At 35.8% G+C, this 72,089-nt stretch overlaps 1 protein-coding gene across 1 annotated transcript; it reads left to right on the forward strand.

The window, feature by feature from the left end:
- The first annotated feature begins 29,451 nt into the window (after positions 1-29,451).
- On the forward strand, positions 29,452-38,572 carry LOC116135145 (cyclic nucleotide-gated ion channel 1-like). The gene is made up of 5 exons (XM_031420851.1): positions 29,452-29,619; positions 36,282-36,559; positions 37,295-37,406; positions 37,798-38,128; positions 38,193-38,572. The coding sequence occupies exons 1-5, from the start codon at positions 29,452-29,454 to the stop codon at positions 38,570-38,572; spliced, it is 1,269 nt and encodes a 422-aa protein (XP_031276711.1).
- Positions 38,573-72,089: the final 33,517 nt, after the last annotated feature.

The following is a 72,089-nucleotide window of genomic DNA, read 5'->3' on the forward strand; positions in this document are numbered from 1 at the left end:
GCAGAAATCAAAAGTTTGTCTCTTCTACCGGGCTCTACATTCTTGATGATGTAAGTGATTGTGTTAAAATTTGCCACTCTAGTTGTTAGAATAATTTTTTCTTTGCAAGAAGCTCTGACCCAGTTGAAGAAGGATAAATCTTGTGGCTATCCCTTCATTGAGTTATTTGAATGTGATAATTAACTTCAATGGCTTCTTCTACTATGATGGATGCATATGTACAGAGTGATTAACAAATCCTTAAAATATATTTATTGTTCTCTTTCCTTCAGGTCTCAAGAATTGAATTTAGAGGAAGGCATAACAAGGCGATTTTCCCGAGCCGTTTCCAGAAATTTTCAAAGAGGTACAAAATCTACTATTGAAATTAAGGGGGTTGGGAGCATTAGAGAACTGCCACAATCTTGTTATCACTTACTGGCTGAGGGCTTGCTTTATGCGAAGAAAACCCTTGATCCACGCAAGCCAATTGGGTTCTGGGTTTCTCTTATCTCGTGTGTAATTGCTATCTCTGTGGATCCTTTATTCTTCTACGTCCCTGTCCTCGATACTCGAGTGAAGTGCCTTGGGTTTGATAGAAAGTTGCGCATTTCGGCTATTGTGCTCTACGCATTCTTCGGTTTCTTTTATATGACCTATGTTAACTTTCTGTGATCAAATACCTGTGACAAAGGGAAATACTAGAGACTTGTGGGAAGATTGATGTACTTGTCTCACACTAGGCAGATCTTGCTTAGCATTGAGTATAGTCAGTCAGTTCGTGCATAATCTTGGAGAGTAGCATATGAACGCATTCATGCTTATCTTGGATGTTTAAAACAGCTCTTGGATAGAGAATCTATTTTCTAAAAACAAGGACTACCAAAATGTGGATGCATTACTGATGCTGATTGGGCTAGAGCAGTGGATGACAAACGATTACTTCTGGTTATTTCACTTTTTAGGAGGTAATCTAATCGCGTGGAGAAGCAAAAAACATAATGTGTTGGCACGCTCAAGCGCTGAAGCAGAATTTAGGGGAATGGCACTTAGGATTTGTGAAGCTTTGTGGCTAAGATTTTTGTTGCAAGATTTGGACTATCAACCTAATCAATAAATCTAGTTATATTGTGACAATAAAGCAACATGTGATATGCTCACAATCCAGTTCAACATGATCGTACAAAGCATGTTGAAGTAGATAGATTTTCTATCAAAAAAAAAAAAAAAAAACTAGTTGAGAAGATTATTGAATTGCCCAAGATTCGATTAGATGATCAATTGACCGATATCTTACCAAGGTTGTCTCCAAACTTATTTCTATAAGTTTTAGACAAGTTGGACTTGTATGACATCTACGCCACAACTTAAGGGGGAGTGTTGAGATTTCCTGAATATTATGTAATCTCTTAATTTTGTCAATTTTAGGATACTCATAATATTTTTTGATATCCTGTAATCTCTTATTATATCGGTCTATTGTAATTACATAATTATGAGTTCTTAGATTGTACCCCCCTATAAGCCTGTAACTTTCAGTGTAAAAATCAATGAAGTGAAATATCCAATTGCAAAAATCAATGAAGTGAAATATCCAATTTTCACATATCATGCCTAGCTACTGTTGATCCATAAATTAGTTTTTTATCTGTAATGGTATAGATTCCCCGCAAGATCGCGGACCCAGGGATAGGGTCGATCTTTCTCACACGCAAATTATAGAGAGAACATAACAATTAATGAAAGAAAAACAAAAACATATTTCTAGTAATGAATTGATAATTGATGATTAAAAAAAAAAAAAACCCCCAGCCTTGTTCACGTAACATAAAACTCGGCTAGACACTCTCCGTGGAAACGATCCTTACTCACACTACTACATGTGTTTTTAGGTTTTAATCTTGGTTGTCTACGATAGCACACCACAAAGCCTTATCTTGTGTGGTTATTTTTTGGCCTGAATTTTGTGAGTTTAAGAGCATTCAAACAAAACAGACTATTTGTTGTGGTATTAGACGGGGGCAATTTTATTACTTAGATTTAGAGTAAAAAAACTTTTCCATGTTACAGCAGGCTTTGACAATAGATTACTCTAAAAGGGATAAACAAAAATCTGACATCTGATTATGGCATCGGTGCCTCGAACATGTTTCGTTCAGTTATCTAAAGAAACTTTTTCTAAATTTGTTTGAAAAAATGATATCAGTAACTTCCGCTGTGATGTTTGTGAACTATCAAAAAGTCATCGAGTCCCACAAAAACATTAAAGAAATGTCCAAGTTCTTTTATGCTTATATACTCAGATGTTTGGGGGTCATCAAAGTTACTACTTTAGGTGGATCCTGTTGGTTTATTACTTTTATTGATGATTGTACAAGGATGACTTGGGTATGTTTAATGAAATCCAAAAGGGAGGTTAATTTTCTCTTTCAAAGATTTCACAAAATGGTTCATACGCAGTATAATACACAGATTTAGGTCCTTCAAGTGATAATGAAGGAGAATATCAAAGTTCAAATCTCCAACAGTACTTGGCAACACATGGTATCATTCATCAGACTAGTTGTCCCAACACACCCCAACAAAATGGTGTTGTTGAGCAAAAAAATCAGCACTTATTGGAAGTCGTTCATGCCTCACTAACAGAAGCTCACATGTCATTATCTTTTTGGGGAGAAGCACTTACTTCTGTAGCCTACCTAATCAATCGGGTACCCTCTAGTTCTATTGGATTCCAGACACCTTTTTAGGCTCTTGGTAAAGCAATGAATGCTCCAACGGTCCCAAACTTACCACCTCATGTTTTTGGTTGTATCGCCTTTGTTCACCTCCATAAACATCAAAGCAACAAGTTGTCCCCTTGTGCATTGAAATGTGTTCTTGTTGGGTATGGTGTTCATCAAAAGGGGTGTTGATGTTATCATCCTCCAACTCAACAAACGTTTGTGACGATTGATGTTATTTTCCATGAAGAATTGATATATTTTTCCTCTAAGTCTGAACTTCCGAGGGAGTATTATGAGGAAGAAATTCAGACTCTTGACTATGTTGTTCAAGATTTTGTTCAAGATATGGGAGACTATGAGTCACAAACTAGACCTGTTGTTCAACAAGAAGATGAAGTGGATGATGAAAATGTGGAGGTGGTATCAAACCCGTCTGTAGAAACTTCTCAGACCGAGTCACTCATTCTTAGTATGTCACAACAACCTATTGAGAATATTCCTGATTTAGAGGCTGAACCAATTGAGTCTGAACTAATTAGGAAACAGTTACCACCACGTAGTACTAGAGGGATTCCCAACCCAATATAGGAACATGGGCTATCTAGTAAGGTCGAATACCTATGAGTCATTATGTGTCTAAACATCATTTGTCATAATCAAATTTGTCATTTGTGAATCAATTATCTGCTATATCTATTCCTAACAGTGTGCATGAAGCCTTATCTGATCCAAAATGGAAAGTTGCCATGAATGAAGAGATGAAATTGTTACAGAAGAATAAGACTTGGGAACTTGTTGATCGTCCACCAAGAAAGAAGACTGTTGGATGTCGATAGGTTTACACTATGAAGTATAAAGCTGATGGTATGATTGAACGATTTAAAGCAAGACTAGTAGCAAAAGGGTACACCCTAACTCATGGGATAAACTATATAGAGACATTTTCACCTGTAGCCAAAATCAACACAATACGTGTCTTGTTATCTTTGGCTGCAAACCTGGATTGGCCATTATAGTAGTTTGATGTGAAGAAAGGCTTCTTACATGGAGAATTGTCTGAAGAGATCTATATGGATCCTCCACCAGGGTTTATTCTTCCAGGGAGGCATATCCAAACGGTTTGTAAGTTAAAAAAGTCATTGTATGGGTTGAAACAATCTCCGAGGGCATGGTTTGGGAGGTTTACCAAAGCTATGGAGTTTTTTGGCTACCATCAAAGCAATTTAGATCACACACTGTTTTTTAAAAAACAACAAGGAAAGATCACTGCACTTATTGTGTATGTGGATGATATAGTGGTTACAGGAAATGATCTAGCAGAAAGGAAGGCTCTAGAAAAGTACTTATCAGAAGAATTCGAGATAAAGGACTTAGGTTCTTTGAAATATTTTCTCGAAATCGAAGTGACTTGATCTAACAGAGGTATCTTTCTATCACAAAGAAAGTATGCCTTGGATGTTTTGCAGGAAACTAGTATCTTCATGTCAACCAGCTGATACACCAATCGAAGAAGGTTTGAAATTAGGAGTCGAGACTGATCAAATACCTGTTGACAAAGGGAAATACTAGAGACTTGTGGGAAGATTGATGTACTTGTCTCACACTAGGCCAGATCTTGCTTATGCATTGAGTATAGTCAGTCAGTTCGTGCATAATCTTGGAGAGTAGCATATGAACGCATTCATGCTTATCTTGAGATGTTTAAAACATGCTCTTGGATAGAGAATCTTATTTTCTAAAAACAAGGACTACCAAAATGTGAATGCATATACTGATGCTGATTGGGCTAGAGCAGTGGATGACAAACGATCTACTTCTGGTTATTTCACTTTTTTAGGAGGTAATCTAATCGCGTGGAGAAGCAAAAAACATAATGTTGTGGCACGCTCAAGCGCTGAAGCAGAATTTAGGGGAATGGCACTTAGGATTTGTGAAGCTTTGTGGCTAAGATTTTTGTTGCAAGATTTGGACTATCAACCTAATCAATAAATCTAGTTATATTGTGACAATAAAGCAACATGTGATATTGCTCACAATCCAGTTCAACATGATCGTACAAAGCATGTTGAAGTAGATAGATTTTCTATCAAAAAAAAAAAAAAAAAAACTAGTTGAGAAGATTATTGAATTGCCCAAGATTCGATTAGATGATCAATTGACCGATATTCTTACCAAGGTTGTCTCCAAACTTATTTTCTTATAAGTTTTAGACAAGTTGGACTTGTATGACATCTACGCACCAACTTAAGGGGGAGTGTTGAGATTTCCTGAATATTATGTAATCTCTTAATTTTGTCAATTTTAGGATACTCATAATATTTTTGATATCCTGTAATCTCTTAATTATATCGGTCTATTGTAATTCACATAATTATGAGATTCTTTAGATTGTATCCCCCCTATATAAAGCCTGTAACTTTCAGTGTAAAAATCAATGAAGTGAAATATCCAATTGCAAAAATCAATGAAGTGAAATATCCAATTTTTCACATATCATGCCTAGCTACTGTTGATCCATAAATTAGTTTATTTATCTCGTAATGGTATAGATTCCCCGCAAGATCGAGACACAGGGATACGGGTCGATCTTTCTCACACGCAAATTATAGAAGAGAAACATAACAATTAATGAAAGAAAAACAAAACATATTTCTAGTAATGAATTGATAATTGATGATTAAAAAAAAAAAAAATTTAAATGAGTTGTCTATACCGTTTGCCTCCCCCGAATGACCAAAATTCGACTCCCCGGAATCTCTCTAACCATTTCTCAATAGTTTAAGCATATTTCTAGTAATTTCCCTCAGAGTTTTCCATTAAAGTGCTTATCTGCTATTTGAAGAGACCAGTTTGAAGAATCCATGGACGTTCAGTTTTCCTTTAGTGTTTGACACACCAGGCCAAATCTGCAGAAATCAAAAGTTTGTCTCTTCTACTGGGCTCTACATTCTTGATAATGTAAATGAATTAAAATTTACCCTTTTTTTTGTTGTTGAACAATTTTTTCTTTGCACGAAGTTCTGACCCAATTGAAGAATGATAAATCTTGTGGCTAGCCCTTCATTGAGTTGTTTGAATGTTTTAATTAAATTCAAATAGCTCCTCCTACTATGATGGATGCATATGTACGGAGTGATTAACAAATGTTTAAACTATATTCATTCTGTTTCCTTCAGGTCTTAAGAACTGAATTTAGAGGAAGACATAACAAGGCAATTTTCCCGAGCAGTCTCCAGAAATCTTCAATGAGGTACAAAATCTAGTAATGAAATTAAAGGAATTAGGAGGATAAGAGAACTGCCACAATCTTTTTATCACTTAATGGTTGAGGGCTTGCTTTATGGGAAGAGAACCCTTGATCCAAGCAAGCCAGTTGGGTTCTGGAATTTTCTATCATCTCGTGTGTAATTGCAATCTCTGTGGATCCTTTATTCTTCTATGTCCCTGTCATCGATTGTCGAGTGAAGTGCCTTGGATTTGATAGAAAGTTGCGCCATTTCGGCTATTGAGCTCTACGCATTCTTCGGTTTCTTTTATATGACCTATGTTAACTTTCTGCTGCCTGCTTCAACCATAGATGAAGCTAAACCTTACTTATTGCACTTCTCCATAATTGACTTTCTTGTCCTTTCCCCAATCCCATTGTTAAGGCAGATTCTTAATTATTATTTTCATACAATCAATTTTAAGTAATTACATTCCTTTTAGACCAAGACACTAAGTCTGTTGTATTCTGCCAGATGCTACTCGCTTTAGTTATTGATATTCCAAAAATGGGAGTCAAGATCTTTTTGCTTCGAATGAGCTTATTCCTTTTCCAGTATTTGATAAGGGTTATTCACATCTCAATATTGTTTACTGAAGCTACCAAGACTTCAGGCATTCTCACCGAAGCTAAATGGACCAAAGCTGCCTTCAATCTTCTTCTAGTGAAGGAAGTGGCGCTTAGTTTTCCTGAAGTCAAATGATGTTTGAACGGAAATCGTCTCTCACTGTTGATCATGACCACATGTCGTCAATCAACGGGAAAGAGTAACCGTCACGCTTCGAGAAATCAAATCGTCGTTTCTCTCCGTTGAAATACTCGAACGGCTCGCTTCCCTTTTGCACATTAAATGCACTCACATCCGTATTTAATGTTATGATAGGGAATGTTGTTTCAGCATGGCTCGCATTTAATGCGCATGGTTGACACTTATTGTGCATAGGACACGTTTGTCAGAGCAAAAGGTGTTTCATTAATGCATCTGTTGCCAAAGCGCAACGGATAACATCTGAAGAGGTCATTAAATAACATACTATTCGTCATTAATGCATCCGATGCGACGTAACTCTTTGCCTTCAACAAAAAATACGCTAAGTATAATCAGGTCGTGAACCTCGGTCAAGACCGGAATCATTGCTATGACACTGAACAAGGTCTAGTACAGGTCACAGACCTTACGGACAAAAAACCATTTCAAGTCACCTATATGAAAATGTTTCGCAACCTCCTTACAACCAGGTCGGATCGACTAGTGGTCACTTAACTCATCAAATCAAGGCATGGTTGTGTAGTTTTCAAGGTTCAATCCTCAAACCTTAAAAAACTAGGGGACTTCTGTTATGCCTGAGAATGTAGGGCTGACGCCGAGCCTTGTCAGCATGGGTGGTTAGAGCTTAAAAAGGTTCTACAACTACTCAGATGCAACCACATCGGGTGATGACGTGAGCAGCATGCTCCTGCCAGTGCAGTGGGTATGCGCCAGGCTAGCGAAAGGCTAGAAAAGGTCCACATGTCCAATCCCTGCACAAGTCGAGGAAATCACTTGGGCAGGTGAGCAATGGGACGTAGAGAAGGATTTGCACGGCATCTATCCCATTCACAGATTTAGTAATCATTACCTTGGTTTATCCCACTATAAATAGAGGGCTCCTCTCCCGTTTGTGGGATTGGCTAATTTTTCTCTAAAATAGCATACTCTCATTCTCTCCCTATTGTATTTTCTAAGATATAAATCAGCTCGCTATATGCGACCTGACCTCCTTCATTAATTCAAATACCAGTGGACGTAGGATTCACGTTGTGAGCATCCGAACCACTTTAAACATTGTTCTTTACCTTTTTATTAGATAAATACTTCTATAATCACGTGTGACTTCTGAGCCTACTCAATATTTTTCACGTGTGAATAGTTGGTGTCAAAATCATGCATCAACAGACATGTTGATGATTTGTTGGCATTCCACCTCAAAAGTCCTTTAATTCTAATATCCTTTGAGTCATGGCCATCTAAGAGTTCACCATGCTTTTATTCTCAAATAATCTCTCATTAATTTAACTTAATAATAGGCGTGAGCCTAGAATATTATTAATGCTTTGAGTAGCCTAAGTAGTATTTTCTTTCTGAGTTGTGCATATCTTGCTGATCAACAAGTGGCTTGCTAGTCCTCAGTAGGTGTTTGGAGGGTTATAGTGCTTTTTTGCCATCAAAAGAGAGGTTGTATATTGGAAGGCAGCATGCCATCATGACTCCTGACATGGGATATGTTAATGGTTCTGTTTCTTTTTACTGTGATTATAGATTCCTGGACAACGAATTTTGAAATGTTTCTTGTATTACACCAGATTAAACAGTTTAGATTTCAGAATATTTGATTATGCTCTTCAGTCTGGCATCATAGAAAGGAGATTTTTTCTAATGAAGTTATTCTATTGTTTATGATGGTAGGGTGCAAACTCTCAGGTTTGGATATATAATGTACTTTCACTTCAGTGGTGGAGTTTGGGTGTGGGGGATCTTGTTCTCTTTGTTTTCCTTTACATAGAAAATAGCAACATCTACTATTTCTTAGGCGTATGTAGAATATTAAATAGTTGAACTAAGCAAGTCAGTGTCTTGTGTATGCTTTTTGTGTAAATACATTTCTATTCCAATGTTCATATAAAAGTTCATAATACAATCAATTATAAACATCTAAATACTCATGGAATACATGCAGAAGTAATTTAAAAAACCTTCAACCATAGCAATTGTTGTTTAGTCTTCTTGCTTCTTCAGAATACGGAGTCTTCCACTAACTGCAATTTTTAGAGCGATGGTTTTGGGAATCAAAAATGAAAAATTGCATCCAAGGGGACCTGTAAAATCTCCTTTATAAATGCAGTTGTCTTTCCATCAAAGACAACTGCCCAAGAGACAAAACCATATGTATTTTTTATTATAATCCACATCAGCCATAATATAATTATATTAAAAGTGTAGGACCATAATATAATTAAAAGTTAACATTCTCCCACTTGTTCCAAACTTTTATGATATAAGCTAGAACATAGGAGATGTATATGCTGTATGTTTAATCAAAAAAAGAAAAAATTACATGAATCATAGCGATAAGTCCCTTTTAAACAAGTATTACCTTCCATGTATTACTATGCAATTTTTCTCTTTCTAAAAAAACGCTTAAATGTGGAATATTACTTTATGAACAAACCTCAGATGTTTGTTCCAGGTCCTCCAGAATGTTTGTTTGTCTCTAACCAAAATGTATACAACTTAAAAGAGAAAACAAACTAAATTACAAAGTTTCAGAGAATGAAAGTATTACCTCTCATAATGACAAAGCGGGACATAGTCCCATTTGAACTACATGATCCTTGATCATCTTTGGTGGCATGCCTTTTGTTAGAGGATTAACAATCATCTGCTCGGTATGTATGTGTTCGATGAGCACTTCATTGGCATTAATGTGTTCCCTTATTGCGAAGTACTTAATGTCGATGTGTTTACTTCGACTTCCACTCTTATTATTCTTAGCAAAGAATACCACAGCTAAATTGTCACAATACAACCTTATTAGCCTAGAGATAGACTCAACAACTCCAAGCCTAGAAATGAAACTTCTCAACCAAATACCCTGTGTAATGGCGTCAAAACAGGAAACAAACTCGGCTTCCATGGTAGAAGTGGCAACCAAAGATTGTTTGACACTTCTCCAAGATACAACACCTCTGGCAAGCATAAAAACATATCCGAATGTTGATTTCCAAGAACCAACACAACCAGCAAAGTCTGAGTCTGAATATCTGACAACTTCTAAAATGTCAGACCGTCTATAAGTAAGCATGAAACCTTTAGTTCCTTGAAGATACCTCATGACCTTCTTTGCAACTCTCCAATGGTCCAAAGTTGGATTACTTTGATATCTTCCTAACATGCCAACTGCAAAAGCAATGTCAGGTCTAGTACAAACTTGAGCATACATTAGGCTTCCAACAGTTGAAGCATAAGGAATAGTTTTCATTTGTTCCTTTCCAATCTCAAGTGTAGGATATTGGTTCAGATTGAACCTATCACACTTAACAATTGGTGCAACACTGGGTGAACAATCCTTCATCCTAAATCTCTCAAGAATTTTGTTAATATAGGTTTCCTGAGATAGTCCCAAAACTTGTTGAGTCATATCCCTATGAATCTTAATGCCAATGACATAAGACGCCTCACCCATATCCTTCATACTAAAATGTTGAGAGAGAAATTGTTTCATCTCATGTAGCAAACCCAAATCATTGGTTGCAAGTAGAATATCATCTACATATAACACAAGAAAGATGATTTTACTCCCATTGACCTTGTGGTATATACACTGATCCATGACATTCTCTACAAAACCAAATGAAGAGATAACAGTGTGAAATCTTAAATACCACTGTCAGGAGGCTTGTTTAAGTCCATAAATGGACTTCTTAAGCGTGCAAAACAAAGGCTTACTATCACTTGAAATGAACCCATCAGGTTGTTTCATATAAACCTCTTCCTCTAAGTCTCTATTGAGCAAAGCTGTTTTCATATCCATTTGATGTAAATCTAAATCGAAATGGGCACCTAATGTCATTATAATACGAAAGGAATCCTTTTTAGAAACTGGAGAAAATGTTTCTTTATAATCTATCCCTTCCCTTTGTGAGAATCCCTTGGCAACAAGCCTAGCCTTGTATCTCTCAATATTGCCTAATGAATCTCTTTTAGTTTTAAATACCCATTTATAACCAATAGGTTTCTTTTTAGTAACCAACTCAACAAGGTCCCAAACTTTATTATCTACCATAGAATTCATCTCATCAATCATGGCATTATACCACAACTCAGATTTACTACTATCCATAGCTTGTAAAAACGTGTCTGGATCATCCTCAATACCTATGTCACAGTTAGACTCTTGCATATACACTTCATAATCAGTAGAAATTGCTAATTTCTTTATTCTAGTAAATCTCCTTAACGTTGTATCAACAGTCTCCTATTGAGACTGTTGCACAACTGGTTGTTTCTTCTGTAGTGGAGGTTGTTCAAAATGATCTTCTAGAACAATCTATCAGAATGTGTACTTTGACTGAGTGGTTCCTCATTATTCACCCTATTTGGATGAACAACCAATCTTTTACTTGATGGAGGAGCATTGTCTGAAACATCAATTTTCTCAAGGACTAAGTCTCTGATTTGATCACTCCCACTGACCACATTGTTTTCAAGAAATTTGACATTTCTTGATTCAACAATTCTACTGGAATGGTTCGGACAATAAAACTTATATCCCTTGGATTTTTCCGCATATCCAATAAAATATGCACTAATAGTCCTAGGATCTAACTTCCGTTCTTATGGATTATAAACTCTAACTTCAATTGGCAACCCCAAACGCGTAAATGACTTAAACTTGGTTTCCAACCTTTCCATAACTCAAACGGAGTTTTAGGAACCACCTTAGTTGGAACTCGGTTTAATATATACGCTAGAGTTTTGAGAGCTTCAATCCACAAAGAATGAGGAAGTTTGGAATTACTCAGCATACTCCGTACCATATCCATTAATGTTCTATTTCTCCGTTCTGCTACACCATTCTGAGATGGTGTGCCAGTCAAGGTGTATTGAGCCACAATACCTTGCTCTTGAAGAAATTTAGTAAATGGACCAAGTGCTTGTCCTGTACTAGTGTATCTACCATAATATTCACCACCTCTATCAGACCTCACGATCTTAATTTGTTTTCCACATTGTTTCTCTACTTCTGCTTTATGTATTTGAAAGCATCCAACGTTTCATCCTTGTGATAAAGCAAATAGAGATACATATATCGTGAGTGATCATCAATAAACATGATGAAATATTTCTGACCACTAGAGCTCATGTCAGGGCAACAAATATCTGTGTGTATGATTTCTAAAAGTTCATAACTTTTCCTAGCACCCTTCTTGGATTTGTTAGTCTGCTTTCCCTTAATGTAGTCTACACAAGTATCAAAGTCAGTAAAGTCAAGAGTTTCAAGAACTCCAGCATTTACCAACCTTTTAATCCTATCAATGGAGATGTGTCCTAATCTCCTATGCCACAAAAAGAAGAGTTTTCATACATCAGTAAAGTCAAGAGTTTCAAGAACTCCAGCATTTACCAACCTTTTAATCCTATCAATGGAGATGTGTCCTAATCTCCTATGCCACAAAAAAGAAGAGTTTTCATACATAACAATATGTTTCATACCAGTACTGGCATGTGAAGTCATAAGACTATAAGGAACAACATCACTTAAATGAATTTTAAACAGACCATCAACCAAAGTACCATTTCCAACAATAGATGAGTTCTTAATTAAATTAAAAGAACTACCATAAAAGTTGAAAGAGTATCCAGAAGGTACAAGTTTAGAAACTGAAATTAAATTACTAGAAAAACTAGGAATATAAAAGGTTCGTTCTAAATCCAAAATATAATTAGTGCTTAAAATAAGTCTAAATGTTCCAACAGCTTCAACACGTGAAGGCATCCTGTTTCTCGAATAGATGCTGCATTCACTTCCCAACGACTTCCTTTGATCCAAAAAACCCTGTATGGTATTAGAAACATGGATTGTAGAACTAGAATCAATCCACCAATCATTATGTGAAACACAAATCATATTAGATTCATAACACACTACCTTTCTTATCAAGCTAGGCCTTCCTTTTAGGACAATCCTTCTTCATGTGTCCCTTCTTTTTACAGAAGAAACACTTGATATTGTCCTTATTTCCTTTGCTCGTAACCTCCTGCAGCTTGCCTTTTCCCTTCCACTTCTTATTCTTATTTGAAGTGTACTTGACATTTCCTGTCACCATATGTGCAGTTTCATTCACTTCCTAAAACAGTCTCTCCTCCTCTTGAACACACATGGTCAAAAGCTCATTGATTGACCATTTATCCTTTTATGTGTTATAAGATATCTTGAAAGGAATATAATGAGACGGGAGAGAGTTTAGGACATAATGCACCAAGAAATCATCATTAATCACCATCTGAAGGGATCTCAACTGAGTAGCGATGTCCCTCATTTTCGTAATACGCTCACGAACTCCTTTAATACCAGTGAGCTTCATGGATGTCAATCTACTCATTAGGGTGCTACCTAATGCCTTGTCTGATGTTTCAAACTGTGCATGAATTGCATTCGTCAGATCCTTGACATTTTCACACTCCGGTATTGACCCACGAATACTACTTGTAATGTGAGATTTGATAAACATCATGCTTAAACGGTTGGATCGCTCCCACCGTTCATACAAAGCAATCCCAGCTTGAGAACTAGTATCTGTTAGTGTAGGTGGCTCTTCCTTATGAAAGCATAATCAAGATCAATGCACCCTAAATGAAGAAGGACAACCTCTCTCCAGGATTTGTAGTTATCACCATTTAAATTAGGAACTTTATCCTCAACCATCATCAAGGTTTGATCAACTACAGGTATATCAATAGACATGCTTACTAAATAAATTATGAGCCACAAACCATCAATAACAATTATAAGGTTACCAATTTAAAACAAATAATAAATCATAAATGAATCGACATATCATAAAATCTCCCTGTGGGTAAAGACATTACATATTATGATTCATTATCCTTTAATGATGAAACTAGAAATTATTATTATTTTATAATACCTGTGGGCTAATTAAGAAATAAGAATAATTTTTATTTCATCCCTAATTAATCATGAAAATATAACATTCCCTCTGGGTAAAATGATTGTATTAATATGATTAACTACAAAACGATGTTATTAACTTTAATATGATCACAACTAATATTACTTAATGCATATATTATCATAATTTAGATGTTGTGGCTACTCTAAATTAATCAAATATATACGATCATAAAACATCAAATAATTATAACATGAGTTATTGCATATAATATAATAGAACACAAATCAATACAAGAATAACACATTATTTATGCATAACAACGTAATACATGACTTAAAAACTATCATACGCGATGTCACCAACTCCCATGTGCCACCGTGAGAAAACCACATGCAGCCACATATCCCCACGCACATTCACGCTCCTCTAGAAGCCAACATATCCTTGCACGCGCCTTCATGTGCCTTAAGGGCCCACCATGTGCTTGCACGCGCCTACACGACCCTACCACACGATTACACGGCACTACCATGCACTTGCATGCACCTGTACACACATCCCCCTGCGCCTGATGCAAGCACATGCACCCACACGCGCCATTAGTCAACTCGGATCAGTTTGACCCGTTTGACCAGGTTGGGTTGACCTTTTACCTAGTTCATTGACCCAATTTGACCTATTGACCAGTTCGTTGACTGGTTGGCTCATTGACGCACCGGTTGAGTTGACCCGTCAGGTTTCTAGGCTAGTTTGACTGCGTCGTTTGACCTGTTCTGATCTTTGACTTTGGCCAGGTCGATTTGACCCATTTTCCCAATTAGGTCGGTTCTTCTTAACCCGTTTTCTATAACTTTTAACCCATTTTTTGTAGATTTTAACAGCCCGATTTTGGCCATTTTTTCGGCGTTTTAGAGGGGAAACTTGAATGCGGATGTATGACCTATATTGGTGACATCCCAAATGACATTTTCGTCTCAAATCGGTGCCGTAAATGGCTACCAAAAATACCCAAACGACAATTTCTAACCGAAATTTTAAACTAGCATAACTTTGCAACCATAACTCCATTTTTGACAAATAATATATCGTTGGAAAGCTTTTTCAACAAGGATTCCAATGACACCAAAATCAAAAACAGATTCTATTTATAATAAAAGTTATGCTTGATTTATAGTACGGGTTTTAATTGAAAAAATTCCAAATCTATGCAATATTGTCCAAATTTGCAACAAACAATTTCATGCAAGGCAGAGATTCAAACAAGGCTCTGATACCAAATGTAAAAACATTTATATTCCAATGTTCGTATAAAAGTTCATAATACAATCAATTATAAACATCTAAATACTCATGGAATATATGAGGAAGTAATTTACAAACCTCCAGCCATAGCAATTGTTGTTTATTCTTCTTGCTTCTTCAGAATACAGAGTATTCCACTGACTGCTATTTTTAGAGCGATGGTTTTGGGAATCAAAAATGAAAAATTGCATCAAATGGGGACCTGTAAAATCTCCTTTATAAATGAAGTTGTCTTTCCGTCAAAGACAACTACCCAAAAGACACAATCGTATGTATTTTTTATTAAAATCCATATCAGCCATAATACAATTATATTAAAAGTGTAAGACCATAAAATAATTAAAAGTCTAACATTTTGCATAGTAGAAATGTTTGACATATTGTTTCACTTTGCTTTATTGCAAAATGAAAGTTTTAGTTTCGTCTAATATTAATGTCTGATATAGAATAAAAATTTTTGCAGTTGTTTCGGTCAAAACCTCAAACCAAGTACCTTTATTCAAGAAAATTTCATTACCATCTATGCTGCGGTAGTGTTTGTCTTTTTAGTTGGAAATATGTAGGTTAGTGTATTATTTTCTTGCTCAATTTATCTTACAATGCTTACGATGAAGTGTTTATATGAATAATGCTTCTAATAAAACAGACATATCTGCAATCTGAAACAATAAGATCAGAGGAACTGAGATTGCAGGGACGTGAGACAGAGTAGTAGATGTCCTTTTGGAAGCTCTCTGAAAAAATCCAAAAGGAGGTCAAGAAATTTCGGCCATACAAAGGGCTAGAAACCAAAATTGTTTATGCTGAAGATTTGCTCAATAAGCTTCCCAGGGACCTACGAAAGAACATAAAGTACGAACTCTACTTAGAATTGCTGAGAAAAGTGAGTTTTTTAATTTCTTTTTTGGTTTTTGGAGAATCACAATAATCAACAATTTAGATTATATCTATTTTTGTATATTCACCATCTGTTATGCAATCAACCTAAAAAGCAAACTGAAACAAATAAGAAACCAGGAAACCACAAACAATGAACACTGGCTCTTTACCGTGGTTCACTTGTCCGATTTGAGCAAGCTACATCCACGTTGAACTCTGGAAAGAGAGTTCGCTGCACTATGATTAAAGAACAACCGATTACAGTCACGATTACAAAGAATGACTCCCAAGAAACCCAGATCGAACAACTCTGATTTGAACCCGTAATATGCCCTAGGACTCCTCTAACCTGGAAATCCCTATAACAAGAACACAGTAGTTCTTCCCTTGATTGATTAACCCAAACCACTCAAGAAACCCACAGATTACACAGAAATCAGACCCAAAGAAAGAACCCTAGTTTTTCTAAGAAAACGAAAAATTGCTCTCGACCCTTTCTGTTTGATCTATTGTTACAACAGGAAACCCTAATCCTTTTATAGTGTTGACTGGAGGCTTGATCTCAGCCATTGGCTTTTCCTCTGAATCAGCGGTCAGGATCATCTAGGAGCTGTCTCAAAACGACACCGTTTCATTAATTCAATACGACGCCGTTTCAGCATTCACTCACAACAATCTCTACCTTGAATGCTAAACCTTCACAGTGCAGCAAACCCAAACAGTTTCATCATTGTTCTGGTCTTCACAGGTTATCTTACATGCAGCAGGTTCAAGCAGTGCTTGAACTTTGCAGGTGATACTACCTTGGTTCCCATATCGGCAGGATTGTCTTCAGTGGAAACCTTTACAAGATCAATTACTCCCTGTGTTACTAAGTCTCTGACGAAGTGGAAGCGGACATCCACATGCTTGGTCCGCTCATGGTAAACTAGATTCTTACTAAGATGGATTGCACTTTGACTATCTGAGAATACAATAGCCTTGCCATCAGTCAGTTTTACTTCGGCTAACAAACCTTGCAGCCACACAACTTCCTTAAACACATCAGCAATAGCAATATACTCTGCTTCAGTTGTTGAGAGAGCAACAATGGGCTGAAGTTGTGACTTCCAGCTAATGCAATTTCCTCCAAGGGTAAAGTAATAAGAGGTGGTGGATTTCCTTGTGTCTTTGTCACCTGCAAAATCAGAGTCTACAAAACCCACCAAGTCAAGTGTATTATGCCTTTTACAGAAGTTTAGACCAATATTCAAGGTACCATTAATGTACCTTAATACACCCTTTAAGGCAGTCCAGTGCTCACTGCCTGGATTTGCCATGAATCTGCTCAGTAGGGAAATAGAATAGGACAGGTCTGATCTGGTACTGATCATTCCATACATCACAGATCCATCAACATTTGCATAGGGGACTGATTCCATTTTGATTATTCCAGACTCAATTGTGGGGCATTGGCTCTTGTTTAACACAACATGGTTTGCAAGAGGCATAGACACTGGTTTTGAGTCAGCCATACCAAATTTAGACACTAGTTTTTCTAAGTATGATTTCTGCCTAATGATTAATTCATGTTTGTCCCTGTTCCTGATAATGTCCATTCCTAGGATTCTTTTGGCATTACCTAGATCCTTCATGTCAAATTCTGATATAAGCTGCCCCTTTAACTCATGAATTTTAGACTTAGACTCACTCACAAGTAATATATCATCCACATACAGTAAAGGATATATAGGCAGATTATGATTCAAATTAAAATAGAAACAGTTATCATATCTACTCCTAGTGTATCCTATACTTACAATGAAATTGTCAAACCTCTTATACCACTATCTCGGGGACTGTTTCAGTCCATACAGTGATTTGTGCAGAATGCACACATGGTTAGGTTTCTTGGGATCAATAAAACCTAGGGGTTGGCTCATGTAAATCTCCTCTTCTAAGTTACCATGCAGAAAGGCAGTGGTAACATCCGTATGTTCTAACTCTAGGTTATAATGGGCAACAATGGAGAGCATTAACCTAATGGTTTTATACTTGACTACAGGGGAAAAGACTTCATTGAAGTCTATTCCTTCACGTTGGGTGTAACCCTTAGCTACTAACCTGGCCTTGGACCAAGGGGGTCAGTAGCTGAGATTCCCTTTTAATCTTGTACAACCATCTGCATTTGATTAGCTTTTGATCCTTGGGTTTGGGAACCAAGGACCAGGTTCTGTTTACCTCAAGTGACCTATTTCCTCTTCCCGCTTGTCTCCATTTTTCCCTTTCCTTAGAGTTCATGGCTTCTTATGAGTCTGGTTCTGTTCTTTGAATCCCTGTTCCTGCAAGCAAAGCAGTGTATATAGTTCAGCATAAGAAAACCTGGCAGGGGGTCTTACCCCTCCTTATTTATCTCTGGCAAGTTGATAGTGTTCTAATGTGCATGTTGGGGCTCTGAGGCATTGCTTCATTTTCTTCACTATCAGATTAGGATCCTCTAATCCTGGTTGGTTTTCAGGTGCATGTTCCTCATTGGGTTGAGGTGGTTCAGCCTGCTAAACACAGGCTCCACCTCAATGGTTGTACTCTCAGTTGTATCCTTGGTAGGTTCAGGTGGGTCACTACAAGAAAAGTACTTTTTGCAACCATTTTTTTTTTGCAACTAGGCAAAAATAGTTGCAGATACCCTCATTTAGTAACTAAATTTTAATTAGTCGGCCAAAGGGAATAAAATTTTAGGGCAAATTTATTCCCACTTTAGCGTTTAAAATTAATATTTGCGAATAATGTGATTTGTTGCCTAAAATATCACATCAGCGACTAATTTATTTGGTTGCATTCTTAGGCGAACACAATTGACAAATACAACAAGGGATTCTGCAACTAAAATTATGGTTACAGAAAATAATATTTGCAACTACTGAATAGTTGCTAAATTAGATGCAAATATTAATTAATTAATTTGTAACTATTTTATTAGTTACAAAATAATAAAATTACCGAAATATCCAAGCTTTTGACAATAATTAAAGAGCCCAGGGTACATTTGGCAACTAATTATTTGTGCTATTATAACTAGTTGCAAAACTCATGATAGCAACTAAAATGTTTTTAGTCGGTAAAAGTTGAATTTTTTTTAATCCAAATTTCCCGGTAAAATGACAAAATATTATTTAATTGTGACTAAAATCTATTGCGTAACTAATTAGTTAGTTGCAAATATCCTCTTTTGGCAACTAAGGTTGTATGATAAATTTTGAGCGCCCATGTTCCCGCTTGAAATAAATTGAAATTTTGGTGTCATATTATAGGTATCCTCTTGTTGACTTAGAGGTCTTATTGACATCTTAGAATTTAATTTCCTTATTATGGATTTGGGATTCTCTGACACTCTTAACCCAAAACTGAGAAAAAACAATTGTTTTCTTTGCTTTTAAAAACACTTCATTTCGTATTTTGGCCACTGCTTGCCTGTCTCCCTCAAAACTTAAAAGCCAGTCCTCTCCTTTCTTTTCTGTTTCTCTTTATAGGGTTTCTGCTTGTAAAAAGAGAAGCCTTGGGAAAAGTAGTACTGTTATTTTCAACAAATGGCTTTCTCTTCTCTCTTAGATCTACGCCCACCGTTTCTATTTCACGCGCTGCCGACTTCTCTTCTTCCTCCTCCGATCGTCTCAAGGTCCGATTGCCGTCTTCTGTTCTTGCCTTCGTTTTTTCGAAGCTCCGTTTGGTTGTTGTTGATTGCACTGAGCTTGGAATCTCAGTAGCCAAGAGTATTCAACCCATCAAAGCCATTGCTACAGAGTTGCCACCCATAGTTCAAAGTAAGAAATAAAGGATTTCATTTAGTGATTCATAGTCTTGGAAACTAGTTTAATACTGTGCTGATCTGTTTGTTTGTGAGAAACACGGAGCAGTGGGAGCACAAAGATTGGAATCAATGTATTGTTTTACTGTGATTAGAACTATTCTTTGTTTGCTTACTCTGATGGAACTATTCTTCCCACGCCACCCACGTTTCTCTTGAACCGAGCTATAGAATGTTATGGAAAATGCGGGTATTTGAGTGACGCATGGGAGTTGTTCGATGAAAGCCTGAGAGAGATGGTGGGTCTTGGAATGCAATGCTTAGCGCGTATATATACGCAACATGGTTTGCAGAGAAAGTGTTGGTATTGTTTGTAGGTATGAATAAAGCGCGGATTAGCGAATGAGATTAGTTTTGCTAGCGTTTTGCGGTTCTGTGGTGGGGAATTGGAGCTTGGTCTTACGTGGCAGGTTCATGGAGTGATGTGAAACGTGGGTTTTGTGGGAATGTGATTCTGAAATGCTCGCTTGTGGATGTGTATGGGAAGGTATGGTTGTGAGTGACGTGAGGCGAATATTTGATGAGATAGAGAAAAAGAATGCTGTTTCTTGGAATGATTGTTAGGAGATATCTTGAGGCAGGGGATGAGAATGAGGCTATTTTCATGCTTTTAAAATGATAGGGAAAATATTAGGCCCTTGAATTTTACTTTTGTTAATGCTCTAATTGCTTGTTCGGTTTTGTCCAAGTTAAAGGAGGGGATGCAGATTCATGCGGTTGTTATTAAGAATGATTTGGAAGGGGATGAGGTGGTTTTGGGTCCTTATTAATATGTATGTTAAGTGTGGGAAATTAGAGGATGCTCATAGGATATTTTACCAACTGGGAAAGAGGGGTTTGATTTCTTGGACTTCTATTATGTCAGGATATGCAACAAGTGGGAGAATTAGAGAGGCAAGGGAGCCTTTTAATTAGATGCTGAACGGAGTGTGGTCTCTTGGAATTCAATGCTGGCAGGGGATACTCATGCCCTTCAATGGGAAGAGGCTTTGGATTTTGTTTTTGTTATGCAAAAAAAACTAAAGACATTGACTATGTCACTGTTGGGTTGCTTTTAAAGTTTTATTTAAATGTGTGTTTGATTACAATTACAATAACAAAACAAAACGGCAATAAAAACTCCAGTTTATGCTAGGGTTAATGCTATATGGTTTCTGAAAATGGGTTTATGGTTTATAATTTTGTTGTGATATTTAGAATCAAGTCTTGGATAAAGTGGAATATGAAAGAATTGGCAGAACAATGATTTTAGATTATATACAGTCTTAGTGAAGGAGGATTTATGTTTGTAATTTGATCTTCTGCGTTATCTGGTCTGATTGTATATTATAGGTTTGTTGTCTGTATTAACAGTTCATTATCTTTAAGTACCTTTGGCTGAGTTTTGAGAAATGCATATAAAAGGAAACTGAATCGATTTATTTATGCCCGTTTGTGTGTGTGTTTTATAATTTGTTGTTACATTCAGTGTATACTGATCAGTTCTTTTGTAGGTGTATTATATTCTTTAATGACTACAAATTGAAAATGAAATGTTTTCTTTGTAACGATTGCATCTGCTTTCTGGTTTAACTGTAGGTTTTGGATCATTCACGATCTTGTGGCTGCGGACCTAGTTATAATTTATTCAAGTCTTTAATCCTTCAGCTTTGTAGAAAATATTTATTTCTGAATTGTTTGTCACATACTTTGGAGCACTGCATGAGTGTTTGTTTGATCACAAAGTATAAAGTTTCATATGTCATGTAGCGCATAGAGATTCAGAAGGTTGCGGTAGGAATTGTATAGGGTGTTGTGGTAAGTGTAAATGCAATTATTGGTAACACATTATAGCTGCATTTCAAATCACATATTGTACGATGGATACCTTTGCTGACCTTTTTGTTTAATTCATTTTTAAACCCTGTTTCATATCTCACATTAGTGTTGTTTATTAGTTAGAGATTGTTAATGGTTGCAATACATATATGTATAGTTGTCCTATTCAATGGAATCATTTCACTTTGACCTTGTATACTGAAGTTTCATTGGAAGGTTATGCCCGAAAGTTAAGAAAGCTAATATTTGAATTGATGGATTTACTGCGATTGCTTGATGGACTATGAGTCCGTTAGGGATTGGCTTGAGCAAGAAGGAAGGATTGGGCAGCATTAAAATTTAGCATCTAAAATGACTATAATTAACTATTAAATTTTAGTCACCAAAAGATATATTCGGCTACTAATAAAATAGTTGTGAAAACCTATTGGATTTTACATTCAGCGTCTAAAATGATTATAATTAACTACTAAATTTTGGTCACCAAAAGATACATTCGGTTACTAATAAAATATTCGCAAAAACCATTTGGATTCTACATTCAGCGTCAAAGTATTACAATTAACCACTAAATTTTGGTCACCAAAAGATACATTCGTCGACTAATAAAATAGTTGCGAAAATCTTTTACGAAATTACCCTTACACCTTTGGCGTCTAATTTTTGTGGGATTCGTGACAAATTATTAGACACTAAAACGTACATTTTGCAACTAATTGATTAGTCGCTATACAATTTTACCAAATTACCCTTGAACTTTTAGCGTCTAAGTTGGGGGACTAATTTGACTAGCATTTAACGACTATTTTGCTAGTTGCAAAACAAAAAACTTTTCGCGTCTAAACCAAAATTTAGACGCGCTATGAATCTGCGACCAGCCTACTGCAACTAAGGGGCGACTATCAAATTTAGACGCTAAAAATGGCTTAGCGTCTAAATGTGACTTTTTGCATCTAATTTTGCTAGATGCAGAATGCCAGTTTTCTTGTAGTGGGTGCTTGTACCAGTGTTCTGTTCATTGGTTTTACAAGGGAACTCCCCTTCATTAAAGACCACATCCCTGGAAATGATGATTTTTACCCCTGGTGACTTTCTGTCCCAGAGTCTATACCCCTTGGTACCATCTTGATATCCTAGGAACACACACTTAGTGGATCTAGGCTCTAGCTTTCCTCCCACTGTATGTGCATAGGCTGTACACCCAAAGATTCTCAAATGGCTTAAACTAGGCTTTCTTCCTGACCAAACTTCTTCAGGACATTTGAAATTTATGGCAGTTGAGGGGCTCCTATTTATCAGATAGGCTGCAGTGGACAAGGCCTCTCCCTAGAAGCTATTAGGTAACCCTGAAGTGAACAACAAGCATCTGACTTTTTCCAGGAGTGTCCTGTTCATCCTCTCAGCTACCCCATTCTGCTGAGGGGTTCTTCTCACAATTCTATGTCTTAGGATTCCTTGCTCACTACAAAACTTATCAAACTCAGTGTTACAGTACTCTAATCCATTGTCAGTCCTTAAAGTTTTTATCTTTCTGTCTAGTTGGTTTTCCACTCTTGAAATTTAGACAGAGCCTGGTCCTTAGTTCTAAGGGTGTAAATCCACACTTTTCTGCTAAAGTCATCTACAATGGACATAAAGTAACTACTGCCCCCATGAGACCTCACTCTCTCAGGTCCCCATAAGTCTGAGTGTATGTATTCTAAACAACCTTTGGCCAGGTGTATGCCTTTTGGGAAACTGACTCTGTGCTGTTTTCCTAAAATGCAGTTCTCACAAAATTCTAAGGTTGTAGCAGTGTCCTTTCCTAACATGCCTTGGTTACTTAGGATATCTAGTCCCCTCTGACTCATATGTCCCATCCTAAGGTGCCATTTTTCTGTTACTGACATATTTGGGGTGACAAGAGAAGAACTTAGGCAATCAGAATAATATTCCCCACATAGGATGTATAACCCATTCTTTTTTTCTCCTTTCAGAATTAGATTCTGGTTTCTATACACATTCAGCCACCCATTTTCAGCTCTGTAATAGCATCCTTCTTCATCTAAGGTTCCTAAGGATATAAGGTTCCTTTTAAGTTCTGGAATGTACCTAACATGAGTAAGTTTTATTAGTTTCCCACTACAGAGTCTAAGGGTTATACTGCCTTTACCTTTGACCCTACAGGCATTGTTGTTCCCCATGAACACAGTCTCCCTATCATATTCCTCAAAGTCATGAAACCAATCCCTATTGGGGCTCATGTGAAAAGAACACCCAGAATCTAACACCCACTCTCTTGTATTGTCAGTAACAGAGACAGTAAGGACCTCTGTTTCTTCAGCTAAGTTTTTGGATGAGGCTAGGTTACTCTCTATGTTTCCCTGCTTTTGTTTCTTAAGCCATTCAAAGCAATTCTTTTTTAGATGACCATTTTTATTATAGAAAAAACATTTTCTAGACTCTGCCTTATGCTTATTGTTCCATTTACCCCGTTTCTTGTTTTTGGACCCCTGGCTAGGTTGACTGCCTTTACCAGATTGAAAGGTATCTGGTTTTCCCCTAACAAACAGGTTACTCCCACTTCGTTTTTGGACTTTTAACTCAAGTTCTCTTGCCTTAAGACCAGCCACAATCAAGTCAACACTAGGGACAGTACCGGAATACTGAAGTGCATTCTTAACAACAAGATAATCCTCAGTAATGGAGTTTAACAGAATCATGGCTAGACTAGTCTTTCCTAGTTGCTAATCTGTGCCCTTTAAAATTAAGGTCATTTTTAGGAATTCATCTAGGTTCTCCTCTATTGTCTTGCTACTATCCATTTTATAAGAAAACAAAGCACCTTTGAGAAAAGCTAAGTTTGGTGCAGATTGAAGTGCATACAAAGTTTCGAGTTTACCCCATAACCCTAGAGGGGTTTCGATTCCATCAACCTTCCTCAGTACACTGTCTGAGAGGTTCATCAAGATCAGATTGTAGGCTGCTTCATCAATCTCCTCCTTCTCCTTCAATTTCTCCTCGGACCATTTCTTTTGATCCTTCTCCAGTGCAAGGCCGACTTTGTTATGTGAAAGCAGAGCCTTCATTTTCTTCTTCCAACTCTCGAAATCGATCTTCCCATCGTATTGGGAGATCTCCATATGTGTAGTGCTCATGGTATTATATAGACAATGTGATACAGTCTAAGGAGTAAGTGGCGTTGTTACACTAGAGGTTGCCAAATACTGCCAAATAGTTTTTAAGGCGGTCACTGGTTTCCAGCCTATATACCCTTAAACTGGACAGACAACCGAAAGAGAACACTACAAGTACAATCTAAGGCGTAAGTGGCGTTGTTACACCAGAGGTTGCCAAATACTGTCAAGTAGTTTTTAAGGCGGTCACTAGTTTCCAGCCTATATACCCTTAAACTGGACAGACAACCGAAAGAGAAACACTGCAAGTACAGACTCACGGCACTGACCAAGATTACTCTCCTTAACCAGTGTTTGTGATCTAATCGCACAAAGATAACCCCAAGACTCAGTAAGAATCAAAGTTCTAAGGCTCTAGGAACCTTTGGATTAAGAAACCCCTAAAATCTGAGAAACCCTAATTTTTCGAGCAAACCCTAATTTTCGATCTGTAAAAAAATTGAACGATTTCTAAAAAGATTTCACCCTAGGACGATGGCTCTGATACCACTGTTATGCAATCAACCTAAAAAGCAAATTGAAACAAACAAGAAACCAGAAAACCACAAACAATAAACACCGGATCTTTATCGTGGTTCACTTACCCGATTTGAGCAAGCTACATCCACGTTGAACTCTGGAAAGAGAGTTCGCTGCACTATGATTAAAGAACAACCGATTACAGTCACGATTATAAAGAATGACTCCCAAGAAACCCAGATCGAACAACTCTGATCTGAACCCGTAATATGCCCTAGGACTTCTCTAACCTGGAAATCCCTATAACAAGAACACAGTAGTTCTTCCCTTGATTGATTAACCCAAACCACTCAAGAAACCCACAGATTACACAGAAGTCAGACCCAAAGAAAGAACCCTAGTTTTTCTAAGAAAACGAAAAATTGCTCTCGACCCTTTCTGTTTGATCTACTGTTACATCAGGAAACCCTAATCCTTTTATAGTGTTGACTGGAGGCTTGATCTCAGCCGTTGGCTTTTCCTCTGAATCAGCGGTCAGGATCATCCAGGAGCTGTCCCAAAACGACACCGTTCCATTAATTCAGTACGACGCTGTTTCAGCATTCACTCACAACACCATCACATGTCACCAAATTCTAGAGAGGTAGTTGATATTTAATAAATTAGTATTCCCTAGGTAAACTAAAGGAAATAGACTGGAATTAGTCTAGAAATTAAACTTCGTTCTCAGTATCTGTTCCATTAGATTTGGCAATTACAAGTTGTAATTATTTGACTTATAATTTCATTTACACTTTTATTGTTTGTATAACAAGGTAGAAGAGTTTCGAAAGTTGAGTGGATCAGCATTGGAGGACTTGTGTGATTGTTTAAAGCCAGTTAGCTTTATTGAGCGTACTCGCATTGTTCGAGAGGGAGATCCAATTGATGATATGCTCATTGTTGTGCAAGGCAAGCTCCGGGCCTACACCTCCAGGGATATAACAACAGGCTCTCCAACCACTGATCACAACGATCGCAAAATTATATTGTTGAAAGATGGTGACATTTGGAAAAGAACTTGTCACTTGCGTTCATGCTGACCCATACTCGTCCAGCCTCCCAGTCTCAACCACAACTATTCCAGCTGTTACAAATGTTGAAGCTTTCACATGATAGTGATACAACTCAAGGGTTTAACAGTTTTAGAAAACTGCTAAAATCCTGTTATAAGAGGTTTTGTGTCGGTGTTTGTGTTAACATCTCAAATTTCAACAGTCAAAGTCTCTTTTATTTTTTAAATCAACCGTTCAGTTGGACAAACACGGCTCTTTTCTACCCAATATCTGCTGTGCCGTGAATCCCACCCGGGAACTTAATTTCCTCGTTAAATTAGGTAGGGTAGATGAATTTTAACAGTAGACGTAGAGTAAATCAAAGTCTCTTTTACTTTTTAAGTCAGCCATTCACTTGGACAAACACAGCTCATATGGTTATTTTATTTTATTTATTTAATTAAGATTTTCTACCGTGCCGTGTACCCCAACCAGGAACTTAATTTCCTCGTTATTTCTTTGAAGGAATATTAAGTGTCATGGAATTTTCCACCTCATTCCTTGGAAAGTCTTTCTTTTATAGGTACAAGTATTATTATTATGTAATTAAATGGAAATTAAATATTAAATTAATTTTATAACTCAAGAAACGAGACTGTGGAATTTTTGTACCAGGACTTGATCCAGAAATTAGTTTATTTATACCTTAATTGGTATAGATTCCTCGCAAGATTGAGACAGAGGGGTACGGGTCGATCTTTCATTCTTTCTCGCACGCAAACTAAAGAAGAAAAATTAATTTAGGAATTCTTTTATAATGTCGGCTACTCAAGTCAACAACACATGTTTTATGAGACACTGATTCAATAACTATTATCTTTTTCTATATAAACAATCCAAAAGAAGAGCGGAAGGACAAAGTTATAGTGTGAGTACGTAGACTTGGTTAAAGAAAAAGTGTGTAAGAGATCTGAACGTGAGAAAAAGAGACACAGTTTTCATTTACTTGCTATTAAAAAAAAACAGTATGATTGCTCAGTGGGGGCAGTCGGGAATACGGCAGATTGTGTTATTTAATTAAGAAAAAACAAAGAGTGTTTATATGCAGATAGTGTTATTTCTAATAAATTGGGGTCTTAATCTTCAATTAAAGTGCTGATATCTGCAACCGATCCTGTATCTGAAGAATAGTATATTTGCACAATCCAAAGAGTTCCACACATTGTAATCATGTAAGTAGTTGAATGGACTTGTTTATTGTTGAAAATTTGCTAGTCAGTTTAGTTGTAGGACAATTATTTGTCTGCCATATTTCTGGTTGTGTTCTATTATTATTTGCCGTGGATGCATATGGGTGTATAAGCTAGGAACTAATCTTTTTTAAACTAATTATATTTTGTTCAGGTCTCTGGACTTGAATATAGAGGAAGGTACAGCAGGGCAAGTTTCCAGGGAACGTAGAGACAGAACAAATTCATTTTCGGGAAGTTCCCAAAGAGGTCCACATTGTGGTTTTGAAATTCAAGGGATTAGTAGAATTAGAGAATTACCAAAATGTAATGATGGGAAGCTTGCTAAATTCTTGCTCGGTTTGAAGGCACTCCTTCACCGACAGGAGCTTTGGGGGGAGCGGTATTTTTTGTTCCTGTGCGGGATGGCAAATTCTTGGGGTACTGACTACTTATACATGCCGGTGGTGAATGATGATAAAAAGTGCCTTGAATTGAACAAGGATGTTAGAACTATGGATGTCGTTGTGCAAATACTATTGGATTAATTGACAAAATTCTTCATTGATAACCACAATTTAGATTTAGGCTATTATATAGTTTTACATTTGATTCCAAATGACTCCCAAAATGATTTTATTTGCCTAATTTAAATCTAATAAAATAATATATCATAATTATAAAAGGATAATAAGATAATTCTATCCTAATAAGATAATAGCATAATTATAAAAGATAATTATAAAAGACTTAATACAATTATAAAAGATAATAATAAAAGACTTAACATAATTATCCTAATTCTAAAATAATCCTAACATTGTCTTCCCCTTCAGCTCAACCTTGTCCTCAAGGTTGCAAGGTACGACACCATCAACAACAGTTATCCCGGTTCATCCTCGTGCTCATCATCATCCTCCTCCACTAGCAAGAGAAAGAACTTGGCCCTGCAGCGATGCCTAGGGTAAAAGCGCTCATCGCAATTATAGCACAAACCTTTGTTGCGTCATTCTTGCATCTATGTTGCTGTAAGTCGTTTAACAAGCAAGGAATCCGATTTGTTTGGAGTTGGCAAAAGGGCTTGCTACACTGAAGGAACATTAGGAGTTTATTTAATAGGATCGCAAGTTTGGGGGCTAGCAGATTGCAAGTATAGGTGTAGATCCTGGAGCTTGTCCTCCTGCAAGCGGGTAAGACTCATGGCATGGTTGAGGGTATGAGGCCGGAAGGACTGCACCTCCCTTCTGATTTTGGTTTGAGCCCTAATACAAAGCAACTTAGAAGGAACATACCTGGAAGGCCAGAAACTTGATTAGAGAGTTCCTCAAATTCTGTTTGATAAGTGACTACAGAACCTGTTTGAGTAAGTTTCGCCAACTGCCCATGGTAATCCACAAATTCTGCAGGCCCAAAACAAACATCTAAATCTTGTAGGAAAGAATGCCAAGAACGGATCTGCCCATTGGAATGCATCCAGCGATACAAAGAGAGAGCAAGCCCATCCATGTGGAAGAAAGAGATCGTCAACCATTGCTCAGTAGGGATATTATGGTAATCAAAGAATTGCTCGGCTTTAAATCTCTAGCCACGCAAATCCATGCCCTCAAAATGAGGGACTTCTAAATGGAAAGACTTGGGAAACAAACTCTTAGAAGTCGATCCACGTCACCCCGTCAAATCTAAAGATGATTCACCAGAATGATGGTTTTGTTGTTGGTTTTGTTGGCAGGTTTGATCGAACTTGTTGTTTAGAGCTGAAATCTGCAAAGTAACATCTTGAAAACCAACTGTCAAAACTTCCAATTTCTCTATTAAAGAAGGAGAGTCTTTGCCTGGGCAGATCGTAGAGCCATAATTTTAGCAAGCTGCTCATCCAAAAGATGCAAGCGAGTGCCTTCAACCATAACTAGGGAACGAGAGCACCAATGATTTTATCATTGGTGCTCTCGTTCCCTTTTCCATGGTTGACCTTTCTCGCCTAATGGCTTTGGAAGAACTTGTCTCAACATGGGGCTAGATTGGATGCTCAAGAGGTCAAACTTGACTCCCTAGAGGGTCTTTTGATGGCTATTACACTAAAACTGACTGCCATTGATGCCAAGTTAGAACAAGAACGAAAAGAAAAAGAGCTCATGGAGGACAGTGATGCAAGTGGCGATGACACTTCCTCGCCCGACTCGATTTCTCATTCTTCTAGGTCTGCGCCACCTGATAAGCCTTTCCAATTGGAGGTGCCTCTCTTTAATGGCATGGAACTGTAACTCACGACCTTTTCCCTGGAACCCAAAGTCATTTCTCAAATGGGCCCCATCAACCATTCTATAAAAACAATCCTCTACCACTACTGCCAGCCCTTACCAAGCCTCCCACGCGTTCCGACCTCTCTTTGATGTCACTACCTGGCATCGTGTGGGCTCACGACAAAGGAACAAGCGACTTCTTTACCATGCTGATTATAGGGTTTGGGATATGATCTGTTTATATGAGGAACAGAGACCTCCAAGAACAAGAGATTGAGAGATTAATTGACAAAATTCTTCATTGATAACCACAATCTAGAATTAGGCTATTATATAGCCTTACACTTGACTCTAATGACTCTCAAAAGGACTCTAATTGTCTAATTCAAATCTAATAAGATATTCTATCTAATTAATAAGATAATCTGATAATGACATAATTATAAATGACTCAATATAATTATAAAAGACTTAACATAATTATCCTAATTCTAAAATAATCCTAACATTGCCTTCCCCTCGGGCTCAACCTTGTCCTCAAGGTTGCAAGGTACGACACCATCAACAGTAGTTATCCCGGTTCATCTTCGCACTCATCCTCATCCTCCTCCATCAGCAAGAGAAGGAACTTAGCCCTACAGTGATGCCCAGGTTGAAAGTGCTCATCGCAATTATAGCACAAACATTTGTTACGCCTTTCTCCCATTTGTGCCGCCGTGAGTCACTTAATAGGCAAGGAACCTGATTGGCTTGGAGTCGGCAAAAGAGCCTGCTATGCTGAAGGAACATTAGGAGTTGATTTACTAGGATCGCAAGATAGGGGGCTAGTAGATTGCAAGTATAGGTGTAAATCCTGCAACTTATTCTCCTGCAAGCGAGCAAGACTCATGGCGTGGTTGAGGGTGTGAGGTCAAAAGGTCGGTTTGAGCCTTGATACAAAGCATCTTAGAACTTAGAAGGAACGTGCTTGAAAGGCCAGAAACTTGATTAGAGAGTTCCTCAAATTCTGTTTGATAAGCGACTACAGAACCTGCTTGAGTAAGTTTTGCCAACTACCCTTGGTAATCCAGAAATTCTGAAGGCCCAAAACAAACATCTAAATCCTGCAAAAAGGAATGCTAGGAATGGATCTACCCATTGGAATGCATCTAGCAATACCAAGAAAGAGCTAGCCCATCCATATGGAAGGAAGAGATCGTCAACTGTTGCTCGGTAGGGGTATTATGATAATCAAGAATTGCTCAGCTTTAAACCTCTAGCCATGTGGATCTGTGCCATCAAAGCAGGGCATCTCCAACCGGAAAGACTTAAAAGGTGGCACATACCCAAAAGAATGCGAACTCGAGCCAGGCGGGGGAGTGCCATCGCCACTCACATCACTGTCCACCAAGGGCTCCTTTAGTCATCGTCCTTGTTCTAGCATGGTGTCAATGTCAGTTAGTTTTAGTGTAAAAGCCTTCAAAAGACCCTCTAGCAAGTCAAGTTTGACCTCTTGAGCATCCAGTTTGGCCTCATGTTGAGAGACAAGTTCTTCCAGAGCCTTTAGGCGAGAAGGGTTAGCCATGGAAAGGGAACGAGAGCACCAATGATAGGGTTTGGGATATGATCTGTTTATATGAGGAACAGAGACCTCCAAGAACAAGAAATAGAGAGATTAATTGACAAAAATTTTCATTAATAACCACAATCTAGAATTAGGCTATTATATAATCTTACACTTGACTCTAATGACTTCCAAAAGGACTCTAATTGTCTAATTCAAATCTAATAAGATATATTCAATCTATTTAATAAGATAATCCTAATTCTATCCTAATAAGATAATAACATAATTATAAATGACTTAGTATAATTATAAAAGACTTAACATAATTATCCTAATTCTAAAATAATCCTAACATGGTCTTTGTGATTTTCCAACTGCGTTTTGATTTACTCTAAAACGCAAGGAAACGTTTGTGGATCATCTTCCTAGTTGACCTTTTAGTCGTTATTCTGGTCGGACATGTACGATAGTTTTTGGCTGCCAAATGTTCTTTCTGTATATCACCATATAGAATTGAGATTATGTGACCTAATTATGAGCTGCTTATATTTCGTTTCTAATAGAAACTAATTAATCTTGAAAAGGAAGTTTTATTGTAACTGTTTTTCTTAGCTTTTACAAATCTGATTCTGAGCTTTATATAGAGTTACATAGAAGGCATATGAGCCGGCACACTAAAACACAGCTTAAACAATCTTCTGCTAATGTAGACTCTCTTTTAACTTGTGACGCTGAGAACACGCTCTGTTACAGTTGAGTTGATACTAAAGAAAAAGAAATGACAGTTTGAAGTTCGTTACAAATTATAATATACTTTTCCAAGTCTCATCTCAAAGTTTTCATTTGTAGATATGTGTTTTCGTAGGTCACATTATTTATTACTTACAGGCTCTGAAGTGTCCAGGCGCTGCTGATTTTGTCTATCAATCAGAAAATAACGAGAATGAACTTTATGTTTGTATTCAACCTTTTTCTTGTCCAATATGCACTAAGGATTATCCGGATGTATCCACTATTTAGATGTAGATCAGGAGTTGTAGCAGACAACTGGAGAGAATTTTCAGGAATACTAATGTTCATAACCTTAATTTTTGAGAAGCTGCAAGCGTAAGTTAAACTAAACCTTTTATTCATTGATTAATTTACACTGTTGGTCTAATATATGTTGAGCCCTCACCTATTAGTTTAAGCTTTAAGGTGGGATGACAACTTAACATACACATTTACCCTATGTTGTGTTCTCTAATGCTTCACAAATCGGTTTTGCTAGACTGAAGGCAGAATTTAACATATCTATGCATTAATGTTTACTTAACTATATTTTATAGATAGGATTGTTAATGCCAATAACTTATAATCATCGACACATTGAGATATTAGTTATTTAAATTATCCAATTTATTCAATTGAATTGTTAGTTTGTGTAAGTATTTTGGTTTTGTCAACCTATTCGTTCGGATTGGTGCACAATTACAAAACCCCTGCCTAGCCAGGTATTTCCTAAGTGTCTCTTGGCTATTGAGAACCTAGAAAACGCACGTCTAGGAAAGAAGTTTATTTTAAAATCCTATTTAAAGAATAAACTTGTAGTTTAAAAACAATTTTTTTTTTTTTTAAATTATAATAAGTTCATTGTACAAGTCAAATAATATAGTTTCTTTTCTTGAAGTAAATTATGAAATCCATAGTAATAATTACTAGAAACATACACACTTTTACAAATTTTACTAGCAATTTGATTTCCTTTATTAACACAAACATATTTACTCCATTATAGAACATAGACATATTTACTACATTATGAAATATGAGCATAATTACTACACTAAATACTAGTAAAACCATTCAATAGTCATCATTAAAACATCCCTCATGCTCATAGCGTCCCTCAAAATCCTCTCCCAGTTTCATGCCTTAATCCTTACTTGCAAAATATTTTAAAACATTTCGTGGGGTGAGCGCTAATCGCTCAGTAAGGGAATATGGCTATTTATAAACTATTAAGGTTTATTATACAAGTATATTACTCAGGACCTTACTTATCTACAAGACATGACCTTCATTCATTGACATTAGCATGTCATACACTTTGGACTTTTCTCATAAACATAAGTCATAACATAACCATACATAATATAACATAAAACATATATGACTTATGCAATATTCATAAACTTGACATGCTTATTTCTTTTGTCTTTGTACTTGATGTTTTCATTAGGCTTTATTATCCGATCGGATTCATTTGAACCATTACCTTGTTCTTGGTCGTCACCTCAAAGGACTCATGGTTTCCAAAAAGATTTCATTCCTCTGATCTTGGTTTATACCTCAAGAGACTCATGAAATTCATTCTTTAACATTTCATAAATTCATTCATAAGTCAACTAAATAAGCTATATGCATTACCATTATGAATGCAAACATATGGGATAACATCTCCTATGCTCAATCATACTATTCATTCATTTAACATGTAACCTTGGCCAATTGCACAACTCATCAATCAATTTAGCAAAACTTCATGACATAAATATTCTCCTATTAAATTCATTAACTTAAGTCATTGAATTTCTAATACCACACAAGGAATTTCAATAGTAAGATTATTCAGTGGATTATTAGAATTTATTAAAAAAAAAAAAAAAAAAAGATGGGAATTTCTATTAAGGAGGTGGATGCCATACAGTTTATCACTTTTCAAGCAATGTTTTCCTCATTTTACAAATCGAATTGATTTTTTCCTAAAACATAAAAGTTTTAGGTCTATTTCTTAGCTTTTTAATACTTCAAGAATCAGCTCAATCAAACTTTGATAACTTCAGTTATAACTGATTCAGTGAAGCACATACAGTATTGGTCTTAAAAAGCCAAATCCGAATTCTATTCATTGTTAACTATGCCACCTTTATTTGTACATTCATAGTATTTCCCATATCATTCTAAGTATAAAAGGCCATGAAAACCTCCCTTTTTACAGAACCAAAAAGTGCCAAAACATCGTCCAACTACAAATCTCTTAATTGGAATAATCATCCTCCATATGCACACATACACCAATCAACACATCCATTCACACAATCCATAACCAAAACATAGCATCACACTCAAATTAACATAAATAGATGTAAGTTTCATCAACCCTAGGTGTTATCAATTGTAGTCCTAAGGAAGACTTTTTTTTCCTTACCTTAGTATTCAAAGCACAAAGACACTCCTCCTTAGCTCTAAAGGTTCACCCTTTCTACCTTTCACACATAACCACTTATGAATTTCTCTTTTAACTAAAAATCAAAACAACTAGGGTTTTGAAACTCACCTTAAACCCTAAAATTGAAGTTCTTAAAGTGTGGATGTGATCTCCTTCGAAATTCAACTTGAAATCCAATGAAAATTTGAGAAGAAAATGCTTGGATTACTGGCTTTTATGGTGGATTTGAGAGAGGAAGAAGAAGATGATGCACTTGGGGTGTACAAGGTCGACTACTCTATCTTAAAACCTTGTAGATATTTACTTCATTACTACTCTATTATGATTGGTCATTAAAAGTTAGATATAAGGGTCCTTTGGCATAGATTTTTCATATAAGGGCGTTTTGGTCATTTCCACCACAACATAATGATTAGCACTCATTTAATGCCATTTGAATTCTTTTAAACACTTGGTAATTAAGCAATCACATTAGATAAATGACTAATTTACCCTTGGTGCACTTTTATGGATACTTAATTCATATGGATTTGTATGAAAAGACCATTATACCCTTGGTTACTGTTTACGCAATTTAACCATATCAATCAACTTTATGACCATTCTACCCTCATTTCTCTTCAATGACATCACCCCTTAAACTTTATAATGGCCACATCTCGAAATGCATGCAAATTGACCATTTAACCCTTCCATTCAAAAAAAAAAAAAAAAAAATTATTTGAAAAGGTAAATTTCATACCTTAGGGCATCGGAATAATAACGCGGGGTTTACAACAATCTATTTAGTTTCACTTTAAAGGTGTTCACCACTAAATCGAAGTTATCACAACACATCTGGCAGATTTTATTTTAATATTCATGCATATTGCACATGCCTTAATTAAATGTGATTATATTTCAAATTGTGGAAAGATTTTTTGTGGACATTATATATTATGTGAGTTGGAAAAGATTTTATTTAATTATGATTCAATAATCATTTTCCTAAAAGAAGATTATGATTTTAAGAATTCTTTTCTTATAAGAAGATTATAGATTAAAGAATTATTTCCTATAAAGAAGTCTATGATCTCAAGAATCCTTTCCAAAACAAGTTTGGTTTCTTATTTATCCTTTCAAAGTCACTCAAATATAAATAATCTTTTTATTATTGTGACTTTTTGAAGGAAGTCATATTATTTACCTTTATTATTCTTTGAATATTTTCTTTGAGATTGTTTAGTTTTTATAGGTTTCTGATATGCTTTCGTAGGCTTTGAATTACCGTGTTTTATCTCTTACTACATGAGTTGATTCTGGAATGTTGTTCCATGTTGAGATCTATGTGTTCGAGCTGTTACTGCCAAAGTAATTCGTCATTGTTAAAACTTGAGAGGAGCTCAAGTGCAACCTGGTGGTCCCGTGGAGGAGAAGCTAGACTATGAAGATTTGAGGTTCAACCAAAGTGTAAATATTGAAGTGTTGTCCAAACATGGAGTTTTTACAACTGATACTTATTCTTGTCTTTCTAATTGAACACATAATTATTTTATAGTAGATTATCTTCTTCTGGACTTGGTCCCATGGATGTAGACATGTTGCCAAACCATATAAAATTGAGTTGTGCGCTTTATTTTATGTCATAGATGGTTTATATATTTAATCATTAGTTTAGCAACTCATTAAGTACAACGTGCATAAGTAATCTTATTTCCACATAAGTTTTAATCAACATGGTAAGGGTTTAAAACTTTCAAATTTCAGAAATCTTAAAGATTTATATCTTTCTTTCCTCTCTTTTTTTAACCTCTACATTTTCTTTTTTCTTCTATCTTCTTCTGACTTAAAATTTAAAACCTAAGAATGTTTTTCCATATATATAATATTTATATGTAAGAGCTGCTTGTCTTTTAGGTAATTGGATCTCTGTGGTACTTTTTCGCCGTACGAAGACTGACTGAATGCTGGAAAAAGACCTGCATAGATCATACTGGACGTGGTTCTTTTTACTGTCATGACGGATTTGCAAACCATACATTTCTAAATGATTTTTGCCCGACAAAGACACTTAATACAACAATCTATGATTTTGGAATATTCTATGATGCTCTTCAGTCTGGTATTGTCGATGTTAAATTCAACAATGGACAGAGGAAGACTTATACTTTCCGATGGACCTTGCAAAATCTCAGGTTTGTAAGTACATACTATTTATACTCATCTTCATGTTACTGATTTATTTACCAATAAATTTGTCACATATGCATTCATTTCTCTTTTATTTATTATAACAATTTTTAGAAATGTGAAAAAATGAAGAGTTAACGAATATATCCCATCCAAATAATAGCTTAATGATATTTTCTACCCACAGACTTTTAAAATACCACTTTACTACCCAAATTTATATTCTAGCGGAACAAAGAACAAACCTGTTCTAGGCTATTGAGGCTTTTGAAGAGAGGAGACTAATGCGTCTTTTGGTGGTGGAATGTTAGATTTTGATGGTTGGGATTGATCGGAATTTGACTTTGGAGGGGCAGTTGCGCAAACCCTAATCGCTTAATTGCCGTCCACTGACGAGGTTGGCGGGAGTAAAGTTTAAGGAGTTTTGGTGAGTGATGATCAGGGAAGAGAATGGTGGTAGTGTGGGGTTGCAACAATGCCGAAATTGGAAATAGAATATATATTTGGGTAGTAAAGTGGTATTTTAAAAGTTTATGGGTAGAAAAATGTCATTAAACTATTACTTGGGCGGGAAAAAGTCGTTTATTCAAAAATGAATACATAACATTTATTCATTAGATTAGTACATTGATAACACGGATCATTATTCGTATGGTTGACTTTTCCTTCCCATGTATATACCATGCACCTTATAATTTTCAACTTAATGGATTAATGTATACAAATCCAATTATTTGCAGCGCTTTCGGTCAGGGCCTCCAAACAAGTGTGGATATCTCAGAAAACGTTTTCGTTATCTCCATCACTTACTTTGGTGTAGCATTTCTTGTCTATTTTATTGGGATATTCCAGGTTTGTACACACACAGATAATATATATATATATGTAATCAGAATATTATATTTATAACCTAAATTATGTCAGTATCATACTTACGGTAATATAGGATACACATTTGTTTGTTTACTTGATCCAGCAGAAAATAAAAGTGGGTCAAACATGTATATGTAACCATTCATGCGTTCATCCAAAAATATCATTGTCACTTGCGTATTTATTTCGTCTCATCTAACTGAGATCTCAGAGTAACTTGATTGGTTAATTTTTCATATGAATGAAAATGTTGTATAATATTGATAATATGATAACGATCATAACGTCTGCCTTAAACTTCTCAACTTTTATATCCTTAATTAAGATGATGCACAATTGATTTCTAGGAACTGTGCTTCCTGTGAAACAGATTAGTATAAACTACGGATCGAGAGGATTATTCAAGATGAAGTTGAAGAATCGAGAGATAAATCAGTGGCTGTCCTTCAGAGGGATCTCTATGAATCTCCAACAGCGGATTGAGAAACACCCGCCAAACAGTTGGGAAGTGATCAAAGGTGTAAATGTAAAAAATTTGCTCAATAATCTTTCCAAGGACCTCAGAAGCAATATAAAGCGCGAACTCGGCTTAGACCTACTAAAGAAAGTGAGATTCCTTTGTCTCTATATAAAGAACTCTGCTAAGACCATTCTGAGCTTACTGGATATATTCTCATCCTTATTTTTTACTGCATGTCCAGGTAGACGAGTTTGCAACCTGAAATGAAACAAGTTTGGATGACCTTTGTGATTGTGTGACGGCAGCTTTCCATGATGAACGGACTCACATTGTTCGGGAGGGAGATCCAATTGATGAGATGCTCTTTGTGCTGCAAGGCACCACTGCAACTACCCCTCGGAGGACTGATCATCACTCTAGTGAACAAGATCTTCTTGAAGAGTGTGACTTCTTTGGAGAAGAACTTGTTGCTTGGGCTAGAGATGACGCTTCACCACTCAACCTCCCCATCTCAACCAGAACCCTTCAGGCGGTTACGAATGTCGACGCCTTTGTTCTTATGGCTTATGACTTGAGAAAAATATTATTCATAAAGCACAATCAGGAACTTGTTTCAGACAATCTTTCTCTTGTTTCATCTGATCAGCACCAAGGAGAGCCTGAGATCACTGCAGAAGAACAATAAATTCGTAAGGTGTTGTGATGTATCTTGAAAGCGTGAAGACAACAAGAAGAATATATATATATATATATATAATGTTGCTTTAGTTTTAAGCAATTTCCTCGAGTTTAACTCTAGGTTAACTAGACAGAACTTGAATGTATATCCAAGTGATACTAGCTAGCTAGCTACATTTAAGCGCCGTTATTATATAACATCAAACTAAAGTATACTACTTAATTATATAATCCAAGTAAATTTTCAAGTACAGTGTTGAACTAAAAGCAGTAATTTATTTCCGACATAATAATTTAATTAGTTAGTAATCTTGCTGTATAACATGGGGTTTTTATGAACCTTCTAAAGAAACAAAAATTATCAAATTTTATATGATCATTTTGTGTATATAATAAAACAGAAAAAATACTTTTATATCTTGTCATAATGCAATCGATATTGTGGAATATTCATGTTTGTCAAACTTATGACTTGTGTATGCACAACAGTTATGTGTGCACACTAATTGCCAATCTTATAATATGGTTTGTTTCTTATGTCTTGTGTGTGCATGATAGGCTATTTGCAAGTGTACGAAATCGTACAAGTAGTAAACTTCGAGTAAACGAGTGTCGAATCCCAAGAGAACTACTCACCAAGTACCGAACTAATCATTTTATTACTATTTGATAAAAACATAATTTTAAGAATGATTTAATGAAAAATAAAACAAATTAAAAACTAAATAAAAGCATAATTGTATTCATACTTTGGTAAAAAGATCAATATGACTAAACCTAGGGCACAGATTTCATATCAATTTAATCTTATACATTGACAATTATTGCTAACCTAATTAAGCTTATTTTAAAGGTCAGGCTTCCTAATATTTTACTAACTTCTCTCGAATAATTAGCGACTTAACCCTTAAGCAACAATCCAAAATATCTCTAAAGTGGATTTAGAAGCTAAGAGATCATTAAGTTCTATGAAATCTTATGTATTGACAATTATTGCTAACTTAGGGCACATATTTCATACCAATTTAATCTTATGCATTGACAATTATTGCTAACCTAATTAAGCTTACTCTAAAGGTTAGGCTTCCTAATATTTTACTAACTTCTCTCGAATAATTAGCGACTTAACCCTTAAGCAACAACCCAAAATATCTCTAAAGTGGATTTAGAAGCTAAGAGATCATTAATTTCCATGGAATTTATCAGAGCCTCACAGATCGCGGTAACCTATATATCTCTAGCGTTCGCTCAATATGTGGTTTTATTACCTTAGACTAATCATGTTTCATCTCTCGATCTCAACCCAACCCATAATATCATTCAAATCTTGGATCCATAAGAATTGAAAGCATTATACACAATAATAAAACATAGAATTAATGCTCAATTAAAATTAACAACAATAAAATCAACACATATTCATAAATTGGGCTACATTTTTAGCCCTACAAAAGAAATTTAGTTCATAATTGCAGTAATAAAAACAACCATTGTATTAAAAAAAATGAGTTCAAGAAATAAAAATAGATTAACTTCTCTAATTGGCGAATGAAAACTACAAGAATTTTGATCTCCAAAATAGTAGCCGCTCTTTCTCCTCCTCTAATCTCTCTAAAAACTAATTAAAGACCCTTATTTATAATGCTAGGGTTTGGAGGTTAATTAGGAAAGAATTAAATACCTTAAACAATTCAATTTCGGACTAGGAAAATAAAATAACCCAAACAGGCCCGCAATCCATCGCTACAGTGAAAGAAACGGTCGCTATAGCAATTGTTCTTTCTGTCCCACGAGTCTGGAATATTCAAAATTTGGCAATGTCATCAACATGAACATTTTAGCTCTCTAAATAATCTTTCCAACGCCATAAGAATCATGAAATTCAGATTTCTACAACTCAAGTGATGATCAAAACATCAAAGCATGCTTGTCTTGAAGAATTTCCAGGTTTTAAGTCTTATCTTCAACGCATCATAACTTCCTCATTTCAATTTTGATTCTTGCATCGTTTGTTCCTACTCATCAAAAATTCCATCTACATTATTCCTCTTCATTCAAATATCATTTTTAACCTAAAAACGCTCAAAACACACCCTCTGATCCCATAAAAGGTATTTATGAAATAATTAACTCAAATTTCACAATAAAAACACATCTTTCCACAAATAGTCTAATTGAATCACTAAAAAAATATGTATTTTCAAGCTCTTATCAATGCATAATAGTTTTGAGTGCACACTGGTTGCCAGACTTATGTCTTAGCTTGTTTCGTATCAATATCAGTTTGTGCTTGCACACCCACTTCAGATATTTGCAACTTAGCACGAGTTGTATGTCTGATATAGTAGAAAAGATATTTGTTTATTTTGTCTCTACCTTTTTAGGACCTTTTACATGGGTCATATTATCCTTAAGTGGTCCTAGGGAATAAAGTTTATTTTCCTGATTTGTTTCGTGGTCTAAACCAAAAGAATGAATACTTTCCTTATTTGGACAAATATGGGTTAGCCCCTTGTTGGTTGACGTGGCACATATGTGTTGAGTAAGAAACCCTACACTATATATCATTCTTTTTGCGTATTTGAATCTAACCTTTTGATCTTTTATTTCTTTTGTACTGATAAGAGCTTGAAAATACACATTTAACTAGTTGTTTATGAGGATTAATTGTCAGAAATTAGGCTTGATTTGGTAAAGTTGCTTAATATTTTCATAATTGTCTTTTACGGGATCACAAGTGTTTTTGAGTGTTTTTCAGGCTACTAGTGCTTAAATATTATGCTCAGATGAAGAATCATGTCAGCAACAAAATGAGTGATGAGTAGAAATGAACAGATCAAGAATCGGAGTTGAATTGAAGAAGTTATGGAGGTTTGAAGTGAAGAGAAGATTCTAGATTACGCTTCAGCTTGAGCATACCTCGGTCTTTTAAGAATATCTTGAGCTTTAGAACTCATTAAAATGATTCTTTAACTATTGGAATGCTAATTCAAAGGGCTACATTTCATATGTTACCACTTCTCCAAATTTCATCGTTATCAAGCTCAAAAATTACTATTTTTGAAGAATAGTGGAATGATGTAGGAAGAAGAAGCGTATTACTGTGCCACAACACAATGCCGCGACACACTCTGTCTAGTAGCTACTGTGCTATAGCACACTTTGTCCTGTAGCTACCATGCCACAGCATAGTGTCGGGGCATAGTCACGGCAGTTAAGAAATTATCATCCATTTTTGTGTAGGAAAATAGGGTTAAGAGTCCTAAACCAAATAGAATTAAGGAAAATAAAACTCTAACCCTTGTGGGATATAAATAGAAGTCTTTTAGTATTATTTTAGGGATTCTTTGGGGGAGAATAAGAGGAGGAAAACCTGTAGAGAAGAAAAGTAACAGAAGTTCTATAGCTTTGATTCACAATATAGAGTAGTTTTTCTTGTTCCTTTCTTATAAACTCATGATGATTGTTTTAATAAAGATAATTGTTTCTTTCATGTTTATTATGAACTAAATTTATTCTCTAGGGCTAAGATGTAGCCCAATCTCTTGATTATGTATTGATTTTTGCTTGTTAATTTTTATTAAGAATTTTTCCTAAGTTTTACTATTATACCTAATGCTTTTGATTCTTAAGGGCCCAAGAATTGAATGAACTAATGGACTAGGTTGAGATCGAGAGATGATACTTAGTTGGTCTACAGTAGTAAAACCATAGGTTGAGCGAATACTAGAGATAGGTTACCGAGACTTATGAGGTTCTAGTAAACTCTATAGAGCGTAATGATCTTCAATTGCTTAAATCTGATTAGAGATAATTCGGGTTAGTAATTAGGAGTTAATTCGATAATTGTTCAAGAGAAATTTATTGGAAAAGAAGGGCGTTTGACCTATAGGAAGAGCTTAATCAAATTAGCATAAGATATCGATACATATGAATAAGAGTTGGTATGAAGTCTATGCCCTAGGTCTAGTCATCTTGTTTTTACCCAAAGGTTTATTTTAATTGTTCTCTTTTTAATTTCAATTGTTAATTTTATTAATTTAGGTTTTCTTTGATACAATTTGGATTGATCAAATAGTAATAGGATAGTTTAATTGGTAATTGATAATAGTGATTCCCTTGGGTTCAATATCTGTATTTATACACTTTATTACTTGCACGATTTCGTACACTTGCAAAAATCAACATGTACTCTGAAATTTCTTAGAGTATTCTTTCTCTTAAAAGGTTCATAGGTTCATTTCATTTTGTGCCAAAACCTCACCATTTCATTCATTATCTTGATGGCTCTTGGAATGTGGTTCCTTTTTTGTTGTTGGTGTTTGGCGTCGATGCTTGAAGCTTGGTGGTTCACAAGCTATTCTCGAGTGTGTTCCCGGTGTGAAGTAGGTTCAAGGAGTTTCAACACGTTAAGGATTCAGATTGTAGTACTAAGTGTAAAGTTGAACAAGAAGTTCTTTTTACTGTATCTTAGATCAACTTTGAACTATATCTTGTAATGAGTTCTTAACTTAGTGGATTGCTTCGATCTGGATAAGGTCACATGGATGTAGGCTAAAAGTGGATTTTAGCTAAACCATGTATATGGTTGTGTGCTTTACTTTATGCACTTGTGGATGAAATGCTTAAATCTGAAAACACATTAATCAGCTCGGTAAATACTTCCGCTGCACTTAAAATGGGTAACCATACACCAAAGTGAGTTAATAAACTCCCAACAGATATATATATATATATATATATATATATATATATATTATTGGTTAATGGTATCTATTGATGGTACAATGAGAAGTGCATAGATTCCTTGATGAAACTTATGTAAGAGATGGTATGAAATATGCTATATGATGTGGGATCAGATAATGAATCAAAAACACAAACGACAAAATATTTTAAAGTGATTCGGATGCTAGGTGCAAATCATACATCCACTATTTTTATATTGCTCTTTGTATTTTTTTTGCGTACAATTGTGGCTTGTGCAAAATATGAATATGACCTAAAAAAGAGATCTCTTAATTTGAGTGAAAAGTTAGTTTATATATTGTTACAGTGATAAACTTGTAAATAAAATTAACCTAAGATTGAATGACACGTGGCATGAATCCATGCTCTGCGGATTAACCACACAAATATTTTTTAACAAGATACATAAAATAATCTCAACAATAATAGTGATTACGACCCATTTAGTTAACTCAAAGGGTAAAACGAGGAAGGGATCGATCCAATGTTAAGGACAAAGGGGATAGATGGAGACATTTATAAGTAGTTAATTGGTCAAAAAAAGACGACAAGAAAACTATGCATAATTGATACAAGAAAGAGATATTACATAAAGAAGAAGAAAAGTAGCTAACCGACATGGTGGGCAACTTAATTAATTAGATAGAGCAAACGACATGTTCCCACCCAAGGTTTAGTCAAATCATAAGTTCATAGCTCTGATTCCATTTATTCCATATTTCTACCCTTAAACTAACACAGTAAGTTAATTTTAAATTTTGACTTGTGCAATTACCATCCTACCCTTCATTTTTATTGCATCCCACCCAAATACCATCACCCTTACCATCTAGCCACCACCACCACCCACCAAACTCACATGACTGTCGTTCAGGCCTAATTTGGAATGATTCTGGCGCCGTTTGACCAACCCAACACCACCATCAAGATCCTCTCATCTCCCTCTCCAAAACCTCTTTCATCTCCGATCATTTAATATCGCCGTTCATCAACCACCATGATGTTTTTGCTCGCGTGCTTCAAGTAAAATTTTGGTTGCTCCCGGTGCCGAAAATCAACCCCATTACCACCAATAGCTTCACCAGCATCCCACCTCAAAAACTCCAAACAACCCCAATCCCAATTGGCCGCCATTCACCATTCGTCACTCCCCTTAGGGTTTTACGATTTTGGTGAAAATTAGCTTTGATTGGAGCTCAATTCAAGGTTTTACAAGGAGTTTGTAGGTGTGTACTTGATTTGGAGGTTGATTATGCTTGTTTTTGAAGCTTTTTTGTGTTGTTTTTTTGGGTTAGATTGATTTCGGATGGGTTTGGAATGGGGTGGTTTGGTTGTGAATTGCAGCAGGTGGCAGCCATCGATTGGGAAACAACAGTGGTCAATGCTATAGGGGTTTTGTTAAAAAAGGAAGTAGAGAGGCTAATGGTGGTGAGTTGTGGGATTTTGGAGTCGAAAAACTGTCAGAATCGGGCCTGACAGATTGTAGCTTAGAGCCAGAAGTGGAGGGGTTTTGGAGAGGGAGAATAGCCAGAATTGGAGCTAGCTGAAGTGAAGGATTTTGGAAAGGGAGATGATAGGATCCTGATAGTGGTGTTGGGTTGGTCAATCGGTGTCGTATTCAGGCCTAACTAGGCTTGAACGGTGGTCGAGTGGGTTTTGGTGCGAGGTGGTGGTGGTGGTGGTGACTAGATGGTGAGGGTGAGGGTGATGGTGATGGTGATGGTGGTTGGGTGGGGTGAAACAAAAACGAAGGGTATGATGGTAATTGCACAAGTCAAAATTTAAAATTAAGTTACAATGTTAGTTTACGGGTGCGAATATGAAATAAACGGAACCAAGGGTATGAACTTAGGATTTGGCTATACCTTGGGAGGGAACATGTCATTTGCTCTAATTAGATATAGTTTAAACCTCTTGAAATTTGTAAACTATTGTTTAGTTTAAGAGAAATATAATATCATCTAAACTCCCTAAAATCACTGACGTTGGGGAATGTTTATAATACTTTTAGGACTATGAAGGATGATTATAAAACTTTGATAAATCTCTGAGGATCTAAATGAGATTTATATGAATGATGAAAAGAATATCAATTACACGAAAAGAGAGGAAGCATAAGAAAAAAAATGAACCAACCAACCACGTTGGTTCACCTCATCAATGGTCGATGGTTGACTTAAATAAGGAAAAGATTTTGCTTATCAATAGTAAATGTTAGTAAAATCAGAAATTGTCAACTTGTTCCAAGCTTGGTTTAAGAAAGGAAGTTAGTTACGAAGTTGTTATGGCCGTTTAGCTACTATTACAATCACTGTTAGTCTTAACAGTTAGTTAGCAATTCTGTTAGTAGTCTATTTCTTAAAACTCGATATAAGAGTTCATCACTGTACACTTGTTTGATCTTGATGAAATACAATCATTTTCCAGAATTTTCGTTGGGTTTTTTTTTTTTTTTTTTGGTTTTTGGTTTTTTTTTTTTTTTTTTCTTTTTTTACTCAAAACCTTTCATGGTATCAAAGCCATTGACCAAAATCAATAATGGGAAATCTTCACTCATCTTCTTCCTTGTCCAACAATTCTAAAACAAATACAAGCCACAAATTTCTGATTCAGTTAACTTCATAAATTCTCACTCAATGTCATCGTTGGCGCTCCCAAATCATCTCTCCCAAACTAACAAGAGACAATCACCATTTCTGGAAATCACAAGTTATATTTTGCTGTTAGATCACATGATCTTGAAGGTCATCTCATGGGACTTTCTCCTTGTCTTGCTTAATTCATTAAGGTACAAGCTGAAGATGCAAGCTCAGATTCAACTGTGATAACAAAACCGAATCCAGGATATACACTTTGGAAGAAGGTCAACAAATTGTTAGTAAGCTGGTTACTTGCTTCTATATCTGAATCCATGTTTAGTATTATATCAAAATGTCAATACTCCATTGATATTTGGCTTACTCTAGAGAAAGAAATTCTCACTAAATCAAGGTCAAAAACACTACATGTTAAAAGCTTGTTACAAAACACTAAAAAGGAAGGCCTTAGTATTCATGCCTACTTTGTTAAAATGAAAGGATATGCTGAACAATTATCAGCAAGGGGAGTCATAATCTCTAATGAAGAGTTTCTGAACTACATATTAGATGGTTTTGATTTTGATTTTGATGCTGTTGTAGTCAATATAGCTTCTAGGTTAGAATCAAGAATGGATCCTATTTCAATCCAAGAAGCACTAATTATGTTACAAAGACTTGAACTCAGATTAGAAAAGGAAAATTTAACAGCCAATTCAGTTATACAAGTTGATTTTCATGGAGGCTTTGTTAATATAGCCTATCTTTCCTCTGAAAACACAAGTTCAAAGTCACAAGCTGGACAGTTACAATTTTCTGGAGGTGTGTCTCAATACAGCAGTTTACAGAATCTACAGACCCTTGCAGTTCATGATTTTACCTCTACTCCTCACAATTTTGGCAATAGTCAACCTCAATTCTACCCTGCTATACCACAGAATCAATTTTATGCTACTGCACCACAAAATTAGTTTTATCAACAGCAATTTGTTGGTGGCAGAGGTCAAGGAGGTAGAGGCAAGTTTATTTGCCAAGTTTGTGGCAAAATCGGACACCTGGCCTTAAACTGTTATCACAGTTTGATGTCAACTTCTCCACAAATAATTCATTGGTTAGGCCTAATGTTGTACCACTGAATTATTCTAGACCACCACAATATTATTCTGGAAATACTCATCCATTCCCGATTAGCTAAAATCTGAACCCACAGTCCAATTACAATACTGGTTTTTCAGCTCAAGCTCTAAATTACTCTAGTCCTAGTGCACAACATTCTCCAACTCAAACTAATTACTCTTCACAAACTAATCTAGCCTTGGGTCAATCCTTAGTAAACAATGGATCTCAGAAAGCTTCTCATATGCCTAATCAAACACTCTTGGCTCAAGCACAATCACATATTCATCTTGTCTCTACTGCCAACGATGTAGCTACACCTTCTACTGTGTAGGATGCCTCCTAGTATATGGACTCGGGGGCTATGGATCATGTTACTTTGGATTTGTCTTAGCTGGCCATGAACTCTCTTTATATAGGCAGTGAACATCTTCAGGTTGGGAATGGTGAGTTGCTTCCTATCTCACACAATGGCTTTAAATCTTTACCTTGTTCTTCTAGATCTCTTTATCTTAAAAATGTTTTATGTGTTCCTTCTATTACAAAGAATCTCCTAAGTATATATAAATTTACCAAAGACAATAATGTCATTGTTGAATTTTTTGCTAATTATTATGGGATTAAGGACAAGCATTCCAAGGTTATACTTCTTTAAGAAAGAGTTAAAGCTGGTCTATATAAGCTTCAAGTTCCTGACAACTCAACCAATTCTCCTTCTCATGCACCTGTTACTTCTGATGTCTCTCCTTCGCAAGTGCCTACTACTAGTGTTAATGTACTTTCTAATGCTTCCAATAATGATTGTATTGAATCTTTTCAGTTGTATTGATGATGCAACTGCTCCTAATAAAATCAGCTGTATTGATGATGCAACTATAGCCAATAAAATGAGCAATTTTCATACTTTTCAAATTGACTAAACAAATGCTATGTCGTGGCACAAAAGGCTAGGCCATCCTAATGTTGGTGTACTTTCACAAATCTTAAAATCTCTTCACAATAACCCTGCCATTGTGTTTGACTTCACATTTTGCACAGCAAGTCAATTAGGAAAACTCCATCAGTCCACTTTTCCCAGATCCTCTTCCAGAGCTTCTGCCCCTTTAGAACTTATACACTCTGACCTGTGGGGGCCTTCTCCCATAACCTCACCTGAAGGCTTTCAATACTACATCCAGTTTCTTGACGACTACAGTTGTTTCACATGGATATTTCCTTTAAAAGTCAAGTCTAAACTCAAACACTCTTCAAACAATTCCATAGGTTAGCACAGAGACAATTTAATACTAAGATAACGTGTGTGCAAACTGATTGGAAAGGAGAGTTTAGAAGTCTGGTTTCTTACTTTCAAGATCATGGCATATTGTTCAGGCACCCTTGTCCTTGTACTCACCAATAAAATGGCAAAGTTGAGAGAAAACATAGACAAATAGTTCAACAAGGTTCAACTCTCTTAGCTCAAGCCAACATGCCTTTAAATATTGGTGGCTAGCTTTCCAAACTGCCACTTACCTTACCAACAGACTTCCTTCTGTAGTCTTGTCAAATATGTCCCTTTTCCAAGTGTTGTTCAAGAAAACTCCACATTATTTAGCCTTTAAAGTTTTTGTATGTGCTGCCTATCCCTTTCTCAGGCCTTATAACTCACATAAATTTGATTTTCATATAATGAAATGCACATTTGTTGGCTTTAGTTTCCATCACAAAGGGTACAAATGCTTAGATTCTAATGCCAAGATGTATGTGTGTCAAAGTGTAAATTTTGATGAAGTGGATTTTCCTTGTTCTACCCAATCTTCCAGTTCTAATTCCTCTTTGCGCAAACAATCCTCAAGCTCTCATTCTCTCTAACCTCAACTACTAAACATAATTTCTTTCAAACTTGGCATATTCCTCATCTTAATACCTTTTCAGTATCTACTGATCTTACACCACCTCACAATAATTCTTCTTCTTTGTCCACTGATCCCAAACCACTAGTGTCTACTGGTCTTACAGTACCTCACCATAATTCTTCCTCTCTGCCCATTGATCCTACATCACCTCAGTCTTCTTCATCTCCTAGTCTAATTGCATATGATCGGGAAAGTTCACCTATGGCAGACTCTTATCCATCCTCTCCCACCAAGTCCTTCGAATGTTTGCATCCTTCTACTCTCTCACCTAAGGATCTACATCCTATACCTCCTGGTCAGTCTTGTGACTCCATTCATCTCACTGTAGAACTGTCGTTCGATCAACCTCTTTCTCAATCCTTAAACACACATCTTATGGTTACTAGGTTCAAATCTAAAGCTTCCAACACCATCCTTGTATCATCAAAACAAATTTCTTCCCTGTCTTTACCTCCTACTTCTCATCTTGATACCATTGAGCCAGTCAATGTAANCCTATTATTTAGCCCTTAAAGTCTTCAAATGTGCTACCTATCCTCTTCCCCGTCCTTACAACTCACATAAATTTGATTTTCATATAATAAAATGCACATTTGTTGGCTATAGTTTTCATCACAAAAGGTATAAATGCTTAGATTCTAATGGCATGGTGTGTGTGTCAAATTGTAAAATTTGATAAGCTGGATTTTTCTTTTTTTACCCAATCTTCCAGTTCTAATTCAGCTTTGTTCAAACAATTCTCAAGTTCTGATTCCTCTCCAATCTCAGCTACTGAACCTATTTTCTTTCAAACTTGGCACATTCCTCATCTCCCTAACTCTTCCGTGTCTATTGATTCCACACCACCTGTATCTACGGGTCTTCCAACACCTCACCATAACTCCTATTTGCCTACTAATTTTACATCACCTATGTCTGTTGGTCATACAACACATCACCATAATTCCTCTTCTTTGCCGACTGATTCTACATCATCTCAGTTCTCTCCATCTCCTAGTCTAATTGCATAGGATCATCATAGTTCTCCTATAGCAGGCTCTCATTCATCCTCCTCTACCAAGTCTTTCGAAGGTTTGCGTCCTATACCACCTGATTAGTATTGTGATTCCATTCATCTCATTGTCGAATTGCCGTTTGATCAACCTGTTTCTCAATCTTTAAACACACATCCTATGGTTACTAGGTCCAAGTCTAAAGTTTTAAACACCATCCGTGTATCCTCCAAATATAGTTCTTCCTTGTCTCTATCTCCTTCTTCTCATCTTGATACTACTGAGCCAATGAATGTGAGTGGAGCTATTTCCCATTCCTCCTGGCAGGCTACTATGCAGGCTAAATTCAATGCTCTTATATCTAACAACACTTGGCATCTTATACCCACTGAAGCTGATATGAATATTGTAGGTTGTAAATGGATCTTTAGAGTTAAACATAATCATGATGGCTCCATTCAAAAGTTCAAAGTCAGGTTGGTAGCTAAGGGTTTCCAACAGACCCTTGGAGTAGATTACCTAGAAACATTTAGCCCCGTTATCAAGTCTTTAACCATCCAAGTCATCTTGAGCTTGGTAGTCACTTATGGCTAGGACATCCAACAAGTGGATGTCAATAATTCTTTTCTTTGGGGAATTAGCTAAGACAGTTTATATGGATCAACCAGAAGGTTTTCTTGATCCTACAAAGCTTCATCATGTTTGCAAACTAATCAAGGCTCTTTATGGTTTGAAACAAGCCCCTAGGGCCTGGTTTGAGAAGCTCAAGACTGCACTGCTAGGTGTCGAACCGATCGTCATGACCACAAAATTAAACCTAAATACCGTAGTTAGCGGTAAGCAGGGTCGAATCCGTAGAGAGCAAGACCAATGACCTAATGTATATTTGAGTTAACGAAAGAGAAATTGGCAGAATGATTGATTAAAACTAAGGAAACTAATTACTTGCAAGAAATTAAAGAGCATCAAATAAATTGCTAACTAAAACTCAATATTAAAAGTGTTGCCGCTACGGATTCAGTTTGACTCAAGACCAACTCTCACAATTCCTCTCCTTGCTCTTCAATTTCCTAAACCTACAAGGCTAGGCAAATCAATAAAAATATCTCCCGGCAATCAAGGTATAATCTATCATGTCTCCCTGTCGTCTTAGTTACAGATCGATTGGTTAATGATTATCATCGACTAACCAAAAAATGCTAAACCCTTAAACACCACTAGTTGATACAACGTTAACAAATATAACCTATCAACTTGTATCATCCAATCAACAAACTACACAACAAATGCATTCCTAGTAGAAATGATATTAAACGCTAATACAACTTGATTGCAATCAGTACCGGAGCAGTTTAAAGTCATAATCAACATTCAATAATCTCAAACCGACATTAAATTATGTGAAAAGTTATATATCAATAAACGTTCTCAATGGACATTATCAATTCAACACGTCAAGAATTAGAATAATATTAAAGCATCGTAAACAAACTGAAATGATAACAAATATAATCTGAATACAAGAAACTTAACCAAATGTCCAACATTCGGGCTCATCCAACTAGTCGAGAGTTGATGAGGAGAGCAATAGAGTCAATCTCGATCTCGCCAACATTGTAACAGACAACCGGGAACTCAACCGCTCATGGTGGTGTCGACGGAGGCTGAAACTATGGAAATAAAGATGATCATGGTGGAGAGGAAGTAACTAGCAACGATTTGATGCGAAGAAGGGGCGAAAACAACCAACGGACAGCCCGAAATACGAACAATCGAACTCGCAAGAAAATGTTAATTTTTCGGTGGGTCTTTCAGAAAATGGTGGCAAAAATGGGATCCGAAGGTATTGATGAAAAGCTTTGGTGATGGGGAGTTCACATCAGGTCTTGGGGAGGTGAAAGGTTTCTAGAAATGAGTGAGATCGTGGTTGGAAAATGATGAGGCGCGGTGGCGAGATGGCGGATTCCAGCGGTTTTAGCAGCGGCTAAAGCTTGCAAAGGATAGATCCGGCCGTGGGGAAGGAAGATCAACCACCAGGGAGCTGAAACCTCACAAAAAAATTATGAAATCATGGCTGGAAAATGAAGAGTCACGGCAGCAAAATGCGAAATGTCATCGGACTTAGCGTGATTTGCGGCAATGATGGCAGTTGATGACAATCGGTGCAACTGGAAGCCAAAGCGTCACCGGAATCTGATCAGAGAAGTTGAAGGCTTTTGGTGGGCGGCAACCACCCAATCTACGACCATGCGCTGCATTTTTATAAAAAATGTGGCAAATTTCCATTTGGTCCCTGTATGATTGAAAATCGATAAAATCAACCTCTTGAAACATGACATTTTACCCCCTGAATAGCATAAATGAGACAAAATCACCCCTAATCCATAAACCACAATCTAATATCAACTCACATCATTTCCAAATTCATCCCAAATATGCTAAATTAGTAAGAAAAACTCAAAATATGATTTTTATACATAAATTCATAATTTCTCTTAATTGTCTCAATATAACTTCAACTCAATTACGTAAGGGATCTTTTTATCAACATAATAGAGTCACTTTTATGACTCTAGCAGTAGGTTGGGGATTCGTTAATTCAATTGTAGATTCCAAGCCCTTTATTTTTCGAAGTCAGGAGCAAGTTATCTACATTGTCTTGTATGTAGATAATATTCTTCTTACTGGTAGCAACAGTGACATGGTTATGGATGTGGTTCACAAACTAAACAAACAATTTTCACTCAAGATTCTTGGTTCTTTAAAATATTTTTTGGGCTTTGAGGTGCTCCGAACTGAACTAGGGTTACATATCAGTTAAGAGAAGTATGCAAAGGATCTCTTAGTAAAAGCTGGGATGATGGACTCGAAACCTTGTTCAACTCCCATGGCTGTAGGTGCCAAACTTTCTTTTGAAGATGGTGAAGCATTTGATAAGTAGCCTTGTATAAGAGTACAATTGGAGTGCTACAGTACCTAACACCATCCAAACCTGATATTTCCTGTGCAGTAAACAAACTAAGCCAATTCTTGAAAGCTCAAACTATTCTACACTGGCAGGCATGCAAGTGTCTTCTCAGGTACATTAAAGGTACTCCAAGTTATGGTATACAATTCACTAAAGCACAAAGACTAACTTTCGAGTACTTTACAAATGCTAATTGGGCCAGCAATATTCAGGATTGAAGGTCTACCAGTGGATGTTGTCTCTTCTTAGGTCCAAATCTGGTTTAGTAGAGCTCCCACAAACAAAAAGTAGTGGCTCTCTCCTTTACTAAAGCAAAATATAGAGCCTTAGCTCAGGGGTCAACTAAAGTTGCATAGTTTCAATCCTCTTTCTTTGAAATTGGTTTATCTCTTGTTGCCATTCCCATTATCTGGTGTGACAATTAAGGTGCAGGCTCTCTTGCCTCCAAACCTATTTTTCATGCAAGAACTAAACATATTGAGCTAGATGCTCATAATGTTAGAGAACAAATTTCAAACAATCGATTGAAAGTTTAGTGTGTACTTGGTGAGCACCAAAAAGCTGATATTTTTACTAAAGCTCTCTCAATTGCAAGGTTTGAAGCATTAAGAAATCAGCTGACAATCCAACCCTCTAAAATTATAATTGATCACTAGGTTTTGATAAGTTATGGCATGTTGTAGCTTGTTTTGGTTTTGCAGTTATTGTTTGTCTCGATTCTACTATGTTTCAATGTTGCTAAAAAATTTCAGGTTGCACCTTGTTTTTAGTTCAGTAGTTATTGTTTGTCTTAGTTCTGCTATGTTTAAATGTTGGTTGCATCCAAGTGCTGAACTATTGTCAATCCTAGCACTGTTGCTGATATTTCTTTGATGCATTCGAGTGCTAACTTGGTATAGCTACACTTGTGTTCTGCTACTCTCTCATACTCTACCTTGATTGAACTACTTCCCTGATACTTTGACTAAAGTGTTACCTCACTAATGATTGAACTGGAGTTCTGGCCTACATATTCTATTCTGATTAGAAGGAGACTAATGCTTTAACAAGTTCAGCATAAGTGGATGGCTTAGCTTAAGAGGGGATGTTAGTAAAGCAAGGAAGACTGACAAAAATTCCCAGCTTAATTTATAAGGGGATGTTAGTAAAGTAACAAAAGTTGATAAGAATATCCCAGCTTGATTTAAGAGCGGGTGTCAGTAAAGTTAGAAAAGTCAAATTGCTCTAAGTTTGGCTTAAGAATGGAAGTTGGTTAAGAAGTTGTTATGGCCATTTTAGCTGTTGTTATAGTCACTGTTATAACAATTAGTTAGCAATTTTGTTACAATTTAGTTTGTTAAAACTCCATATAAAGAGTTCATCATTGTACACTTGTCGATTTTAAGAGAATATACTAGCATTTTCCAGAATTTTTTTGGCTTCTTTCTCTAGTTTCCCTCTGAATTTTCTTAGTTTTACTCAAAACCTCTCATTCCACAATCACATTTTTGATACCTTAGGAGATCTTTGTTGATGCGCGATTTTGACACTAACGACCTCGCACATGCAAAGTTCTAAATAAGTCTTAGAAATTACACGTGAATTGATTAATTCGTAAGTTGGGATAAGGTTATAATAAAGTGCAAAGACTGAATAATAAATGAGACAGTGAGAGTTTTATAGTGGTTTGGATGCTTAAATCGATTCATACATCCATTGTTTTCTTTATATAAATGTTCTTGGTTTTTAGCCAAGTTACAAGAGGTCACAAACAGTGAGCAGAATTACAAAGCTTGGTATTCAAGGAGAATATAAAGCCAATCTCTTTCTCGTGGGTTGTCTTTGCTATATGTTTTTTATGAAAATCAGAGATCCCAATTTTATGAGGGGAGGTCCTCTATTTATAGCTGTTGTTCAAGGTAATGATTATAAGTCTCCAAGTGGGTAGATGTCGTGCAAGTCCTTCCTTGTATCCCATTGGTTGATAACTTAGGAAATATCCTTAAATTATATGGGGCTTAGATAGGTGTGCGAACCTCATTAATTTATAGACAAAACCTAAACCTACTAAGCTGGTGACAACCATATTCTCCCTATCTTTGGGCCACGTGGCTGCTCTTGGATAGCGATAAGCCTTCCTAAACTCTGATTGATGCTTGTTGATATAAACTCACGTCAGCCTTGATTTTTTAGGCATAACAATCTTTATATAAACTAATTGATTAGAATTCACTACAAACCAATCACTCATGTGGAGAAATGGCTTCTTGCCATTTTGTTTAGACGAAAAGTCGAGATTTACCAGAAAATGAGAAAATGGGCTTGGTAGGGTTTTGTTGGGATGCATTTGGGAGATGGGTATTTGGTGGAATGGGGATTTGGAGTGTTTGGCTGGTTTGAAAATGCAAGAAAGTTGAGATTTTCCGAGAAATTAAAATCAAGTTTTAGTAGGATTTTCAAGGGTTTGGTTAAGAAGGAGTCGAGTCCATGAATATGGTTGAGATTTTGTGGTCATTGTTGATGATATTATTGATTCATTTGAAAAAAAAAAAAAAAACAGGAGAGGGAGAAAATATTTGGGAAAATCAGTGAGAAAATGCGAGAAATTTTTTATCAGATTAAGGTTTTGCTAACTTAACGCATGGTGGCAATCTCTTATTAGGGGTGATGTTATTGGGCCAGGCTGGGCTTTTACTACCGCCCATACTCCTGGCCCAACCCAAACAAACCCACTAAAAATTGCTTTACACCCATTCTTTTGTAATATTTTAAAGGGTTAATGACAATAATCACCTTAGGTATAATTGAATAATAAAAATCTCTTTAGGCTGCGTTTTTTTCTGATAATATTTTATTACCAAAAAGATGGGATTATCAGTAAGATAAATAACCTTTAAGATTAATGGGTATAAATTATTATTGCGTTTGGTTCGTGTGAGCTATATAAATAATTAATGTGTCTGGTTGGCAGTAATTACAAAACACTTAGATATTATTTTACTAAAATGTCCTTAATAAGATTAGGGTCTGAAATGTTCCAAACAGACCCCTAATAAGTTAATGTTTGGCTTGGGTGGATTTCATTTTGAGTTTCTTCATTCTCTTTTGAAGAATCTAGACTCTAAGTTTCAACATCAAGGTTTTAATAGCAAAAGGAGTTGGTAATTTTCTATCCTTTTCTTACATTAATAAGTTAATGTTTTAATTGTTTGTTTTCTACCTTATGTCCATCATCTTGATCATCATTTTCTTTCCATTTCCATGTCCAAAATGCATGAATCCCAATAGCCCCCTAGTTGCTTATCGTGACTCACATATATCGCCGCGATTGGGTTGATTTTCTAACTGAATTGCTTTCTAGATTCCGCCTGTTATTGACATCAAGGGTTTAGGTGAGGGTGGGGGTGAGTGGGAGGGGGAGGGGGCAGGGGCATTAGAAAGTGGCTACAAGTAGTCAACGGTCAGGTTTGGGATTTTCAATGAGAAGCATTTTTGTCTAAATAATTAATTAATGAGGTTAAAGAAGTCATTCAACAAGTTGGGTTAATTGTTATTTGACATCAATAGGAGGGCATTTGCGTCCGAAATTTTATTAAGTAAGGGTAAAATTGGAACAAAAATAGGATCACTACAGTAATCTTAAAATACCACATCTTAGTCGGTAATCACATAACCCTCTATATCACCTATCATATTACTTGAGTAATAAAATAATACTGAATTTTTTAACAAATTCATTTTTTTTTTTTTTATAAAGAAACTAAAAACAAGAAAACACAGCTCGTGTTATGGTTCAAATAAAATTTTTTAATTTTTTAAAATTATATACTTATTAATTATGTTTGCAAATTTTCAAGAATTTTTGGAACTTTAGTGATTTATAGAAATACTTTTAATAGTAAAAGACATGTCAATTTATTGGTTTTGTCCTAAAACTTTTTCTAAAATTTCTTCTTATAAATAGAATAATCGATATTTATATATGAAATTACTTAAATGTTCTTCTAAATAGGTAAATTAAATGGTATTCACCGTTAAGTGTCTTTTAACTGATTGAAGTAAAACTTGTCATTTTTTTTAGCTTAAAAAAAAAAACATTCGTCCCAATGATGATATCCCTTCTCATATTAGAGAATAGAAATTTTTAACTAAAAAGAAAGTTGAAGAAAAGGAATAAATTACTATTTTAAGTATTTTTCGTAACTAAAAAACCATTTTTTCTCAAAATATTAAAAACTTTTTAATTGACATATATCTCTAACAATATTGTTACAATTTTTAACTATTTTCTAACTTCTCTGATAATTCATGGTTTTTCAGTATAAATACCTTAATTCATCTCTAAATATAATATTTACCCCTGACATTATAGACAATCCTAATTGCTCACCATAATTGCCTTTTCTTCTTTATTTTCCTAATTAGTTTCTCCTTTCTCAATCTCCACACTTTCTTTTCATTTGTACTTTGTTGGCGTTTCCGAGTTCATATAATAACAACCTATCTTGAATATCTGGTTATTGATTGTATTTCCGCAGACGATGATCTCGGAAGGCATGAACTTTGTGGGGTAAGAATTTACGTTTAAAATTGGCCAAAGACCAATCGTGATACTCTGTTGTGTGCAATGTGAAAGTTTGGATCCAATCATATTACAAGTATAAATGTTTTTACTAATGGTTTTGCGATGACCACTGTTGCAAAACTAGGCAATGTTATTGGTCCGCAAGAGATGATGCAATCTATTTCAGCAACAATAATAGAATTGGAATAGATGGTATATTGGACTTAGGAGTTTGTCCTGGCGTACAAAAATAAATAATTTGTTCTATGTTCATGTAAATACTATCTATGTAAGCGTACATAAAATAATACCTGTTCTATGTTCTGTGAATACCATTTAGGTTATTTGGTAAAATCATTGTATATAGAACAAATTGGCTTCTTGTTTTAGAGAAATGAATGTATAATATTTCTTATGTTGATTTTTTTTTTTTTTTTTCCCAATTTTTACGGTTTTATATTACAAGTCACATTAATCTTTTTACCATTATTGTAGCCTTATTACCCAATACGATTAGATTGCATTCAAGAATTGGAATCTTACTAGTCAACAAAATATTTTTACAGACCAATTACAGTGTAATATGATCATAAAATAAAATAAAATCTTATAGTTTTTTTAATTAGAAAATCATAAGAAGTTTTTGGTCTTAATTGACCCAGAAATGTTTTGATAAACAAAAAATGATGTCAAGTTAGTAAAATAGTACGATTCATTTTCACTTTCAATAAGCTCAAAATGGTATTATGAAACAAGCTACAATTTTAATAATTCCCTTGTATATTCCTCTCCAATGTGGAGGTTGTATATTATATAGGTTATAAACAACAAGTTAACAACACCAATTATTTTGCACTGAAAAGTGAACTGACCTACGTGTATGCATGACTCCACACCAACATTAGTCCTGATTTTTTTATAAATATTTTTCTAATGAACGGCCGTCCATCAATATGGACCCCGTCTATACTTTAAAAAAAAAAAAAATTCTAAACTTCTTCTTTTTCTTCTCATTCCCCATCTCCACCATTTTTAGAACACTCCGTTTCATCGATATGGATTTGAGGATTATGGCTTGGACTCTCCCTCTTCTCGACACTCCAGCACATATGGACGCTGCCAAACACGACTCCGAAAATCGTTCAACGCTCCAACACGCACATACATGAGGGACGCCGGGCAATGGCGGCAACGCCGACTGACGTAAGGAGTACCCCAACTCGTACGTGGGAAGAAAAATAAAGTTTACCATTCAACATTTCTTTCCTTTCGCCTTTTGAGTTTGGGGAAGAAAAATAGTGTAGTTAAGGAAAAGAGGCTGAGGAGGTCCATCTAGAACCAGCTCACAATTGCTTGAGTTAATCTGTATAAGCCAGTTCTTGAACATTATCTCAATACTGAAGCCCTACCAACGTGAAACGTTGTGTATATGCGTGTTCTTGAATATTGTCTACAATAGGATTCCCAAACCGATGATATAATGAAAATTGTTTATAATACATGTATCAACCCCAACCAATATACATTGATAGGCTAGAAATGAACTATGAAAACGTTCAGACACTCAGTGTTTGCTTTTAGGAAAGAATTAAGGAATAAGGAATTCGGTTTCATGAAATACCACAGCAAGGTCTTGAACTCTGAGCAACAGCATTTTTTTAATCTGTTGGCTCTCAGTTCCAAGCTCTTCCCCATGTTCTGGATACTCCATCCTTGATCTGTATAATTCAAGGGCCCAAGATTATGAAAAAAAATTGCTAATTAGGTTGCGAAAGAAGAAAGTGTAATATCCTACATACTTCCGAAAGTATTTGTGCTGATATTTTATCCAGAATCCCTTCCACAATTTCTTAGCATCTGTAAACGAGCTTGAAGTATTACAGCATTGGCTGACTTGTCCTTAATTTATGAACATTTTTGGCTAGCTTCTCAGCTTTCTCTGTACCAACAGTTGGGGTACTCCTTCTCACGTCACCGGATTACCGCCATTGCCTTGGCGTCCCTCACGTATGTGCTGTTGGAGCGTTGAATGACTTGTTGGAGTCGTGTTCGCCACATCCATCATGTGTTGGAGTGTCGAGAAGAGGGAGAGTCCAAAATAAAGAACGGCCGTCCATAACGGATGAACGGCTGTCCCTAACTTTATAAAAAAAATTTATTGTATTTTAATTATCGACGGGTGTCCTTTAAATGGGGACACCCTCCATGGCATATGACCCCGTCTATATAATATGGACGGAGTCCATGTGAGTGAATGGCCGTCCATATTTGATGGAAGGCCGTTCACTAGAAAAATATTATAAAAAATCAAGCGCCTACTATTGGTGTGAGTCAGCATACACTAATCCGGTACACATTTTCGCAAAATAATCGGTGTCCGTAGCTTGTTGTTGTATAAAATTGGGAAACAAATCTCTTAAACTAGGAAAAACCTATTCTAAGGAAAACTAAATATTCCTGTATTAAAACAAATATTCTAGAATCAAATCCTAATATTATAGGATTATTTACCAAATATTCTAAGATAATTCACAAATATCTCTATATTTTACTAACTCATGTCAACACTTATCTCACAATAGGTAACAGTTTTTAATGTTTCTAACTTATCTAATATTCATGTTTTTGAATTATATTTTAGTATAAATACCTTAATTCATCTCTAAATAATAAAATATTAACCCTAAACACCATAAGCTAAATCCTAATTGATCACCATGAATCGCTTTTCCCAATTAGTTTTCTCTTCTCAAGCTCCAACACTTATGTTCATATACCCTTTTGTTGGCATTTCCGTTCATATAATTAACACCTAACTTTGAATAATAGGGTTATTCATTGTCTTCCGCAGACGATGATCTCAAGTGCATAAACTTTGGGAGGCGAAGAATTTACATTTAAAATTGGCCAAAGAGTATTGGGTGCGACTAGGTTTGGTGCAATACAACAAAGTTTGGATCAATCGTATGACAATTAGACATTTTTACTAATGGATTCGAAGATGACAACTGTTGCAAAACTAGGTGTTAAATTGGAAGCCTACAGTTTCGTTTTGTTCTCAAGTGATCCTACCATTTTGTGAAGCTCAATTTAAACTTGGCCCTTCGATGGATGCATGATCTAATGGCTCATATTTCTCTAGCAGGTCAACGTATAAAAAAGAACTTTTCCAAATTTGTGAGCTCTTGATTTCTCTCTGTAATTCGTGATTGTAGCCTAATTTGCTAGGATTCTTCTCATTCAGGTTGTTCTTCATGTAAATCTTGTCTAGAATCTTGTTGAGGGTTGAGTGTTCCTTCAAGGTATAGGTTTCTCTAGGGTTTTAGATTTGCAGTGTAAAAGGGACAAGGGTAGTGAGCGTTGAGTAGAATTTGAGAATAGATCTGTTTGTATCTTAATATTGAGGCTTTAATCATAGTACGATGATTCTCCATATTCTGGAGCTTAATGTGGATGTAGCTTGTTCGATCTTGAACAAGTGAACCACATATATTGTTGTGTTGTTTCTGATTCTTTTTTTCAATTTGTGTTTGATCGATTAGTGTTTAGGATTGTTAAATTAGACTCAATTTACAATAGTGGTATCATAGCTAGTACCCTACATTTGTCTACTCTTCGAATCAGTCCAAAATTGGCAAAGTCACAATTTCTAGGTTTTGTCAAATTTAGGGGTTTTCGATTTAGAGAAGTTCTAGACCTTAGGGTTCTAAATCTTAGTCTTTTGTTCAATTCTTGAACACTAAGATCAATTTCAATCTCAGAGGGTCAATGGGAAAATCAATTAGATCTAGGTAGTGAACTTTTAGGGTTTGTTTTTTAACCAAACCATGAGCACTACCAGATGTGTAAAATCTCCCAATATGATGGGAAGATGAATTTCAACACTTGAAAAGAAGATGAAGGCTTTTTGTCCCACAAAGGTAGGAATAGCATTAGAGAGAATTCTACCAAGTGGTCTGAAGAAAAAACTGAAAAGAATGCAGATAGACAAATAAGCCTACAACTTGATCATTATGAACTTATCAAACAACGTGCTGCAAGGTAGACGGCCTTGACACACCAATTAACTCTGGGGTAAACTCGAAACCCTATATGCATTACAGTCTGCTCCTAATTTAACATTTTTTAAAGGGTGCCCTGTTTTCTTATAAAATGGATGTCTCTAAGTCACTAGAAGAAAACCTATATGAATTCTTAAAAATGACATTGACATTGAAAGGAATTGATCAGGAATTAGTGGATTCGAGTCTTGTATGATCTTTCTCATGTAGGTAGGAAACTTGTGTCCTTAGAAAAATTTCTGGAATTCCTTCAAGCTTGAGTAAAGCATCTTCATTTTAAGTACTATAGAAGTGAAACCTATGATGCTTTAAGCCTTTAATCAAGGCTCCTCAAAACTGGTGAGAATATCCTACGCAGCTGAACCATCAATTCGACAATGCAAGTCATGCCATGGTTGTCTTGGACCACCACAACTAGTCTTCTGCTTAAGTTATAATAGAAATATTGATAAAAAATTGAAAGAAAATAGAAAAATTTGGCAAACAAAATAATAGTAAATTGAACAAGATATCATTTTGCCTTCACTTCTGTTAAAACTCAGGCTTAAGGAAGAGCCCAACCTAAAAGGCCAACCTGATAGGTGGGATAGCCCCTAGGCTTAAGTACCACACTTGGTGGCTGTGAAATCCCGATGTGGGATCCTAACATTGCACCCCCCTCCTCTTCAAGAGCTAACTTCAATGACACAGCTTTCACTCTATCGACATTGACCTAATAGCCTTTTTCCCCATTTGGGCGGCTTCACTCACCTATCAGTTATTTGATGTAGCACCCCCTTCCAAGGAAAGCACACTACACCTCAATCTAGCTCATAAGTAGGCCTTTCTACACCCAACTCTCAATGAGAGCACCAATGTTAGAATTCAAGCCCAAGGAAGAGTCTAACCCAAAAGATCGGCCTGATAGGTGGGAGAGCCCCTAGGCTTAACTACCACACTTGGTGGTTGTGAGATCCTAATGTGGGATCCTAACAAATTCTTATCTCTTTCCACTTCATGAGCTTCCTGCTATGCACTTAGTAAAACATCGAATTCTAATAGAACTTCAGTTATATTATAAAATCAAGAATACTTAAAAAACCTGTGATATAACTTGAAATTGACTTTAAAAAAAGCTTCCCTTAATCTCATAATATAGCAAACAATTGAGAATAATACTAAGGTATATACATAGTGACAAGTTGAGTAATCATAAAGAAACGTATAACAAGTAATATCAAAGGTTTCCTTATAGTGACAAAATCATAAAAATGAGATGTGGATTAAGCAAATGGAACATAGGTTAAATGTTTATCAGAAATGAAGAGTTATGAAAGTCATCTTTGTGTTGTGTTTCTAATGTACGAAAAAGAGGATGTTTTGGAGTATCATATTGACCCTTACATGAATCAAGACCTCCAACGAAGGAGATAATCTTCCCTTTTAGTTGTCCAGCATCAGCATCCACGGTCGCAGTTTTCAGGTGATGTGTATAGATAACAGCTACCTGAAAGTAAAATGTTCGATTTTTTTTTTTTTTTTTCCCACAAAGGTTTAAAGCAAATACAAATTTTGGATATTATATATGTAGATCTACTAGAGTGAGCTAACCCATTAAGATAGAGTTACCTGTAGGGTTAGTGTTGTGACCCATGAGATGCTGTCAGGAGAGTCTGTGGTGATCCATGGTCGGAAGTTAGTAGTTGATTTAATAGTGTTGATATGCCGACTTGATGTGATTTGGGTATGGATTCCTAGGGAGGTATGGAGTAGAAATTGACTATCGAAAGAAGAAAGTGAGATTTAATCTTGATAATGGAGGTAGTTTAGTTTCGGAGAGGGCCATCAATTGAGTATGTTGATTAGTAGTATGAGGTAGAAAGATGTTAAGAAAAGGGGTGTCGGGATATATAGCTCATGTGTGCAAAGTAGAGATGTCCACAACCAGAATACCGAGGTGTGCCATAGTCCGGGAATTTCCAGATGTATTTTCGGAAGACTTACGGGTTTGCCTCCAGAAAGAGAAGTTGAGTTTAGTATTGAGTTGGCCCAGGGACAGCGCCGATTTCTAAGCCCTTACCGAGGCCCCAGCCGAGCTTAAGGAATTGAAAAGCAACTTCAAGAACTCCTAGTTAAAGGTTTTATCCGACCAAGTCATTCCCCTAGGGAACTCCATCTTGTTTGTAAAGAAGAAAGACGAGTCATTACGGATGTGTATTGATTACAGAGAATTGAATAAAGTGACAGTGAAGAAATACCCGTTACTCGGATAGATGACCTTTTGTTTAGTTAAAGGGGCAACAGTATTTTCCAAGATTGATTTGAGATCGAGTTACCATCAGGTAAAGGTGGCAGAACAAGATATAGCTAAGACTGCCTTCCGGACAAGATATGGGCATTATGAATTTGTGGTGATGCCTTTTGGGTTAACTAATGCCCACCAGTTTTTATGGACTTAATGAACATGGTGTTTCGATTGTCTAGATCAGTTATAGTGGTATTTATGATGACATCCTGATTTATTCGAAGTCAAGAGAAGAGCATGGGAACACTTAAGATTTGTGCTACAGCGGCTGAGAGAAAAGAAGTTGTATGCCAAGTTTTCTAAATGTGAGTTTTGGCTTGATAGGTGATATTAGGCCATATTGTTTCTTAGCGAGGGGATTTCAGTAGATCCTAATAAAGTACAGGCAATCCTAGAATGGCAAAGGCCAAAGACAATAAAAGAAGTGAGGAGTTTCTGGGAACTAGCAGGTTTACTACCGCCGGTTCGTGGTATGTTTGCCCAATAGCTAAGCCATTGACAGCTCTTACCAAACAGAGAGTTCCTTTTATATGGTCAGTTACCTGTGAGGAGAGTTTTCAAGAGTTGAAGAAAAGATTAACGACAGCTCCAGTGTTAGTGTTACCACAGGAGGGTGTAGATATGACTTATACAGATGCCTCTTGCAGGGACTTGGCGCCGTATTGATGCAGTTAGGTAGGGTTATAGCTTATGCTTCGTCAACGAAAGAGTACGAGACAAGATGCCCTACACATGATTTAGAGTTGGCAGCGGTAGTCTTTGCCTTGAAGATTTGGAGACATATCTTTATGATGCCAAGAGTAATATCTACACCGACCATAAGATTTAAAGTATTTTTACTAGAAAGAGTTGAATATGAGACAAAGAAGATGGTTAGAGCTAGTTAAAGATTATGAGTGTGAGATTAAATATCAGTCGGGGAGCTAATGTAGTAGTCGATGCTCTGAGCAGGAAAGCTTATTTGTCCCGACTCACAAGACAGAAAGAATTAATAGAAGAGTTGTGTAAAGAGCAGATTGAGGTCATACCAGAGAATTGCCAGTTTAGAGGTTCAGTCTACCTTACTGGAAGAAATTAAAAAAAGCAGTTAAATGATGAGTGGTGTCAGAAAACAATTCAGCAAGTGCATAAGGGCAAGTATTAGAGTTTCGATTATGGGATAATGTTTTTTTATGAGTCAATTGTGTATCCTCAGGATGATGATTTGAGAAGAGAATCTTAAAAAGCTCATGAGACACCGTACACTGCTCATCCTGGAGCAACCAAGATGTATCAAGATTTAAAGAAAGGCTATGGTGGAGGGATGAAGAAAGTATTGCAGAGTTTGTAGCTAAATGTTTGACTTGTCAAAAGTGAAAGCAGAACACCAAAGGCCATCAGGGTTACTTCAGCCACTTAGTATTCCTGAATGAAATGGGAGAGTATCTCGATGGATTTTATTACAGGTCTCCCTAGATGCAGAAATGATATAATGCTATATGGGTGATAGTAGACAGATTGACTAAATCAGCCCATTTTCTTCGTAAAGGAAAGTACCACTTCGGATCAGTGGCTCAGATGTATATTAAGGAGATAGTGAGACTTCATGGTGTACCCAAGACAGTATCAGACAGAGATTCCAAATTTGTCTCAGCTTTCTGGATGAGTTTGCAGAGGAACTTATGTACCATTAGCCTTTAGTATTGCCTATCATCCTCAAACAGATGGCCAGACAGAGAGAACAAATCAAGTACTTGAGGACATGTTGAGAGCATACTGCATGGATTATAAGGTATCCTGGCATGAGATGTTACCCTTGGTGGAGTTTGCTTATAATAACAGCTACCAGTCTACAATTAAATGGCTCCTATGAGGCTTTGTATGGTAGACGGTGTAGATCTCCACTGCATTGGATGAGATGGGCGAGAGAGATGGTTGAATATAGCTCTTGGGCCAAAATGACTCAGAAAATGATAGAAGATGTAAAGCTGATCAAAAGCAGAATGAAAAAAGCCCAAGACAGGCAGAAAAAGTTATGCTGATCTGAAGAGAAAGAAGTTGAGTTTGAAGTGGGTGACAAGTTTTTCTGAAAGTCTCCCCCTACAAACGGGTGATGCGTTTTGGTAAAAGGAAAGTTAGCACCGAGATTCATTGGTCCATTTGAGGTATACAAGCGAGTAGGAAAGGTGGCCTTAGATTAGCACTACCACCAAATATGGACAGAGTTCACAATGTATTTCATGTCTCGATGCTTCGAAAGTATGTAGTGATCCTTCCCATATTCTGAGCATAGAGGACGTAGACTTAAAAGAGAATCTGTGTATGAGGGCATCTAGTACAGATTTTAGACAGAAAAATTAAAGAGCTCCGGAACAAGAGTATCCCTTTAGTGAAAGTCCTCTGGAGAAATCATAAGTTGAAGAAGCTACTCGAGATGAACACAGACATGCAGAACCGTTACCCGGAGTTGTTCGCTTGAATTTCGGGGACGAAATTCTTTAAAGGGGGGAGAATTGTAACACCAACATTGAGGTACATGATTTAAATTATGTTGTATAGCCCTTAGTTAAATTTTGTTAGAATTATTTTAAGAGAATATAGAATAGAAATGCCTTAAACTTGCATTAAAGGTAAAATAGTCTTTTCACTCAAAACTAGTTGATTTGTGGGGAGTGAAAAGAGATAGAAACATAAAGAATTCATAAAAGTGAAGGTATTTTGCTAATTGATTAAGGGACAAAGATGGAATTTCATTCTAAGGGACAAAATGGAATTTCTTTTAAGGGACAAAGATGGAATTTCTAGGAACAAATAGGAAAGTGAGTTTATAAACTAAAATGTTAAGGGTTTGAAACCCTTATTTCGTTCATACCACCCCCACATCCTCCTCCTTTTTCTCAAATTTCATTCACTTTTCCAAGGAATTTGAGGGCTTTTGAGTAGATTTTCATAGGGTTTTGATTCAAGGCATCAAAAGGTAAGTAATCCAAACTAAATTGAGATTTAAGAATTTATTTGAGTAGAAATTGGTATGTATATGATTTATTTGCTGAGAATTGAGATGTTATGAGTATGTATCTATGTTGATATGAATTTAATTGGGTTATGAGAAGTGTTGTGAATGTATGATGATGAGTTGAGTTTGATTGAAGTTGGAGGGAGTTATGAGCAAACCCTATGGAGTGTTTTGCCTTGACAGGAAATTAGAGTGTATGAGGGAGTTTCCTCTCATTTTGGATGATTAAAGAGAAAAGTGAGTTATAGATAAGTAGAGCTTGGTATGCACATGAGTTATTTGAGGAAATGCCTAGTGGAATCTGCCCTGTCACAGCCGTGACTTTCTAAGTGAATTTTGGGCATACTTACGTATTTAACTGGGCTGAGACCGAAACATCAAAGTTGTAGCCCTGTTTTTTAGCTTTAAAAAGACCAAAACCGTTGCAATCCGATGTGTATAACGCAAGTTATACCCTTTTTAGTGTGACCTGCATAGAATGACTGTCTTTGATGTACCATTGCATTTGTATTTCATAAGTGCATTTAAGTAAGAAATTTTAAGCATGTGCCATCCATATGCAATAATTGTGTATGTGTAGAAAACATAAGAAGAAATAAGAATAAGAATAAAGAATAAAGAATAAGAAAGAAAGAATAAAACACTCTAAGATAAAAACAAAGGAAGAATAAGCATTAAAGAATTAAAGAGTGTAAAGAAAAGTAAAGAATAGGTTGGTTGGATGGGAAACGTGAGTGTAGAAGAAATTCCCACATAACGTCACCTTAATGGGTGCATAAGAAGAAGAAGAATTGTACAACCTGTAAGAGTGTTTGGATGAGGGTTGTACCAAGAAGAATTCCTACATGCACGTCACCTTAATTGAGTGGCCTAGGAAGAAAGAAGAATTGTACGGTCCGAAGAGTGCATGTAGATGAGGACTGTACTCACTCACATGGCCAAGGTTCCGAATCCATACATCAACGAGTCCGATCAGTAAAGAATAAGAAAAGAAAGAATGAGAAAAGAAGAAAGAAAGAAAAGAAAGAAAGAACAAGAAAATAGAGATAAGAAAGAAAAAGCATTTTGTGCATTTTGCATATGCATTTATTCATGTACATTGCCATGAATTTCATCATGGTTAGGAGAATAGAAAGAATGAAAAAGAAAGAATAGAGGAGAAGTAGAAAGAAACAAAGAACAGCGAGAGTAAGAAACAGAGAAAGAAAAAGAAGAGAAAGAGTAGAATAAGGAAGAATCAAAGAGTGATGCGGGGATAGCGGTAGTAGAGGATTTACTTACTGAGCATTTTTGTGCTCACCGTTGCTTCCCATGTTTTTGCAGGAAATAGGTGAGGATGCGGTCGATGGACGTCAGCAAGCGAGAGAACGTGGCTACACTGTCCACCATTTTCATAGTTTTTGTATGTTATTTTGTACGTGTAAGAATGTATATATATAGTAAAGAAAAAAAAAAAAAAACTTGGGCCAACTATTTTTAGTCAATATGTATGTATTTTTATTAAGTATTTTATGAGCATATTAGTAGAAAGAAGTCATTACAAGTTAATTGTTATTTGACATCAATAGGAAGGCATTGCGTTCGAAATTTTATAAAAAGGGTAAATTGGAACAAAAATAGGATCACCATAGTAATCTTAAAATATCACATCTAGTCGGAAATCACATAACCCCTTATATCATATCATATTACTTGAGTAATAAACGAATACTGAATTTTTTAACAAATCATTTTTTTTTATAAGAACTAAAAACAAGAAAACACATCTCATGTTATGGTTCAAATAAAATTTTTAATTTTTTTAAAATATATAATTATTAATTATGTTTGCAATTTTAAAGAATTTTAGAACTTCAGAGATTTATAAATACTTTATAGTAAAAGACATGTCATTTATTGGTTTTTTCCTAAAACTTTTTCTAAAATTTCTTCTATAAATAGAATAATCGATTTTATATATGAAATTACTTAAATGTTCTTCAATAGGTAAATTAAATGGTAACCGTTAAGTGTGCTTTAACTGATTGAAGCAAAACTTGTCATTTTTTTAGCTTAAAAAAATATTCGTTCCCAATGAGATATCCCTTTATATTAGAGAATAGAAATTTTTAACTAAAATGAAAAGTTGAAAAAAGGAATAAATTACTAGTTAAGTATTTTTCGTAACTAAAAAACCTTTTTTCCAAAATATTTAAAACTTAATTGACATATATCTCTAACAAATATTGTTACAATTTTTAACTATTTTCTAACTTCTCTGATAATTCATGGTTTTTCAGTATAAATACCTTAATTCATCTCTAAATTATAAATATTAACCCTGGACATTATATAGAATCAATCATAATTGCTCACCATGAATTGCCTTTTCTTCTTTATTTTCCTAATTGTTTCCTCCTTTCTCAATCTCCCACACTTTCTTTTCATTTGTACTTTTGTTGGCGTTTCCGAGTTCATATAATTAACAACTTATCTTTGAAAAATCTGGTTATTGATTGTTTTCCGCAGACGATGATCTCGGAAGGCATGAACTTTGGTGGGTGAAGAATTTAGTTTAAAATTGGCCAAAGACCAATCGGTGATACTCGTGTTGTGTGCAATGTGACGAAGTTTGGATCCAATCATATTACAAGTATAAATGTTTTACTAATGGCTTTGCAGATGACCACTGTTGCAAAACTAGCAATGTTATTGGTCCGCAAGAGATGATGCAATCTATTTCAGCAACAATAAAGAATTGGAATAGATGGTATAATTGGACTTCAGTGTAATTGTCCTGGCGTCAATCAATAATAATTGTTCTATGTTCATGTAAATACTATCTATGTAAGCGTACAATAAAATAATAACTGTTCTATGTTCATGTGAATACCATTAGGTTATTTGGTAAAATCATTGTATATAGAACAAATTAGGCTTCTTGTTTTAGAAGAAATGATAATGTAATATTTCTTATGTTGATTATTTTTTTTTTTTTTTCCAATTTTTACGGTTTTATATTACAAGTCACGTTAATCTTTTTACAATATTGTAGCCTTAACCCAATACGATTAGATTGCATTCAAGAATTGGAATCTTACTAGTCAAAAAATATTTTTACAGACCAATTACAGTGTATATGATCATAAAATAAAAAAAATCCTTATAGTGTTTTAATTAGAAAATCATGAAGTTTTTGGTCTTAACTGACCCATAAATGTTAGATATAACAAAAAACAATAATGCTATGCTTACTCACGAACTTACTAACTACCTTATTCACCTTTGTTAAAATTACATATGATAACTCGTACTATGTTTATGATACCATTACTATGTTTTATATTTACAAGGTTAGTAAGATGGTGTAAGTTCGTAAGCAACATTATTGAACAAAAAATGATGTCAAGTGTAAAATAGTACGATTCCATTTTTTAAATTAAAGTACACTTTCATAAGCTCAAAATGATATAGAAACAAGCTACAATTTTAATAATTCACTTGTATATTCCTCTCCAATGTGGAGGCTGTATATATATAGGTATAAAATTGGGAAAAAATCTCTTAAACTAGGAAACAACCTGTTCTAAGGAAACTAAATATTCCTATTAAAACAAATATTCTGAATCAAATCCCAATATTGTAGGATTATTACCAAATTCTAAGATATACAAAATATCTCTAATATTTTACTAACTCATGTCAACACTTATCTCTAACAAATATGGACAGTTTTAATTAGTTTCTAACTTCTAATAATTCATGTTTTTGAATTATATTTTTAGTATAAATAACTTAATTCATCTCTAAATAATAAAATTAACCGTAAACACCATAAGCATCATCCTAATTGATCACCATGAATCGCTTTTCCCAATTAGTTTTCTCCTTTCTCAAGCTCCAACACTTTCTGTCATATACCCTTTGTTGGCATTTCCGAGTTCATATAATTAACACCTAACTTTGAATAATCTGGTTATTCATTGTCATTCCTAGACGATGATCTCGAGTGCATAAACTTTGGGGGGCGAAGAATTTACATTTAAAATTGGCCAAAGAGTTGGGTGCAACTCAGGTTTGGTGCAATACAACAAGTTGGATCTAATCGTATATGACAAATATAGACATATTACTAATGGATTCGAAGATGACCACTGTTGCAAAACTAGGTGTTAAATTGTGAAGCCTCGTTTTGTTTCTTCAAGTGATGCGCTACCATTTTGTGAAGCTTAATTTAATCTTGGCCCTTCGGGATGCTGATCTAATGGCTCATATTTCTCTAGCAGGTCAACGGTATAAAAGAGGACACTTTCCCAAATTGTGAGCTCTTGATTTCTCTTTGATATTCCTGATTGTACCTAATTTGCTAGGATTCTTCTCATTCAGGTTGTTCTTCTATGTAAATCTGTCTAGAATCTTGTTGAGGGTTGAGTGTTCCTTCAAGGGTATAGATTTCTCTAGGGATTTTAGATTGGGTGTAAAAGCGCACAAGGGTGAGTGAGCGATTGAGGTAGAATTTGAGAATGAGATCTGTTTGTCTGTAATCTTGAGGTTTTAATCACAGTGCAATGAGTCTCCATGTTCTGATGCTTAATGTGGATGTAGCTTGTTCGATCTTGAACAGGTGAACCACAGTATATTGTTGTGTTGTTCTTGATTCTTATTTTCAGTTTGTGTTTGATCGATTAGTGTTAGGATTGTAAATTAAACTCAATTTACAACAGCGGTATCAAACTAGTACCCTACGGTTTGTCCACTCTTCGAATCAGTCCAAAATTGGCAAAGTCACAATTTCCAGGTTTTCGATTTAGAGAAGTTCTAGATCCTAGGTTCTAATCTTGAGTCTTTTGTTCAATTCTTGAACACCAGAGATCAATTTCAATCTCAAAGGGTCAAATGGGAGAAAATCAATTAAGATAGGTAGTGAATTTTTAGGGTTGTTTTTAACCAAACATGAGCACTACCACGTGTCTAGAAATCTCCCAATATGATGGGAAGAGGATTTCAACACTTGGAAGAAGAAGATGATGGCTCTTTTGTCCCACAACAGGTGGAATAGCATAGAGAAGAATTCTACCAAGTGGTCTGAAGAAAAAGTTGAAAAAGAATGCAAAGATAGATGAAGAAGCCAACAACTTGATCATTATGAACTTATCAAAAACGTGCTGCAAAAGGTAGACGGCCTCTTGACACACAATCAGACCCTGAGGTAAACTCAAACCTAAAAAGAGAAAGAATTGAAAACCCCATTCAAGTACCGCCCACTAGAGAAGAAAGAGAAAGGCCGGTACCTCAGACAGTACATAATTGGATTCAGCCGACTTATGGGCTTCCAAGTCAACATCAGCCATCATAATTTAAAGGTA

Source organism: Pistacia vera, unplaced genomic scaffold (assembly GCF_008641045.1).
Source record: "Pistacia vera cultivar Batoury unplaced genomic scaffold, PisVer_v2 Contig294, whole genome shotgun sequence".
Lineage (NCBI taxonomy): Eukaryota > Viridiplantae > Streptophyta > Magnoliopsida > Sapindales > Anacardiaceae > Pistacia > Pistacia vera.

Coding starts and splice junctions, on each gene's coding strand:
- LOC116135145 (XM_031420851.1), top strand. CDS start 29,452: ATGGCTATTACACTAAAACTGACTGCCATTGATGCCAAGTTAGAACAA. Junction 36,560..37,294: donor TGGACCTTGCAAAATCTCAG/GTTTGTAAGTAC, acceptor AATTATTTGCAG/CGCTTTCGGTCAGGGCCTCC. Junction 37,407..37,797: donor ATTTTATTGGGATATTCCAG/GTTTGTACACAC, acceptor CCTGTGAAACAG/ATTAGTATAAACTACGGATC.